Consider the following 72,089-nt stretch of genomic DNA (forward strand, 5'->3'; position numbering starts at 1 on the left):
ATACACAAAACCGTGTCATCAACCGCTTTGAACCATAAACACAACAACAATTAAACATCGTGCCATATCTACTCTTCGAGTGCTCCCGAAGAGTCGCTACAGTGTGATAAAGAGCGGTACATAACCACACATCTCTGACGTCAGCAGCACTCCGTACGTTCCCATCTGACACGCTCCAAGGCGACAGCGATGCATTTAAATTTCATATGACGAGCGAGCGACGCTTTCGTCAGCAGGGCAGGCAAGGCGATCTCTGTGTCCTCCATGCTTCGTCGAAGGTTCCCGATACGCACGTCGCTGCATCTTATACGGCGCCTCGGGCGTTGTGTAAAATATACCACATCTCTATGCGTACACGCATATCGAAGATTAATGGTGGGCACATGCCTTTCGCAGCACTGCTCGGGGAGTCATTTTTCAAATGTGGCCGAAAGTCAGTCCGAGGAAGTAAAAAAGAAAACACGGGCAAACTGCTGTTGACCATGATATATGTAACCTAAGGTTACAGGGCCAACATGTATACGTAGCGGGCAAAAAAAAAAAGCTGGAAAAAGAAAACATCTTCATCCCCTTGTTTACTTCTTTTTAAATTATGTATTTTATAGCATCGAGAAATGCAGTATGGCTTCAACCAATTGCGTTGGCGGACTAGTTTATGTGAATCCATAGTGCCTTTTCTTAATTTGTTTTTTGTTTGTTTTTAGCGTGAAACAACACCACAAGAACGACAACGGTACAGAGCACCTGTATATAGCTTCAACAACTGCACGTCCATTTTGATGTGTTTAACGATCAAATACTACCTCAAACTTCAATAGACATCGCCTATAATGCATGAGAGAGAGAGAGAGAGAGAGAGAGAGAGAGAGAGAGAGAGAGAGAGAGAGAGAGAGAGAGAAAGGAGGTGCAGAGTGGTTAACCACAGCAGAAGCTTCCGGGAGAGAAAAAAAGATAGTAGATGAAGACACATTGGACGTTGTTCACTTGTCAAATCTGTTGTGTTGTTTACCATTAAGCAGAATGCTTCGACTAAGAGAAGTATAGTGCAAGTTTTATGTCAATGAAATAATGAAAACCTCAATATAGTATTTAACGTTTAGGAAAAGGTATCGATGTCAAGGTCACGCACTTAAATAGGCGAACACGTATGTAACACATTAAACTGCTTGGAAAGTTGCCCCACCGCGGTGGTCTAGTGACTAAGGTACTCGGCTGCTAACCCGCAGGTCGCGGGATCAAATCCCGGCTGCGGTGGCTGCATTTCCGATTGCGGCAGAAATGTTGTAGGCCCGTGTGCTCAGATTTGTGTACGCGTTAAAGAACCCCAGGTGGTCGAAATTTCTGGAGCCCTCCACTGCGGCGTCTCCCATAATTATATGGTGGTTTTGGGACGCTAAACCTCACATATCAATCTATCAGGCTTTACAGGCGATTGCAGAATAGACCCCATGACTATGTGTTTTTTTCTCAACTGTCTAAGTATACGTTGTGCTGTTGTCTACATCGTCGTAGTAGTGGAAGCAGCAGTAGTAGTAGTAATCACGCAGTTCACGTGACCGGAGAAGGTGTGAATAAATCAACAGATTAAATGCAATGATAGGGATCGTAATGAACATGATGATGATGATGATCGATCACATACATTCACTAGTTCTCAGCTTCGCTCTGCGGCTGTTTTCATGGCCTGGAACAGGGTGCATTTTCCCCCCCCCATATATGCTGCTTCGCTGAGCTGTCATCCCCCGAAATATGCGGGAACCAAAACACGGAACCGCCACATTCCTGCCGTCAATGTCGACAGAGCCGATTTGTGCTCGAAGATTCTGTCCCGCGCAGTGACCTCTCAAAACTTGAAGGCCATTCTGCACACATACAAGCAAATAGGCTAATGCGGCGGCCCGCTTCGCGCGTTCTTGCTCTCTTGACATTGTTGTCTGTTTAGTTTTCACAGCCGTGCCCGTAAGGTTGCGTGTAATATGCGCGTTCCTGACGTCTGCCAGTCATCGCGTGTGCGTCTGTGTTGACGGGCACGGCGAGCGACTCTATGTACGAGCAGGCTCCAATCTCGCTCAACGAGCAAGCAGCGCTCGGCTGCAGACGCGGGCGCAAATAGACGCCACTCAAGCGGGATGCCGACCGAATGCCCCTCCACCTCCCCTCAGGGTATACACTCCTTTGAGTTGATCACGCGTGGGAGCTTTATAGCGTATAAAACGGAAGCATCCACAATGAAAATAAACGTGGAGGCCGTGGTGCACTTAATCTGCCTTCTTCGTCAAGATTATGGAATGGGATTTCGTGTGAGACTCATTCCATGTGGCATATGGGCGCTTAGATCTACGGGTGTTTGTCAATTCCCTGATATCAATCTAACTTGATCGCTGTAAATTCAGTCAGTTTTTGTTTATTTAAACAATCTCAATCTTTGTAAAATGTTAATAAGAATTATGAAATATTCGTGAGAATTATATTAGACAATAATGTCAAAGTAACTATGGGAGATGTTATACATGTAATATTTGTGATATAAATATGAAGAAAGAAAGTGGACGAAAAGATAAGTTGCCACTGGTAGAGACCGAACCTGCGACCGTCGGATAACGCGTGCGATGCTCTACCAACCACGACGGTCATTCCCCCGTGCACTTCTTGGGTATATATGTGCATTTAAACAATGGAAGTGTTAGTAACATTTACTACATATAACATCCCCCATACTTTTATTCTCATTGTCTGCTAGTTCCAAATTATATTGTGTATAACAAAGAAATATGAGCCCATGAAATTTCGTTTCTTCCGTATGTCGACATATGAAATCTACTTTGCGGAAAATTGGCGTCATAAAAAAAAACAAAGATGACGGAGGTTTTAATTTCTATTAACTTTTTTTTTAGCTCGGAAACCTGTCCTTAGGTATACAGCAATTCGCGGTTTCAGAGTACCGATGCAAATTCGCTTTCTGTATAAAACCTAACAGTAAATTGTGGTAAGGTCCGAGGATAAAGCTAGATTGGTCGATGTCAGATATTCGGTCAGGACCTATAGGCCATTTGCACAGAAGTTGCAAAGACAGCTTAAATGCAGGCCCAGGTAAGTTCATCGCAAGTATGTGGCAGTCATATCGTGGATCGGGTCTTCTCAAAATATATTTATTTGTACCATATTTTTCTAGCAAAACTATGTCAATAGGAATTCTAGCAAAGAAAAACGAGTCCTTAAATTTCCTTTTCTTTCCTTCGTTCATATATAGCGGATGTCTTGTTCTGACAGATTGGATACTTTCAGGTAGTATGCGATAGATTATTGATCAGCTGCTAGCTCGTAATAGTATCACGCGCTGCGTAACGCCAACAGCCAGAAGGAATAATGTTCCACACTCGCCGTCAAAGCTACTGGCGACGCCGAGACTCACAGGTTTCAACTCGCATATGGTGGACCATCCTGGGAGCCCACGATGCGGCGGTTAGGCTTAGCCTGCCCGTCTCAACGTGGAAGAAGCCCACTGCGAGCTAGCCGGGTCTGTCAGGACTATAAATTATAAAATTCCGCCATTCATATACCCCATAAAGTGGAAGGCGGGATGAACGCCATTGTATAGCTCTGTTCTTTAAGCATCGGACTCGTTATTCTAAGGTCGCAGGTTCGGTACCTGCCAGCGGCACGTTATCTTTTCGTGCACTTTTATTTCTACACATTAACATAATCATTACTACTAATTACACTACCTGGGTATCTTTGTTTGTTAGTTTCTCATTATTAAAGGAAGTACAGTTGTTTACCGCAAAAAGTTTACGGTCTGGAGTTAATGGTCTGCTTATTCATAAACCACACAGATTTACCCGACAAGCTCTTTCTGAAGATATGCATTTTTTATACCTAACTGTAATGTCTCATCAGTCCTACTAATAATCTGCCGAAAACATATACCTTGGTTCGTAGTAAGTTGAGCAAGTTTCATTCAAGGATGCTGCATTCAATAAATACCGCATTCAATAGGATCACCTGTGCCTGCGTCATCCGTATTGAGTCTCCGCTGAATTCCTTTTTATAACATCGACAGAACCATGGCACCTGCAGTTCGTTGTTAGCAATGGACAGCGTGACTCGAACCACTGGCATCACTTGGCACGTACGCTGCAGTGTATACGGCGAATGTGCCAAGAATCGAAAGTTAAATCGAACAAAACGGCACGGTTGCCAGGCAACAACAAAAATGATAATTAAATAAAAAATGAAGAAGAAACTTAGATGGTCGACTGCGTAATGACAGCACAGATGCCTAGCCACTTAGTTTCCCTTGCGGAATAAGACCCCGCAAACAAACTTTTGTCTGTTTTACACGACAGCGTTATAGAGCTCGTTTCACAGAAATTTCTCTCTCTGCGTCGGTATCAGCGTCGTTGGTTGTGAGCGAAAAACCATGCATCAGAAAGTTGAGACACGTACAAATAAAATAAATAATAAAATATATTCGGTTCGAGTGAGGATGGAAACCATGCGCTCTGCGTAGCAAGTATACGCAGACACGACAGGGCCACACTATTGTTTGAAACTGCTTTGAAAAAAAAGTGCTATGTGGACATCGTGTGGTGGAAGGAGTTTCTTTAACACTTTAACACTTATGAGATATTCCGTAGCGAAAGCATATGCATGCAGACGTCCGAACGTGTCAATTGACAACGAGTGGATGTTTTAACGGCTCACCCATTACAAAGCACTCGTGCATATTTATTCATCATCGCAAAAGGAGTAATTGTGGCGCAGTGTGAACACTGAAGGAGACTTGGGAGAGGCACTAGGATAGTTTGAAACGGCGAGTGTTACGCGCAGAGCCGCTCGTTTTTTCACGGCGAGGTTCGGTTGAGGCATGCACCGAGAACCGAAGCTATATCTGTGGAGAAGGCGACGCGCAGTGCCCGAATAATCACGCTATCACGTTCTGCTCTTGAATCCGAAGCTCAGGCGTCAAATGGTATAGGATCCCGTGTATTGTGTGATGTAAAGACACGAGATGGTCGAAATTTCTGGAGCCTATATATGGCATCCCTCATAATCGTACCGTCGTTTGGGGACGTTAAGCCCCATATGTTATTATTATTGTTATTAAGCTCAAGCGTTCTCAAAGTTCTTTATTCGCAGTTCTGTTTACACGAGAAGAGGAGTTGAAGAAACATGCGCGTCGCTTCTAAGGATGGAATGGTACATACATCAATCCCGTACTATATACAGAACCACACAAGTTCACGACGCGGTGCTGTGATATGTGCGCTGTCTGTTTCAGTTAATGGAAAACGCTTCTTTTTGATTACGGCTTGTTCGAACTACAATAAAGCGGCGGTAAATTTCTTCGAAACTGCATAGTGTGACACTGCTGCACGTTGAGTAGGACTAACACTCTTGAAGTCTCTAAAACTAAAGTAATTAAAGCGGATATGACCACATCCTTGAGCGGTATTTCGTAGTAGTAGTTTAAATGGGTACGCCGTCCAGTTCAGTGCGTGCTGATTGGATAAAACCACAATTCCAGTGGTGACGATTGGTGCTGCCCTGCCAGCTATCAAGCTCTCTCCACTCATTGTGAGCTGGAATTGACGGCTGGTCCGCTTAGCAAGCTATAACAGAATCCACGACAACTATATACTGGGCGTCATCGAACAAACTTATTTCGAAACTATCGCGCCACGCGGGACGAAGGCTGTTCATTCTTTATTGTGAGGTATGAAAAAAAGATACTCAGCCCACACCATTAACATATGCGCAACCTGATTAATTATAATTAACGAATCCTTTGAAGTAGTCGTATTCAACGCAATCAAGACTTCGAAATAAAACTGCATTTATTACGCCAGGGATTTAATTACGCATGAAATAGCAAGAAGGCGACTTCAAAGGCACTACTTGGTTTAAGCGATAGTTTTGTTTACCTGGAGGCGCGCTCAATAAATTGTCACATGGCATAGCTGTCTCGTTTCTTTTTTCTGCACTTCCTCTTTTCACAGCAGATTAGTTTCATTGCCTCTTGATAACAAGCCGAGGCTGCTCACACTGATGACAGCTAATGACAAGTGCTAATGATTGCACAGCAAACGTACCCAAACATAATTAAATATTTCAGATTATTCGTTCATTTACAAGTAAGTGAATTTCCAAATTAAGGGAGAATAATGGCTCAAAAAATGCCATATGCATTTCATGTTCTTAGCCACCTTTATTATTCATGCCTTAGAACCAGAGCCTTCACTAGGTTAATTAATCGAACATTTATATAATATATAGACATGTTGGCGCACTTAGTAAGGAGCCGGCTATTCCTTTGCCATTAAGTAAATGTTGTACATAGGTACCGCTATCTAATGTTAAAGCTTCTGATCAAAAATTACGAAGCCTTGAACAAGAGTTTAAAAAAGAGTTGGCCACTTGTCATGAAGCCCGTGTCAATTTATTTTCGTGGCATCGATTGCATCCGCACTCCATGAGGTGCTCTGTGGCGGAAAGAAATCGTCTATCTTCATGACAAGCGACCAACTTTATTTGTCAGTCTTGTTTGACCTTTGTAATCTGTGACCACAAGTTTTCAACAGTAGATAGCCGGACCTATATATTCTGCAAATGTTTTAGATAAAACACCAAATGTTAGTCAGCAGCGTCATTCGTCCGCTCGTTTCAATATCGCTGCAACCACTCGACATGCAATATCACCAACTAGCCCATATGCAAACCATTCTAATGTTTCACCATATTGGTTTAGGTGCAGTACTCGCGTTGGTTTTTAAGCGTGGTGCCGGTAATAAACAGGCTGAACACGCTTTCTGGCTACTTCATACGCGGCCATTCAACGGCGTTTTTTTTTTTTTTTTTACTTTAGCCATCGCATTTTCTTAGCATGGCGAGAGTTCCACTCGCCTGTAACGTTAAGTATCCAGAGCTGCACGTGGAGCCGCATCCTGGAACGACGCCGTCGCGGTGAGCGGGAGAACGAAAGCTGTTCACACCACGCTACACAGCACGCCACCACACCACGAGAGCGACGAGCCAACAGCGCACTTTTTCATGCGCGGCGTCTGCTACAGCGCGACGGAAAACCGCGCGCTGTGCGTGGCAGCTTTTTTATTAAACGAGTGGCGCCATCTGTACGAAATCTGCAAGGTGACTTTGTCGTCGTAACATACGCGTGCTCCCAGAGCGCGCGCGCTACTTCAGATGTATTGGCTGACCGCAGCTACAGCAGTGGTCTTTAGTAGGCTTTTGCGAGTAGTAAATAAGAGGTTCGACGCGAATTCAAATAGAACACTGATTTGGTCGAAGAAATCCTAATCGAATTTCAATGGTATAATTGACATATTATATCGAAAACAAATAGAATATTTGTCATGACAAAACTAAACTCCAAAATACACTATTTTTTTTTTTTTCAAATTGAAACAAGGCATGTACAAATGTCAGTCTTTTTGGTTCAACTGAAGTGAAATTATGTTTGAATATTGATTGATATGTGGAGTTTAACGTCCAAAAACCAATGTATGATTATGAGAGACGCCGTAGTGGAGGGTTCCAGAAATTTCGTCCACCTGGGGTTCTTTAACGTGCACCCAAATCTGAGCACATGGGAACCCTGCAGCATTTTTAGCCTCCATCGAAAATGCAGCCGCCGCAGCCGGGATTACATCCCGCGACCTGCAGGTCAGCAGCCGAGTACCTTAGCCACTAGACCGTGCACCACGGCGGGGCAAGCAAGTTTGAATAGTAGCAGGATTTGACTTTCGGTAAAATGCAAATGATAACCTGTCATATACATTAAGTTTTAAAAGTTACTATTCTTGGAGCATATAGGCTGGTATAACAAACTTTTAAAACTAAAAAATTGATAAAACCATGCGAGAATAATGTGTTCTTTTAACCTTGAACGGACACTTTACAGCAGCGCGCCTTTCCCTTAGACATGTGTGCTCACTTTATAGCAGTCTCTTTCTACAGAAAAAAACACCTTTACAAGATTATTACATACGGATTGATGTGTGTACACCTTTCCGTTCGTTTCGAATACCTCGAAATTTCAAATATTTTATATTTCAATCGAAGCGAATTAGAATACTGTAATGTTCATTCTAATATTCGCGCTAGCCTGGTTCTTTGTCATGGGTGTTTCGAGGACACCCAGTTTGTTGATCAGTGGAAGCGATAAGGGACCCTTTGCTGTGCGATAAAACGGAAGGGGACAGGGAGTTATAAATTAACATAACGTGCAGCGTGAACTAGATTTCTTTTTTTTTTCTCTATGGCAAATAAGGGTCATACTAAATGTACCACGCCATTTCGATCTCAAGCGCTTGTCAATAATATGCCGCCTGCAGCCACATTCAACTTGTTTTTCTGGATAATTTTTCTGTGCATTTAGGCAATCATGAAAAAAGTGTGCCTTGCGCGCGTAAATATGTCATACAAAAACACGCGCAACAGCATGGGTGTAGAGTTTCGAATGCGAATCGAAATTTATGCGTTACCGAATAATTTGATGCAACTTTTCAATACCTGTATAGTACGAACAAGGCGAACATCTAAAACGCTACAAATGCCTATGGTGAAACTTGGATATGTTTGGGTGGCTCTAACTATCGCTAACGCCATTACAGTTGGCCTTTTAATAAAACTTTCACCGGTATGCTGGTTTCAAAACAAGCCCATGTTTCTTTTTTTAAAGAAAGATTACGTTATTTTCGCACATAAAAAATAAACATGAGAAAACTGTGAAGTCTTCCCCAACTTCGGTTCCGAAACGAAGGCACGGATTTCTTCCGTATTTGAGTTACGTATGCTACAATTGGTGCCGTGAAATTTCTCAACATTAGCCCGCCAACCGTGATTGTCTTATGTGAAAATACTTCAATGAGCCCCTTATTACAAGACAATATGGTGTTTTGAAATACTGGAAAGAGCGTGGAGCTGGAGTTTATCCAAATATTACCGAAATTTCTTTGCGATGTCTTCTGATATCACTCATACGAGGTTCCCAGTGAGCGCATAATTTCAACTGCAGAAAACCCCGGAACACCACGACGAGAGAACGTGAAGCCAGGCCACGTGGAACAGCCAGTGTTGTGCACGATAATTTGTAGTCCTTCGATAGCAGTCACACCACGTTACGTCCCCGGTTTTCGATATTTACCCAGAGTTCAAAAATATGCCGACACACGCAATTTCGACGCAGCCAAGTGCATATTGCTGACCGTTGTCTGAGATTAATCGGATTATTTTACTGTGTTTTGATTATTTATTTAACTGGACCATTTTAATTAACTTTTGATGTATCAAAGATCGGTCAAAAATGTCAACGAGAAAGTTTTTCATCGGTTCGCAAAGCGTCTCGTTAGAGAGTTTGGAACTGCAAATGCCCACGAAATGCAGAAAAAAAAAATACCGCTTGGCAAGCCTTCCTACGCGCGTCGTGATTGTGGTGCTCCCTAACGTCACGCGTAGCAACGATACGCACGCTTCCTTCGCAGCGGTTCATGACAGTGGTAAGCAGCCACGGCGGTCATCGCTATTGTGGCCAATAGCGGAACATGTCCATCACAAAGCCGCCACCATCGTTGCGGCTCTGTGTATACAGACAGCACAATCGGGCAAATGCTATGGTCGTTCGTGCGCGGAACGTAAGGGAGCATTATCATCGTGCGCACTGGCGCGAGAGCAAGCTTGTCACGTGGTATTTTTTTGCATTCTGCGGGCATTTGCAGTTAGTAGGAAAACACCAAAGATTACCAGATATAAAGCTCAAGCTGTCTAATCAGATGAACAATTAACTTTCTCATTGGAACGCCCAGCCCATTTTTGTTGCTCAAAAAGTTAGTTAATAAAAGTGACCTAATTAAGTAATTAATCAGAACACAAAGAATAGTCTGACTCACTCTAGGCAATAGTCAGCAACATGCATTTGATCGCGTCGTTACTGCGTGTGTAGGCTTATTTTTAAACTCTGGCTAAAGATAGGACGTGAGCAAATGTCATTTATTTGTCCTCTCTTTCATTATTCAATAAAACCTCTAGTATTCGGTATACTATTCGATATTTATGGCCACTATTTGTCACTATTCCATTCGATTTCGATTACACAAACCTACTTAACAGCTACCTTAAGGAGAACACAAGTTAATGTATTAACGTTATGCGGTGAAGCATAAAAAATTTAGAAGAAGCCGCTGTTCCGGGACATATTTGTCTGCCACCCCCCCCCCCCTCTTAAAAACTTTTTTTTTGTTTTTTTTTTTTTGGTCAACGATGGTTTAACAGGCCCACATAAATGGCTTCGCCGTCACCCCGGGAGTCCGCAGACGGCAATGTCTTAACCACTGAGTTAGAGCACGGAGGCAGGAGTCGGACCAATAGCTCTTTTATTCTTTGTTATTGTGTTACTGAGCGCGCAATACTCATTACTGCAAGATTTTGAAGGGACAGGGGAAGTAGTGTGAAGTAGAACCTGTGGGGCAGAGTCGCAGGGGTTAACCAAACTATAAAAATTAAGTCTTTAGGTAAAGTCTACTTTCAGTATCACTCTACTTTAGCGCACCACTGACACAGTTGACGCATGATTTCAAATTATTTGTCGAAAACCAAAACACACCAGGTCACATCAGAGTGATCACCATGCTGTCAGTGCCACATGATGGTCCGCATCCAGAGTTTTGCCATTCCTATACTCCATGTTCCCATTACTTTTTTATTCCTTACATTTGTCGCTTTCTATATTAACCAGGCTCAGTTCAACTCCTCAACCTTGAATTTTCGCGCTCTGTGCATCGTGGTTGACCTCCGACCACAGAGCCTGCCGCAGCGGTTGGTAACCAATTTCGGAGGTCATGCTGGTCGTCAACTAAAGAATGCCGCTATGATAAGTATTGGTCATCAAGTATCACCATCACACTGAAAGTACCTTCAAGAGTTCTACGACCATACGTGTGGTTGAACAGCTATGTTTTTCCATTGAGCAAGGGATTTTCTCTTTATTATGTTTCTTCCTCTACTTCGTTAGCCACTGTAACTTCGCGATCTTCCGCATTAACTCATGCTTTTTATTCATAGCCTCCTAGATGTCGCTTGCCTGCCAGTTGAGCGCGAAACGCCTGTCATCTATGGTAGCAATGCCTACGTAGGAGTAAGGGTCTTTGTACTTAGCCTTTGAGATTGTCAATTTTGGGGTTTGCTACAAATTTTAGAGGATGCCTTGTATTGAAAAAGTTGCCTGTTGAATGACGGCGTCACTTGCGTAGAGTTAATAATAATTACTTTTATGCTTTTTAAATTTTTTATGTTGCTTTGTTGCAAATAAGCTCCAAAAACGTAAAAACTTATTTGAAGACACCACTGCTTATACTACACCACTACTTATAGGTGGCATCACCACCATAGTTCCGACGACAGCCGCTTTTCAAGTGACCGCTGATAATCCGGCAGGCAAAGGAAATCTAGGAGGCTTTGTTCTTATTGATGATGATCTCAGCCAACGCCTCCTTTCTAGAGGAGGAGTTGGCTAAACTTGCATTTGAAAGATTCTGACGTACAAGCCAAGCCAAACCGTCAAACGGCTAGATGCTTGGCCTACGTTTTTCGCCTTTTTAGCCTCTTGAGCTGCCGGTGCCTGCTTGTGGTGTTGGCACAATATTTCTACACTGCGTAGCGATGTCTGTCCGACGCGCTTTTTGCTAAGGAATCGGTGTACAATCCGTCATTTCCTGAGCGTGACGCCTTCGGCGTTTATTAAGTGAGTAGCGACTACAAGCACACATCAAAATTTAGTGAATGTGCCAGTTGAATCGGCCACGTGTGTCCACATGCCCACACTTGTCTTTATTTTCTTGCTAGGCCACCAAGATGGGCGTCCGCAGCTACAATGAGGAGCTCGGATACCTCGAAAAAATGTCACCAGTCTCGTGGCGCATCAAAAAGGGCTTCGTGCCAAATATGAAGGTAAGCTCGGCTGCAAGGCCGGCTCTCCTCCGGCGGCAACTGCGGTGTCTGCCTCGCACTATTTCAGTTGGTTGCTTTCATGCAGCAATCTCGAAAACGCTGATCAGTAAACATAAATAAAATGTCTTTCTACAAGGTTGGCACGTTATAAACGTGGGTAGTGTATTGAGCAGGCGTAAGTAGCTTCACACATTACTGGCGACCATTTTTGGATTTCTTGGCCTGATCGTTTTCATGTTTGCCATTGGCGCAGCTTAGCACTAGCTGTCGAGTTTATGGACGTTGTTGAGTGGTTGTCCATAGCGTTTTTAGCTTACTTTCCATTTCAATTTGGCACTTTCTTCAGGTGGAAGGAATGTTCTACGTGAATAACCTCTTGGAGAAGCTGATGTTCGAAGAGCTGCGAAATTCGTGTCGTCCAGGAAACGTTGGCGGATTCCTGCCTGGTGTTAAACAAATTGGAAATGTTGCTGCCTTGCCTGGAATCGTTGGAGTAAGTGCAGCTGGTACTGGATTTAGTACTTTTTTACGTGTATATGTAAAATGAATCGCAAGTTTCGTCCGACCAAAAATGAGTCAAGACATACGCGAAAAAGAAAAAGTGACCAGTATCAGCGCGGCACGCACCACGCGAAGTCTCTACATTGCATAATATATTCCTTGGCTGTTTCCACAAATTCAAAGACGCTCAACATCAGCACTGTTTAAAACACTCGGGGAGCCGCACTGCCACTTTGGTGGTGTGGGCCGCAGCAATATATTAAAATCTTTATTAATAATATATCTTCTGTAAACTTGCCTACCTCTGCACGATGACTCGTTTTCGATGGGAGCTGTGCGCTTCGCCCATCCACTTTTAAAATTGCGGCTCGAGAGACTTTGAGCTTTCACTTGTTCTTAGACCGCGCAATTTGTAGTGAAAGCAAGATAATGGGCCCTCGTAGATCGTGGCGGGCAGCCGGTGTACGCGGTGGCAGGTATACGTGTCACACGTTTTAATTTTTCGGTCTTGTATCGAGTGAACAAGCGAGGCCTTCCTGACCCGATAAGCTCGTTAAAGCATGACAACGAAAAAACGGCACGGCTCCTCTTCAAACATCGTGCACAGCAACAGATGACGAGCCCTCAACAAACAGAGCTGCAGCACGCAAACTGCTGTAGGCACCGAGCGAGGTACTCGGGCATGGCGGGAGATGGCGACAATGGTGGAAGTGACATCACATGAACACTATGTATTATCGGCCCTAGTAACGCCCTTTGTTAAAGAATTTATCATGTTTGGCTATTGTAGCTTTAAAATATGCATTCAACTCTGTCTCGGTCAAAACAGAGACTGCTGTTCAATAGAAACATTCTTTTTCTTGAATCTGTCTGCAGGCCTGCATCAAGTGTGCATATTGGTAGACGCAAGCATGAAAGACACACATGCTTAGTGAAATGTGAGATTTTATGTACAACAAAAGAGTTGAAACACCTGATTGTGGCTTATGTATCAAGTGTGTTTTGTTGCACACTGAAGCTGTTACCAAGATCACTAACCCAGCTACAACAGTATCTGCGTAGTTCTGTTTATTTTAACATGGCATATCCTATCACTGCTGTGAGCTAAATTTCTTGGTACATAGGAACCCTCTGTAGCAATGTAGCATCAAAGGTATTGCACCAAGTTTAAGATGCAGACCTGATCTCTAACCACAATGACCACATTTTGATTGGGGAAATGCCAAAACACATTTACTTTGATATATGTGCTCATTAAAGCAGCTCCTATTGTAAAAATTAATTTGGAGTCCCCAGCTACACTGTGCTTTGATCTTGTAGTTGTTTTGCGGTGTAAAACTCCAGAATTTATTTTCAATGAATCGAGTGGTTCTAAAATCATAATGCCCCATCTCATTGACACGTAGTGCTGTTATTTACGAATTTTTTGAATACACGACTTAATAGCTGCTTATGGTTCAGCGGCACACCCTTGCTCTAAATGAGCTTAAGTATTGGCTTATGTAAAAAAAAAAGACAAAGAAATACGAAAATGTTTCACTTGGTGAAACAATCTTCTCTGTACCTCAAACCTGACATGTGGCATCTGACAAGGTCGAAAGTGAACACCAAGGCTACTTTTCATATTTGATGTGTAGTTTGACTATTTATTGCGATTCAGTGCTATGTGAGGCTCTTGGCAGGCTGCTGAATGATTAGAAAAATTTTTTGGCATGGACGTAATGCAAAGACGATGCGTGCTGACAGATAAGTTTTATGACCAGCAGCCTTGCCAAGCTTTTCTATGCATACCGTTTTCAGTCAACAAGTGACACAGCACGTTCATTGCCTGCGTTCTCATTTCCCAGCACTCAATAGGGCTTCCTGACATCCATTCTGGTTATGGTTTTGCAATTGGCAATATGGCGGCATTTGACATGGATGATCCGAAGGCCATTGTGTCACCTGGTAAGCAGTTTCTATCTACCACTTATTTGTCCTCTCCTCATTGCTATTTTACTGGTTGAGAGCTCCACTTTATGTGCGATAGATATGGACGCATTCATGCACCAATGTAGGGACATCACTGAAGGTGTAAATGCTTTTATTAGGAGGCATTTTTAGTCTTATACAATAATGAAATATATCTTAATTCAAGGCAGCAGTACAGAAGCTTCCAAGTGGTACACCCAGTGAAGCCCCACTTTGCGTTGCCTAGTTCTTGGTTAATGATGCTTTCTTCATGTAAACTGCTATTTGTAGACATTAAATTGTCATGCCATGCATTGTTTGCGCACCTTTGTGTTTTTAGTGCATGAAATAGTGCATTTCAGTTGGGAATGTAAGTGGTGCACTGTCACACAATTGTGCCGCTACTTCAGATAGTTATGTGGTAGTAAATACGCTCTTGGTCTTCTTACTTCTTTCTGTATGATGAGTGTGCCAATAGATTTTGCAGCTTTAAAGGAATGAAAACTGCTGCTGCATTGAATAAAATGTCACGTATCATACCTTTCTTTCATATGTGGCATGCTTTGCTTTTGCTCTGAATTTCAGTGCTGAGACGTTGTTTTAATCCTTCCACGGTTTTCACTTATGTGTGATATGGTTATTATATTGCAAGGTTCAGTGCGGCCAAGCAACATGTTGTTAGCAACAGATTTTTTTTTTTTTTTGCACTTAGTTATGGAACTTACTTTTTCTTTTTAGTTAAGGCTGCTGGGTGATTTGAAACATTTTTGGCAAGGACGTAATGCAGAGCAAGCACGTGCTGACACCATTTTTTTATGACAGCAGCCTATCTGACCCCTTTTGGAGGTTGGCGTTGCTTCTGGGACTGTTCACTTGATCATTTATTCCCGTCTTGAACAGGTGGTGTGGGCTTTGACATCAATTGCGGTGTTCGTCTCTTACGAACCAACTTGATGGAGAAGGACGTCCAGCCCATCAAAGAGCAGTTGGCACAGAGCATGTTCGACCACATTCCCGTTGGCGTCGGATCTAAGGGAATCATTCCCATGAATGCAAGGTGTGTGGGTGCTTTTTATAAGCGACTTCTTGTATTAACCGTTGCTCGAGTGTGTGCGGTTGTCCATATTTAATAAACTTAATTCTATTCTATTTTAACACATTAGCGTTCAAGGACCAATTTCGCTGAAATTTTGTTATTGGCACCAGTGTTGCTAGTTTCGAGCAAAAAAATTGAGATTGGTACAAATAAGGGGGCTCAATTCAAGTAGTAATCAACCTAGGCCTTCTGTGTGGGCAGCAGCTGTACCAGTCACGTCCATGCCCAAAATCGTGTCAGGAAAACAAAAAATAGTATGAAAATGTTCTGTAAAGCAAGGAGTCTGCTTAACGGTTGTAATATGGCATATCGGAAATGTAAAATTGCACCTGATATCGAAACATGTGAATTTCAACGTTGCTACAAAGACCCACCCATTAAAAAGCGCCCAAGCATAATTCATGATCATGAGCAACAGCATCAACAAAACGTGCAGGTGCACATGCTGCCTTGTGGATGTGTGCTGGTTACGTTGCCAGTTTGCAAAAAACAACAAAAAAAGAATCATGGCATGTTGGGCATTTTGCTACTACTATACTTCCAGCAGGAAATTTGTAATAGTAATAGTTTGAATCAGTCAGCGTTATGTTCACAGATGTTTGTTTCCTTGCAGCATGGTTAACATGTTTGCCTAGGAGCAAAGCCAGGCTAGCGATTTGAGAGGCATTGTGTATGAGGCCCCATTACAAAACTATAGTGTTCTACTCTTACAGACAAAGCTCATGCAACCTCTAAGTTTTTTTTAATTAAAAAATGCTTTCAAGTTACCGACTCATGTTCGTAAAGTACAATCTGTTCATAACATTGAAGTGGGAAAGCGAAGTATATGTCACACCCAATTCACTTGGGGCACTAGTGACCTGTTTGTGAAAGTAGCAGCAAAGAACACAGAATGTGCCAACGGCTGTGTATGTAAGTGTAAATGCAGGCTAATAGTATGTGTGTGTGTGTGTGTGTGTGTGTGTGTGTGTGTGTGTGTTTTTAGGGATGAATGCATTATTTGCTTTCATTTTACTTAAGGAGCTATGGTTGCGTAAACACCCAAAAAATCAAGTTTTCGATTTTGACACCAAAACATCTACTGCACTATGAGTAACAAACCTGTGAAAGCCCAATATGAAGCGGTCGCTCGAAACGCTTCACATGCCGTGCCAAAGTGCGCCATGCATCTCCTGGCGTGTGCCGTGTGCGCCCATAAAACTTCGTTTTTCTCAAATGGCGCTCTTTATAAGTTCTTCAGCTTCAATGCACCTTTCCTCAGAAAGCATTAATTGATTTATGTAAAACTTTTCATGCATAAGATACATGTTGTAAACACTCTGAACTAAAAAAATTGCCAGTTTTTAAAAAAGTGAAGCTGTAAAAAGAAAATCGGAGATGTGCACCAGTTGCGGCTTGGTGCATTCAGTAAATATATATAGTATATTTTTTCACAAAGGCTCCATAAAGGATGTCCTTTTTTTTTTGGTTCAGATATAACCTATGAGTCTCTACAATAACACAGCTGAAGATCATTACATTCGCTCAGGGGTTGCAGAGAAAAGGTACATTGAACAAGTGAACCTACTTCAAAATTTGGGAGTGGGCCATAGGAACCTAGGCATTAAAAAAAGGTGTCACGTGATAACCAGTAGCATTCTTTGTGAGCCCGAGAAATTTTATGTGAATACTTGAAACAGTTTCTAAAATATTATGTAAAAAGTGACATATTTTATTTACCCTATCATACCCCCTTTAATAATTCACTGGTTCCAATCTTCCAATGACGTAACATGAATGTCATTTACTAACCCTGTGAAGCTAACTAATCGGGGATGACAAGGTCACCTTCAATAAAGATAGGCCTATCACATTGTCAACTAGCCTGTCTAAGGCACCCTATTCGTATTTATGGATGGTTGTCCTTCTCTCTGTTCCTGTCTTTATTTTATATATTCACTGAAACACTGAAGCAAGTGTACAGTGCTGGCAACATTGATTTGCTGCTGAATGATTTCAAATCTCTAGGCTTGGACGTAATACTGAATGTCCTATGCTGACACAATGTCATATGACAGCAGCATTATTCCCATTGGAACTTGTTCATTAGTTTTTTCCACGAAAATAAAAAGAATGCATAATTTCTTCCTAGAGACCTCGAAGAAGCCTTGGAGATGGGCATGGATTGGTCCTTAAGAGAAGGTCAGTGCGCATCGTTTCCCTGTGGCTCAGGGGCCTTGGTTCTCTTATTCTTTGCTTGGGAATTTCTTTGTCCTCACGGGCTTACTTGAGGGCAGAACATAGCAAGTGTTTAGTAAGATACTGTAAATGGGGATCTGCTGCAGACATAAATGCAACAAGCCTTCTGTTCAATCAATGTAGGCATTTTCACAGACTCCCTGCACACCGCCATAATCCTTTCTTGGCTGGCATAAATGAACGTTACCCCCCAAAAGTGCACTGCCCTGGCTTTGACGTCGGCCTGTGTACTCCCTTGCCCCAGCTCAGCAGGACCGTGTTTTTTTTTTCTGCTGTGAAAATGTTGATAGTTTGTTTTGATCGACCACTTAAATTATGGTGAGTTGTACACTTGTCAGTAAGAGTGTACCTCTGATACCTATCATCATCAGTCAGTCCTTAAGTGGCCTGACTACGTCCCCTGCAGGACAAAGACCTCTCTCATGTTCCGCCATTCAACTTTTGTTCGGCAGTTTAATAATTCAGGCAATAGAAGGCACTGAGATGCGTTCCATTCTTCAAGGGCTCTATCCCTCCCGAGAGCATTGTTCACTGCTGGTACCGACTATAGTGGTTCTAGGAACTGTAGTGGGAGTGGGGCAAGTTGAGAGATTCTGGTGAAGCCAGCATGGCACACCTGTTTCCAAAAACGTTAAGGATTGCCTCATCTGGCTAACAGTGCAGTATGTCAATATCTGTTAACTTGCTTATTTTCTACCACGGTAGTTTCTGTCTGGACGTGCTTACCGATTTCAGCACCCAACCTTTCATTATGGCTGAAAATCTCAGCGGAAACAATTTTGTTCAGTATCGCTTCAAAGGAGTGTACTGACACAAATTTTAAATATTTTGGAGTTGTTGCTCCAAATAAAAACACAGGTGTTGACTACCCTAAATGAGAAGTGTAGTGTTTGAAAATGCATTCATTGTATTTGTAATACTGCTACCTTAGAGCAGCGATTTCAGTTTTTGGTATTCAGGGGGTGGCATCGCATTAGCGTGTTGTCACAAGTACGTCGCATGAAGACTGCAACTCGCTACATACTAGCAACAGTAATCAGTTTGTTTTCAGTTGCACGTGGTCCACTTAAACGACGAGTCAGTGGTCGTCCTGAGAGTGACAGTGATTTCTGCGATTTAGGCTGCATTCAGGACGCAGATTTTGCAAACCCAGTGAACTGTGTTGACTTGTCGTTATAATATCTATTGCGGTGTGGCTGGCTTGCAGATGTGGTGTGGCAAAAACATTTATAAAATAAATGTGAAATATTCTATATGTGATGTGTGACCCTGATGTGTGGAGAGCATCAGTAGTGTTCACCATAGAAAAGGAAGATGTTCCTTTTGGTATATCTCTAAATATTTTCAGTACTGTTTTAAATAATTGTATTTGGCCAAAAAAAGCCGTGTCACCTACATTGTCACCTCAGTGTCACCTCATTGTACTATTAGGTCCAGGTTGTGGTTTTGGCACTTAAAAACCTAAAATATTGACCAACAGTTGCTGTACTTACTGAACAGGCTGAGCAGCATCTAAATCTGCACTATTTTAGGGAGTAGGTAAGTGATAATAAGGTTCCGAAATTTTTCTAGGCTATGCCTGGGCCGAAGATAAGGAGCATTGCGAGGAGTATGGAAGAATGCTGAATGCTGATCCTGCCAAGGTTTCCATGAAGGCAAAAAAACGGGGCCTACCTCAGGTATGCTTAGAATTTGCATTCCTTTGAAACCTGAATGTATAGGAGCGGTTGTATACGATATTGGTCATATTTTAACTCGCATCTATGAGATAGATTACTTTTAATCAATCACGTTTATTGGTAGATATTTTCGGGATTGACTGGTTAATTTATTTACTTAACAGCTTCTGCAATTCAACAACTTTTTTTCTGTGATGCATTTCTTCATTCGCAATGCAAGCTGAAACAGGAGATGCAGCTTTTACTGTTTGGATTTGGTGCAAACTATATATAATAGCATGTGTGCAGTTAGCAAACATGACATCAGCCTAAATACTCGTGCCTCAACAAATATGCCTGAGCACTTCATTTCAAGCAGTTTCTTTTTTATTATTTACTTCGAAGCTAGGGATTGAGCTACTACAGTCGATTGCCGTTCATGCAAAGTTTACGGAAACCGCAAGAAACTTTGAAATAAACAAACTTCCAATTAAGCAAAATGCACAAAGAACTACACTTTTATTGCTTCGAACCTGACAGTTTTTTAAAAAGTAGTCTGTCATGTTCTCTTGCTGAACCTGGCTGTGGTTAGCAAGTGTTCCAAGCTCTACATATGTCAAAGTGCTTCTTCAGCATTGTCTTCTTCTACATAACATAAAAACTGCAGCGCAAGAGCAAGACTCAGCAATTTCGGGAGCCCTCGGTGGCGGTTCATTTTCGATGTCGTCGTCCACTAGCTGAACCATTTGCACAATTCGGTGGTCTGTCGGTCGACCGTATGTATCAACATTGCTGTCCACGACGACAAATTCTTCAAAGCGGACGTCACTAAGAAGGGCCCCGAAACTACCGTCGAGTTCACCTGTTTGCACTTGATGAAATTCGAGAGCGTATTAGGCTTAATGCCGTACTTTCGTGCAATATCTTGCTTGGCGTTGCCTCCATGGTCAACTTCTTTCGTCGCCAGGTCAAGCTTTCAGAAGGGGCCGCAAGATGCCATTATGAAATGTTGGCATCACAACACTAAATCAGATGTGGAAACTCTTGCAGAATTGACTCACTGTGCGATGGCAGGCTAGTTGGTTTCTGATGCTAAGTTTGAACAGTGCAACTGAACGTGGACAGAGCAGAGCACGCAAACACACCAACAGTTGTGTTTGTTTGCGTGCTCTTCTCTAACCGCATCCAGTCCCGCTGTTCTAACTTCAACCCAGCACACGGCTGAAGCACTCTGCAAATCACAAAGAAAGGCCTAGGTAGCCGATGTGATCAATGCGATCTCTCGGGGTGCCAAGACAGCGCAGTCCAACAGCTGTCCTGGCACATGAAAAATTCCCATTTTATTGAAAAATTGCATTCCTCTCAAGACTTGCTTGTTTGTTTGTCTTGCTTGTTTGGGAACGCACTAGTGTACGTGCTTGTGGCAAGGAGCGATGGCTTGCATTCTTGTTATTGTTAAGGAAATGGTCTCGTGACAGCTCTCTTGAACACCATTTGCTGCTGGATGATTTGAAATGTTGTTGGGCTTGGACGTAATACAGACAAAGCTCTGCTGACAACCCTTCGTATGACAGCAGCATGTGCTCTTGGACTGTCTCGTTGCCTAGATTTGTTCAGCCTGATTCCCTTTTTTCTTTTTTGTAGTTCTTAGTATTAGCTGCATGAATTACAAAGAGAATGCAAATTTGTAATTGTCAGTTGACTTGTAAGAGCATCTTTATCAGTGCTGATTAGTCATAATTGACCCTGATCACACAAAGGAAGTGTGTAGGGGGATAATGGTGTGTAGACTATACTACATGTAATTGACTGACAGATGACAGAAGTGGTTATTGATTGGTGGGAAAGGCTTTAATCTTGTCAACTTTAAGTGGTCAGGTTAACACCCTATCCGTGCAATGCTGTGCAGCAACGATAGTTTAATCTGTGTTGCTGTTCATTTTTGTAGTGTGCATGCTAGAATTTCACTTCATCCTCCTAGTCAATAAGTTTCTCAAAGCAAACCTAAGTAAGCAACGTGGTATCTCTATAAAGAACCCCACAGCGGGCTATGTTTTGTCTAAAAAATCAAGGTTGTTTAAATTTGAAATACAATAAAACCTTGTTAATTCGAAGTTACTGGGATCGTGAGAAATCTTCGAATTAAGAGGGTTTTTGAATTATCAGAACATACAAAAAGTGGAATGCAAGGAACTGAAAATTTTCTAAGTACAATCAGTGCTGGCCGTTTGCTCTGCTGACAAGTTTGCAGCTTCAAGGGTTATGTTTTCTAGCAATACAAGGTCACAGTTTTGCCGCAAGCAAGGGGGAACGTTGAGCCTCGCTGCTACAATTGCAAATAAAGAAGAAGAAAAGAAAGAACAAAAAGAAACATTGTTGGGATCAACTAAAATGTGCGCCTGCAAAAGATAAGACATCTTCACTGCAACACAGTAGTGACGGGCGGGCAGCGTGTGACCTGCTTCTCGCTGCGTCGGCATGTCATGATGCAACTATTCAATTTTTTCTACTCAAATAAAGAATTTAATAATGGACAGTGTGATGAAATTTACGATGTTTTGGCTGGAAAATATGATCGTCGAAGCTTGCGAACAGTTTCCGAAGTAGGCGTAGCAGGCAAGAACTCTGCCAGCACTGCAAGTGGGCAAATTGCGGGAGCAACTGACATTCAGAGGTTCGCATACATCACGAGTTCCACCAGGCTGTTCTTTATTAATTTCGTTATATTCTCCAAAAGAATGGGTAAATCATGACGTGCTGACATTGCGAGAAGCATGTAACAAGCTGTTCACGAGTCACCGCTGCGTTGCAGTGAAGCACGTCTTTTTCGCAGGCGCACATTTCAGCTAATCGTGAGACAGTTTTTTTTTCTTTTTACAATATTATTTTTGTGCTGGAAGTATCGGGGGTGGGGTCTTTAGCTTTCACTCAGTAGTATCGCTACAGCACATTGTCTAGTGGCTCTTAAGGGCTGTCGTTTCCACTGTTCTGCGGCGAAATCGAGTTCGGGAATCACTACACTGCACCCATAGTTTTCGAATTAACCGGAGTGGTGCTGACTTCCGCTTCATATTATCCGCTGAAACTTACATTAAAAATACGAGACCGCTGAACTACTTCGAAGTATGCAGTTTTCAAAACAACCAAGTTCGAATTAATGAGGTTTTACTGCATGTACAGCAAGCTTAAATACCATATACACCCATGTTCTTAAAAATTACTGTGACAGCGTTATTAACATCAGAACTAGTAGCCTTTTGGGGTCATCATTGTGCATTACAATGTTTATCATGCCATCGTGTCACAGGCAAAAAAAATTGTGTTGGATTATGAATTATTCACACTTTCCAAGACATTGGCATTTTTTTTTTTTTTTGCATTGTTTCATTTGCTTCAGATGATGAAACGATTCAGCAGTGAGAAGCTTTGTAGTGCAACTGTGTTAGTTTGGCGGTGGCCTCAAGCTCAGCTTATTAATCAGAACAGATTTACTTAGGCTCGCTTCTTGGAAACGTTCGTTAACTTTGTTTTGTTTGGCTGTAGTACTTGGTTGTACGAGCTCTGATAAGTGACTACACAAATTTTTCTCTTTTCTTCAATCTATGTGGGTTTTAGCTGGGCACCTTGGGCGCTGGCAATCACTATGCCGAGATTCAAGTGGTGGACGACATTTATGACAAGAACAATGCAGCCAAGATGGGAATCGAGCGTTGCGGTCAAGTATGTGTCATGATTCACAGTGGGAGTCGTGGCTTTGGACACCAAGTGGCTACAGGTGAGCGATTTCTTTTGTTTGCTGGTGGACCTTTTATGCATTGACGTAGAAGTTGAAGTGAAGGGCACTTGAAATAACCGTTATGGAGCTTATGGCCGATATTGTCGCTCGAGAAACACTTATAGCAAGTTTTTGAGTTAAATACTTAGCACACAGCAAAATCTCAATACAATGAATCTCAAGGGATCGCTGAAAATCATCCTTTAAAAATCAATCATTCGCTAAAAATATATTGTGCAGGTTAGTTAGGTGATGACAAATATGCTTTTTTTTTTTGTAATATGCTATTCATATACTATTGGTATTTGATTCGAAATCATCTGGTTAAAATCACTATTCACTTCAAACCTTAAATTTATTATTTGCTCAAGCCTACTTTTAAGGTATTGAAACGGTTTATTGCCTCTGAGCACGATGGTTTTGGCTGCTGGATGATTTAAGCAACTGTTGGGCTTGGACGTAATACTGATAAAATACGTGTTGACAACCCCTTGGATGACAGCGGCTGAACCTGTTGATACGTAGTTTGGTTTTGTTGTTCATTGAGTGTAAACATGCACTAAGACAAGTTCTCCACCTCTCCATTATTGTGCGGGCAGATGCATTGGTGGCCATGGAGAAGGCCATGAAGCGGGACAAGATTGATGTTAATGACCGGCAGCTGGCCTGCGCCCTTATCCGCTCCAATGAGGGGCAGGACTACCTGAAATCGATGGCAGCGGCAGCGAACTTTGCTTGGGTCAATCGCAGCAGCATGACCTTCCTAAGCCGTCAGGTGACGCTTTTTTTTTTTGCTTCACACATAGTACTGATAAAAATAGTTTGGAATAAGCCAGAATATTTTTGTTGGTGCTACTGAAAAGCTAAGGTGCATTTCTTCAAATCACAAGGTGCAACTCTTGACTCTGAACAACTGTGGATGCATCTCATAAGAACAGTGGCAAAGAAACTCTGGGTATACACTTGCAATACTCATTTGAGAATAGCAATATGCAGTACTCTCTCAGTAAATGTAAATCTCTTAAATTAAGTGGAACTGCTGCTCAAATGGAACAAGTGCTTTTGACAAGGTTGGTTTCCTACTTGTATTTTGCACCCTTCTTCATCTCTTATCACTTTTGTGAGGTGTTTGACTGATACTACAAGCCACTGTGGTTCCGCACTGAGCTGACAGTGCTAAATTATCGCTCAGAGGTGCCAGTGACACTGGTTACGATCTCGCACTCATATCGACACATGTACCATTTGCCATGTGTCAGCCGTGGCAGCACTAGATTTACCGTATTTACTCGATTCTACCGCGCCCTCGATTGTAACGCGCACCCGATTTCCACCGCGAAAAAAAAAAAAAACGTAAGACATCGATTGCAATGCGCACCCACTTTTCTCGCTGGCCCGCACGATCACACCACTCGAAAAAACGACTCCTTTCGGGAGCGTCTTCCATTTAAATATGAGGTACGGGCGAAGCTTGTGCACATCTGACGTGTAACAGAGCATTGCCGTCACTGTAGTTTTACCGTGCACCGATGCCAGCACGCGAACTTGCTTCGCCCCCTTCTTCTCGACGGTTGTGGTGCCAGGCATGTCGAAGTAAAGAGGCGTCTGATCGGCATTCCCGATTTGCCCAAGCAGGTAGCCGTTGTTGCGCTGCAAGTTTAGGACGAACCTCTGAAAACTGTGAAGCTTTTCATCATACTTTTCCGCAAAACTTTTCGCATATGCATGTTCCCTTTCGGAGGGAAAAGCCTTTCCTCTTCATAGAGTTAGTTAGCCAGCACCTGCTCGCTTTAAACTGGCTCCGCATTAGCCCTTTTTCTATTCTAAGGCTAACTGCATAGCCCGCACTTGGAGCAGTTCTGTCGTCACGGGCCGCTGTGCCGCTCGCTGCTCAAGCACATACAGTACTCGCCGAGCAGCTCTTTAATTTGCGGAAACCGACCCTGCTGTGGTCCACTAAAGCCTTTGCGTGAAGCTTTGCTGTCGACAATCTTCTGCTTTTGTTTCCGCCGGTCCCGCACACACGTTTCAGGAACTCCGAACGACCGCGATGCGGCCCGATTTTCGTCCGTTTCTGCACACGCGATGACTTATCTTTTAAAAGCGGCATCGTGGTGCACTCGAGTTTTTGGAGTCGGCCCTTCCACGCCGTCGATCCTAATGCACTACTAGATGATGAACTCCTCAGCACACGTACGAAGTGCCGCACATGGGAAACACATAGGCAGAAATGGCTGACGCGCCATGCCGACGCACACGGAGGAAGAGAAGGTGCCGACGCACGTAGGGGGCGGCCATTTTGGATTTGCCGATGGCAATAGATTGACCGTAATTTTTTTGTTCGTACTCGATTCTAACGCGCATGCGATTTATGAACTCGCTTAACCGGAAAAAAGGTGCGCGTTAGATTCGAGTAATTACGGTATTACACTACTGGTACTTCAAAAATTTCTTGTGCTGATCGAGCGACTAAACACAACAGGCAGTGTTGCTTGATTTTTTCTTTAAGCGCAAGCATTGAAATAAAATTCTTTTCAGTTCACCACTGCTCAATTTGTTGCCATTTTTTCAATTTTCGGCCCTTGTTGTTTTTGGCTGTTATGTTTATTTCTTATTGTCCCTTCAAAAATATATCAGCGGGGTTCTGTTGCAGTGAGAAAAAGTGCCTCCCACAGGAGACAATTCTCACACATCTTAAAGGGGCCCCGCAACACTTTGAGCATGGTCAGAAAATGCTGCCGATCGGTAGTAGAGGCTCTCGAGAACATGCGAACCAAATGTTATAGCGCAGCACGCAGCCTGGAATTCACAATAAATTATCATTCAGCTCCGAATGGCTTTCTCTTCCCTCGATAAATGACAAAAGACGCACGAAAATCACTCGTAGAATGCCCATCTATCAGCCATTGGCTGATTTAAACATGATGCGCTCGGTCGTTACAGAGATCACCGCAGAAGGCAGTCACTTGTCCACGCAACCGCACGCGATCACTCTAAAAAAGTTGCGTATTCGAAGAAAAAAAAAGTGCTCAGGGTCACGAGGCGCGCGTGATGTATTTTGTTTTTCCCCTCCCAACCCTCCCTGCTTAGCTTCTAGCGTTTTCGTCAAGGCGAGAGAAGAGAGAATGCAAATGCAGTGTGTGACAAATCTTTGTAACTCTGCTCGTACTGGACGAATTCTTCAAATTTTTGTGGCATTGAATTTGTGAGCCAATAAGCTCTTCCAGTGAATTAATTTCATGGTTACTCAAAAAAGTGTGTCAGGGCCCTTTTAAGAAAGTTTGAGAACTAACAATAACAGAGACAAAAAGAGAGGAAACGACACTAGTGCACATGTACCAACTAGCTCGTCTTTCGGTTCAACTTCAATCGAATCATTCACAACTACCGTAAAAATTGTATTGTAACCTGACTGCCAACTTAGAAGTACGGAAAATCAAAAAAGAATAGAGTACATAAAATGGCCACAGCATCAAAAGGCGCTTCTACTGTGAAACAAATGCAATCTTCAATTCTGCACAATGACAATGAAAAATTCGTAGACAGGGGTTGTGTCGAGCTGACGTTTCAATATGCAGACTTGTCTTCCTCAAGGCTAGAACAAGTCCGCTTGTCGAAACGTCGACTCGACACTACCCCTGTTTACAGATTTTGCATCGTAAGCTTCCATCTTTGCCTTTCTACATTTTTTTTATATACACAACAACAATCCCATTTATATTTCCATGTGCATTTATACGCTGGTTCTACATGCCAGAGGATGCAAAGAGAGCTGAAGCACTATCTTTGTTAAACGTTAAATGTGAGGTGGTGCTTCTTACGTACCTTTTTACCGTTGTTCATTCCTGCCCTCGCATTTACAGGCTTTTGCCAAAGCATACAACACGACCCCGGATGACCTCGACATGCACGTCATCTATGATGTGTCGCACAACATCGCCAAGGTGGAGCAGCATGTGGTGGATGGCAAGATGCGCACATTGCTCGTGCATCGCAAAGGCTCAACACGAGCCTTTCCACCTCATCATCCTCTCATTCCTGTTGACTACCAGGTGGGGACACAGTAGTGAACTGCTTTGTAGACAATATAAGCAACAACTTATCTGGACATAGGAGCAAAGGCAATGGAGGCGGGGCTTCTGCAGATTCGCGTTGCTCCGCAAGTACAGTAGAATCTCGATGATATGAAGTCATAGGGAGCATGCAAAATATTCGTGTCATGCTGAATTCGTATGAACCAAAACAAGATACAGCTGATCATGAAGATGAACAATAACTTTATTGCAATCAACTACTTTTTGCTGAAAAATTTCATAATGCTTTTTTTAACTTTTCTGCCTTCACCGTCTTTTATAAAAGCTGCCTGAAAGGCATAAAACCGTGCTGTAATTTCTTTGCTCGTGCTTCTGGTGCTTACGGTGCAGTGTAGCACGTCGAGGGCGTGGTGGTTTACCGTTGTCGACGGCAGGTCACACACATTGGTGTCTTCACCATCGCTGTGGTGGTTTATTGTTGTCAACGGCAGGTCACACACATCGATCTTCACCATCGCTGCAGGACTTCATCTCATAGCCTTGTCGACCAGTTCTTTGATAGATTGCAGCCCACAGGTCGCGACGTTATCGCCCGCGGTGACGTAGTCTTGTGCCGAAGTTTCAATTTCGAGGTTCTCCCAACTCGTGCACATCAGCATCAGGCTCTTCGTTATCTTTCGTCGGAGCCGCATCTTGTCCCGAAAAAAAATGCACTCTTGTGAAAACAGTTTGCGATCATGTCCTGTGTCACATTATCCCAGGACATGGCAAGTAAATGTAGCCCATCAAGCAGACTAATCTGCAATTTTTCATTTTTGCACTCAATTTTAGCCAGAGGTCTCCGCACAAGCAATCCATTAAAATTATGTTTGACATCTCGAAATATTCCCGCGTCCACCGGGTGTAGACGGCTTGTCGTGTTTGCGGGCAGGAACCTTATGGCAACATTGTTAAATTTCCATGTCTTTTGGATGGCACACAAGAGTGGAAGCTTGGGCTAGTTGGTGCGTAGTCATATTTGCAAGGTGTTTCAGCGCGCGAACAAAGGAAAAAAGGACAGGGTAGACAGAAAGAGCGCTGACTTCCAACTAACTTCATTTCGCAGAGTGGCAAGAATTTATACGTCTAAAAAGGAAGATTACAGAGCATGATATCAAAGAGGGGGGTGCACCCACAATCTCGGCAATGAATGCCAAGATGCCCTTGTACCACATTGTGCACATTGTTTCGGTGTTCTCGCAGGCGGTCGTTTATGCACCTGCCGGTTTGGCCGACATAGACGCACCCACACGTCAGTGGAATCAAGTATACGACTCCCACTGCGCATGGGACGTAGCATGTCCTGTGCGCGACAGAGCACGCTGCAGAAGTTGCGCGAGGTGTATTTACCCGTTTGCAAAGCTTCTGCAATTTTTCCGGTGCTGAAAAAACAACAAGAACGTTGGCGTCTCGAGCAATCTTTTTTAGCCTGTGTGAGACGTCGTGCACGTACGGTAGTACATTGCCGAGATTGTGGGTGCACCCCCCTCTTTGATCAGTGCTCTATATTGGCAAGGCACAGGAACAAACTTACCCGAGAAATTATCGAAGCCGAAAAAATACACGTGCTAGGAGATAAATGCGTAAGCACTTCATCGGTTGCTTTATCCCAGGCTGAACGTGGTTACCTGGCTGGGCTTTGAGGCATTAGAGGACCTGTCACACGTGCTGTTACTGATGTGTAGATTGGGCTTGGTTTTTTACCTTCATGCTCTGTAATCTTCCTTTTTAGACGTATAAATTCTTGCCACTCTGCGAAATAAAGTTAGTTGGAAGTCAGCGCTCTTTCTGTCTACCCTGTCCTTTTTTCCTTTGTTCGCGCGCTGAAACACCTTGCAAATATGTCTTTTGGATGGGCTGAACACTGGCCGACGAAAAGCAAATTTTTTTTTTTTTTTTGCTGCCATTTTCTAGTCTAAAGTTGTCAGAAACATGCAGGAAAATTCTGATGTCATCTATGCTTTTTTGTTTCCTTTGTTCAAGCAAGGCAAATGTCCTGCCAATTGGAAGCACTTTGGTCATTTTGGTTTGCCTATGACAGTAAGGTGAATTTTTTCGGAACCGTTGGCACTTACGCAAAAAAGCACAGTGACACGCTCCTTACTTTTCCGACCACCCTTGCAAGGCTGTCCTTTCACACACAGGCTCCTTTCCAGCTGCACGTTGAAAAAGAGTCCCACCTCGTCAGCATTGAATACGTCACATGGTGCATAGACCGCAATCAGAGCCTGCAGCATGTTGAGCCAGCCATTCACCTGCGACTTAGCTTCACCGCTGAAAACTAGTAAACTAGTCCGTGCCATCCTTTAAAACGGTGCAGCCATCCAGCGGAAGCTTGGAAGTCATCGATGCCAAGAGAAAGCGCTACGTTGTCCACCTTTTCGCGTAGCACCTTGCCGTCCACGTTGACGCCGCCTGCTGTCGCTTGGCGAAACCACATAACCAGAACGTCTTTCAGCTTTACGTGTGTAGCGGTCGTGCCTGCTTCACGTTCGCGCCAAAGTCCTGATGAGCATAGTTCAAGATGACATCTCACCGCCCAACAATGGAGCAGAGAGTCAATGGCGCTATGCCCAATTCTTTCGCGAAGTCTTGGCGCTTTTTCTTGGGGTCTTCGTCGACCTTCCCGAGAATTGCAATTCGACGATATGCTCACAGCAGTTCGAGCAGCAACACTGGCATTTACAAGAGCCTCCACAGCGCCCGCACCACGTGGAAACGGTGTTGCAATAAAAAGAAAGAAAAAATAAGCACTAAAAAATAAGCCAATGAGCTGCCTGGAAAGAGCTCACATACCTTGTCAGGCCCGTGACTAGCGCAGTAAACGAGAAAGGCCACGCATGCCTGTCGACCCTCTTTTCCTTGCACGGTGTCCCCTTGCAAACTCGTTTCCCGAGCCACGCCCGAGTGGTTTTTCCCTCTCTCGCGGGTGTCATGCGGGCGCAGCGCAGCGACACTCCGCGTTGCCCCGCTCGTGTGCAACGCTCATTTGCGCATTCGTATTATCCGCAGAGGCTGGGGAAATGTTTCGTATAACACCAAATCGCGGCATGTAGACCCTTCAAAACAACCTTGAAATCCATATCATTGCGGAATTTGTATCAACCGTGACCGTATCATCGAGATTCTACTGTAGTACGGCAGCTTGCGGGTGATTTCGGTTTTGCTCGCTCACATCGTTAATGCATTTAGCAGGTTATATACCCGCAAATGTAAATGGGAGTAACATTATGATAGTATTTTTTAGTGCCAAATTACAAGCTTTTTTTTTTTTTAAGTAAACATTGCGTTTGCAGCCGCACACTGACCCGCTATAGTCAACTCCCATTAATACAACATTGACGAAACGAACTTCCGATCAAAAAACTGGCGCAGAAATCTGCACTATTATTGCTTCAAATGTGACAGTTCTCTAATAAAATGGTCTTTCATCTTCTCTTGCCGAACGTGACTGCAGCTAGTAAGTTAGTCGACCGCATGTATCGACGTTGCTGCCGACGGCAACAAATTTTTCAAAGCTGACGTCACAAGAACGGCCCCAAAACTATCATCTTCGGGTTCACCTGTTTGCACTTGATGGAATTCGAGAGTGAGTTAGGCTTAACGGCGTACTTTCATGGTGGTGTATTCCTTGGCGGTGCCTACAAGGTCGGCTGCTTTCAAAACTTTTCATTTTCGGCGCCATGGTTCCGTTGGGGCCGCAAGTTGCCATTATCAAACGTCACCACCAGAACACTCAAAATCAGCTGTGTAAACGCATACGGAATCAACACACAGTGTGTTGACGGGCTAGTTGCCTTATCCAATCATGCTATGTTTGAAGAGTGCAATGGGATGCGGACAAAGCAGAACACGCAAAACACACACACAGTTTTAAGTGCTCTCTTCCGCTAACATCCAGTCGGTCTAACTTTAACCCGGCTTCAACCCAGTGCGCTGCTGAAGCACTGAACACATGACAATGAAAGAGCTAGTAGTTAGCCAATGCGATCAATGCAATGGTTTGGCGTTCATTAAACAAGATGGTAGCCTCATGAACCGTGGCGCTGCAGGCAGTGGCGAAGGCAATAACAGCGCCATCAACAGCTGTCTTGGCGGTCTTGGCACATGAAAAATTTCCCATTTTATTGAAAAATTACGGTTGCCTCAAGGCTCTCGACTGAAAAGTAACTTCTAAATAACCAACATTAACGGCTTTTAACATTGAATTATTGAGCATTTTTTGCGTATAAGCATGCATGCAAAATTGATAGGACCAGTTGTTGACTTTTAATTAATGGAAAACTCCCCGATTAAGCAACTTCAAATTATTGGAAGTTGGCTGTACATTGTTGATGCTATGTTTACTTTGGAAAATGACAGTGCTGAAAAAGTGGTGCTGTGTAAGAAATAGAAAAAAAAGAAAGGCATTCTGGCAAAGTGAACAACAAGGTATTTTTCCTACGGCTTGCTGCAAGTGTATGAGTCACATAATAAATAAAGCAGAATTAATTTCAGCAAGGCAAAATGAAAAATTATTGATAAACTTAAGTGCTATCTTTTGGCAGGGTAGCAGGCATGCACTTCGGTTCTGTAGCTTCCACAGTGCTGTCAAGAAGAGTGGCCACCGAAGATAGTATGTGTGCATTACTTAACGATTCACCTACCTTGGTAGCAAAGGGTATGTTTTTTGAAAATGAATTAATAGAAATTCTTGAAGCTTTCTATTAGTCTGAGAGAAAATTAATCTTATCGAAATGCGCTCATGGTAGTGTTACGATGGGGAAACTGGGAGATTGTCAGTGAGAGAGAAAGCAAAAGGCTTGTCTTGGCAGCTGTGCAAGTGTGCCGCCTGTGCTTGTGCCTGCCAAATATTTTTATCTCCTTGTAATAGGCATTGCCATATGTGATTATTTACAGAAGCATTTGATTATACGCTGCTGAAAATAATTCTCACTAGAGGGTTGCTGTGGAGGAAATCAATTGCTGCAGTGACAGAGACAAGACCTGTTGTTGAAATCTTGGCTTTAGCGACACTCTATGATAATTTTTTGTCCCTTCAAGGCCTCCGTTTTAGACTGAACTTCTTTGGATTTTCATGCGCTTCTGTCACAGCGTAACAAAAATGCTTAAGGTATTGACACTATCTACCCGCCGCGTCACAGGACATGTCCAGATAATGTTAGGCTATAGCACGTGCACCGGCTGTGGTTGCGGGTGGGGGTGCTGCAACGTGGGGGACTAGATGGACTGAATTCGATGAGGCAAAAGCACGGTTTTATTTTTTTTTTCTCACTTGGGTAATCCAGCAAGTGGCTGGTAGCATTGTTTCGGCTATTTTTCGCGTTTTGTCATGCTCTCGGTGCAACGTACAGTTTAACGTGCTTATAATGAACCTCCCTATAACGAACCTCCCTATGACGAACTCCTCGATATGACGAAGTTTTTCTATTCCGAACCGTTACTCCATACAAGCACCTGTAATTCGTGACCTCCGTGTAACAAAGTAACAGCGGGAGACATCCTTGATATAACGAATTTTCCCCACGAACAATCTAGGAATTTCGTCATTTTGGCATGAGCATGCATCTTCTGTGGGTGCACCGCCGAAGCCCGGAGCGGCGGCGGCGCGCACAGCGTGCTCGTGGCCCTGGCAACTCTCAGGCGAAAGCAAGCGCGGGCCTGCGCTGGCGTTGCCGCCGTTCTTGTCCCCGCGGGCGCATACGTGGATGTGCCCTCCCCACCCTCTCCAAACCAAAAGCAAAAAAAAAATTACTTTTGCATTGGCAGTGCCGTGCTTTTAGTTCGTGTCACATATGTGGAGCCACGCTGCATATGGAGGGCGCTTCGCCGAATAGTTTCCCGCAGTATCCACGCTGTTCACTTTTCGTTTTCGATTCCATGTGCACCTAATGTTCAGCTTTGCTTTTTTTTATTTTTATTTTAAATGCGTACAACCGTGTCGTCACCACCCAGGAAATGCCAGATTAGGTGCTGGCGGAAGCTCTTTGAGACCACGGTGACGACGAATTTTCGTTGGTCGACTTGCCACGAGTTCGCGGTATCATAGCCTTTGAGTTGAGATTAGCCGATTTGCTCTGGCAACAACACGACGACGTGTTGAATGCAATGCAATGAATGCGATAGCGAGTAATGATATTGTTATGCGAGGTAAGGGTGGCAGTCAACTCTTTTGGATCCGATATCAGGGAAATCCCACAAAATGCTGGTTTGAGCCAATACGGCTGGCCGCTCCAGGGAGAAGTGCTCTTTTCACACAGTCTCTTCGTGTTCAAAGCGCACTGATACATGCTGAAATAGCATGCGCGCCAGTGATCGTGACCACGCCCTTGAATCAATGTTCACCGTTGCTATTCGAGCAACTATCATCCAACCCCCTTTCCCCCCCCCCCCCCCCCCCCCCGCATCGTTTCATGCCCGTTCAAGACGGGTGGTTTCCTTTCTGTTTATGCATTTGTCAGCAGTTCTTGCACGTGGGAGGATGTTATTGTATGCGCCCTCCAGGCGGTAGAGATGGGCCGGCTCATTTGATCTCTGCTTCAGCAGCGTTCGCGTGCTTTTACTTGCTCGTAAAAGTTGGGATACGCGGGGTCATGTTATCAATTTGGCCCCGCCGTGGTGGTCTAGTGGCTAGGGTACTCGGCTGCTGACCTGCAGGTCGCGGGATCAAATCCCAGCTGCGGCGGCTGCATTTCCGATAGAGGCGGAAATGTTGTAGGCCCGTGTGCTGAGATTTGGGTGCACGTTAAAGAACCCCAGATGGTCGAAATTTCCGGAGCCCTCCACTACGGCGTATCTCATAATCATATGGTGGTTTTGGGACGTTAAACCCCACATATCAATCAATGTTATCAATTTGGACTTTTGTTACGGAACACGGCGGCGATGGCAAAAACCAGCCGAGAGTGTCTATATAATAGCTATCACAATAATAAGGCAGCTTTTTACCACTGAATAAGTGTATTGGGTTAGCTCTGCCTTCAATCCCCTTTTGTTTAATTTATGCATTGATCTTCCAAATTTTCGTAATGAAATTGCATACAATGAAATTCTCTTTATAACGAATTTTTCTGGGAATTTGTCAATTTATTTAGATCCAGGTTTAACTGTATATATACTCTTTAGGTGAGAGCACTTGTGAGATGCGATTGACCACATAAAGCAATGTCATTCCTTGTCTGTCAGTCTAATGATGGCAGTGGATACCACAGTATACAGAAAAAATACTTCGCAGCGGATAATCGGAGGGACGATGCAACTTCATGACAAGACCGTTGCTGCATCAGCCAGTGCTTGTCAGAAAATGTGAATTTCCAAGGCAGCAAACATTGGCACTCTAGCTACTGTAGGTGGAAGCTCATGCAGAGTTTAGTTCGCGAAAAACACTACGTGTGCCGAACACCACAGTTGTCTCCAAGATAGTTTGTTATAACATTAGTACGGAGAAAATTTTCTGTCTGTAAGTGCATCATCTCACTTATAAAACAGACCGACACATGTTATACAAGCCACAACACTTCACAGTCTGCCGCGAATTTGTGAAGCGGCTGGGACCCCTCATCCATAGCCTCTGGATTTTGCGCGCCCAATCTTCTAGGCCTCGCCTCGTCATCTACAGCACATACGCCAGCCATAGTTCCACGTGGGGGGTGACATGGAGGAACAAAAGCGCCCAACACAATCTAGACGCTCTGTGGGCGGAGTCTCAACACCTAAATTATTTTTCTTACACTGTGGCTACTGCACAAATGTTGTTTGGCATGTTCCGGATGTTATGTTTATTAGCTGTAAGACCAATGTTCTATGTTTGGCCTCCCCTGCTCCCCTTGTGCACATGACTATGGTTGTAGTTTCACATGTGTTACTAACCTGTGTAAATAACTTTCTTCCTGGTGATTTTCTCCCATCTCTCCAACACAGCTGAGTGGTCAACCGGTGCTTATTGGTGGCACAATGGGAACCTGTAGCTATGTTCTGACGGGCACCGAGCAGGGCATGGGCGAGACATTTGGGACCACCTGTCATGGTGCTGGCCGAGCACTTTCTCGGGCCAAGTCGCGTCGAAACCTCGATTACCAGGACGTACTGAACAAGCTGAACGAGATGGGCATCTCGATTCGTGTGGCCTCACCGAAGCTGGTCATGGAGGAAGCTCCAGAATCGTACAAAAATGTGACGGACGTTGTAAACACGTGCCACGAGGCTGGCATCAGCCGCAAGTGCATTAAGCTCAGGCCCATTGCGGTTATCAAGGGCTGATTGAGATTTTTTGGTGTTTGGAAGGTGTGAACGAGGCCATACATTCAAACTTCAGCGTTCAGGACTGACACGAGAACATGGTTTTCGTTGTGAGGTTTGTTACAAGAACAAGTGTGTTTGTGCATGTATGGATCTGTGTGTGCATATGTGTGCCTCATTAGTTTACTGATTAGAGCCTGAATGTATGTGCTACAGTAGTTTGTGGTGTATTGAATGCCTTTGCACCAGTGTAGTGGCATCAAAGGCAAGAGTTGAGTCTGGTGTTACTTTGTTTTCGTTCTCTTATCTTTTTCTCCCTCCTATTAAAGCTCCTGTGGACAGCTGTTCAATAATTGATGGCAAGCTTCAAATAAATGCAGCTATAATAATCAATTAATAATACATGTTTTCTTTTTTAAGCTGTCAGCTTGAAATATAGGAAGTGGACCCCCTACAGCAGGAATGAATACAGGACACGAAAAAAAAAAAGTTGAAAAGTCGTAGTGCATGCATGAGTAAATTTGAACATTTCTGCAATATTCACACCCCAAAAGAGCCATTTCAGTTGGCTCCTGAATTTTAGCACTACAATGTTACTACTGGGGCACTGCACCCTTGACTAATGTAAGCCTACAAAAGCTCACTCACGATGTGTTGACCAAGCTTAGGTCCCTAGTGGTGACAAACAACTAGCTTAGGTGTTACTCCAGCTAGCACTAGCTGCCCATTTCCACCCTTAAATGCCTCGCACTGGTACATCTGCTCGTGCGATCATTGTCTCACAAGGAAAGAAAAAAAAGCCTGGTTGGTTCCCCAGCTTGGCAATTGACAAATCAAGCAGCGAGTGACAGATACAAAAGTCGCTCTACAACCAAAGCGACAATTTATGGCTCTTTGATAAGTTGCCATCGTGAATAAGCCTTTCTCCTGGCCTTGCAAGTTGCCAATGCTTGTTTTTTGTGTGTCAAGTTGAAGCATAACACTGCAAATATCGTCTCTGCAAATTATATGTTAGAGTGGAAATTTTGCGTGCTGATAGTAATCCATTAGTACGTGTTTAAAACTGCAAACTGTATACTGACATAAAGGCACAAAACATGGACTCTGTACATGTGTATACATGTGCGAATCACTCGTGTCTGGTCTGTGCTTTTTTTATATATAATTAACATGTATTGTTGTATCTGCACAATCTTTCCGGTGTTGCACATAACCAGCAAAGAATATTTTTGTTCAGTGTTAAAAAGGGAGCAATACCTGCTTGCCTAAAAAGTGTTTCTTGAGCTCTGCATGTCGTCTACCATTGTGTATGTTTATGTGTGCCTGTCTTAACATCTTGGAGAAGTGAGTTGGTATGACCAACTGTCTTTGACGTGTATTTATTTGACGTGTGCTTGTTAATACTGAGCAAGTACGTGAACAACACCCAAGCAGCTGGCTGCTGTTTACTGCTGTGAGCAAGTAAAGTGATTCTCTAGCTTGGAAGATTTTGTGTTCTTCATTCACATTATTTTTCACAAAGGACTTGAATGCTTGCAAAGTGAGGCTCTTTCTACGTGTTTTCAAAAGTTGAATGCCACTTAGTCTTATAATCAGTTTACAAACTGGTAAAGGGCCAGTAAACAACCCAAAAAATTGTTATAAAGAGAAATATGCGCACTTTTGCTTCGTGAACAAGCTGCCGGAAGGATTTTGCGAATACGTTTCATGTTAGATAAGTTACAAGGATTAGAACGACGGTTTCAGCTGTTTTCAAATTTTCGCGCAGCCTCACCACCTTTCTCCCTCACAGGGAGGGAAAGGTGTAGCTTGTCGCAGAGACTGGTTTATACCAATCGACGAGCTGCAGGCATTGTCAAGTCGCCAATCGGCTACTTTACTTCGGGCTTAGAAAAAGAGCGCGGGAATCGTTTTTGAAATGAAGGATCTGTGGGGCGCACAGCACTGTGATACCCTGAGAATGTGATTGCTGCGGTCTACTCTATGAATAGCCAAGCTTCCTTGGGAGGGTGTAAAACACAGTATGAGCCTGTTGACTGGCTCTCTAAAGGGGGCATTTTTTTAAATTCTGTTCTGTAATATAGAGGGCCAATGAGTCGGGGGTCATTTCAATCACTCTAAATGTAGTTTCTGTTTAGGTTTCAGTGTTTCATTCAAAAAGTTATGTCATAAATCACTTTTTCAAGTAATCACTAAATGACCTCAGTATCGCAGTTTATTGCCTTATGAAATGATAGCTGCAAAAATTTTCTGAATCTATCGAGAATGAGTGCAGTTACAAGTAAGCTTTCTTTGCCGTTTCATGATGACAAAATTTGGCTAAAATGTTCCAAGCAGTGTCTGCTATCAGCAAGATACATTTTTCCACAAAACTCTTGGGGTGGGGGTGATTCATGACCTTTTTAAAGAAGATATTTTGATGATGACATTGCAGAAAAAAATTTCCTTGGATAATCCTGAATTTTCTTGCAGTTGTGTAGTTTTGAAAGCTCGCATTCCATGGTGGCATTCAGTCCATGCTATAAATGCCACAACCATTTCTTCTGGGATAAAGTGACGTTACGGGAGCTTTATAGTTCTGCAAAAGTGCCGCATATTTTTTTGAGTTACTAATGTGGATAACACAACTGTCGGAACAATTCATCTACATACTGAAGCTCTGTGGTAGGAGTTGTCAAATTTTTTGGCTTGGAGAACCTCCTGAGTGCTTCAGTGCCCCTAACTTAAGCTCTTAAGTCGTGTAATTTTAGCATGAAGAAAATCTGCAGTAAGGGCGAGGAGAGTGTGTACAAAAACTCTTCTGGATATGTGCAACCAAACTACTAAGGCTACCGCAGCTTTGGTCAGTGGTCTTTAATCTAAAAGGCCATCGCTGTTGATGTGAAATAACAAGACATAGACAGGTGACTTCTCCTCCCCTTCTCTCTTTCTGCACTGCTCTGTGAGTCATGTAAAATACTGGCCAACGCCTCCTTCATTTCTTTCAGTGCCAGTACAAACACATGCTATGCTCTTCAACGGGAGCCGTCAGTCCGCCTTAGTTCAGAGTGTGGTCATGATGCGAAGCCGCATGAGAGGTAGGGCTGCTTGCATCACAGGTGCATTAGAGCGCTTTCCCAGGGAGATGCAATAGTTGCGTGTCCCTCTACAATATCTTGCATCTGTCGGATTTGGTTCGAAGGAATGCTGCCTCCACATCAATGCGCAGCACATGCAGTAGCGTTGCTGTGACGATTCCCCATTGGTTGCCCGTGTAGTGCCACGAACAGCAACAAGCTATCTCTAAGCACTGTATCTGATATAAAGCCAGCATGAGCGATATTATTGTCAACACGAGGAATGCAAGACGCTGCCCCTCAGATCTGTACACGACTGAATGAAAAATTATTTTATATTTCAATCGTAAGGCACTCCATGAGCCATCCTCTTCCCCCCATGACCGCAAAGTACACCCGAAGGCTAGGCAACGGACAAGAGCAGGAAAGGGCTAGAGGAGACGGTGGTGGACGGCTGAACTGGCCTCACCTGGCTGGCATTGATAAAATACAGGCGGCGCTGCACTGGCTAACCATACAGTGCCATCGTCAGGAATGCACATTGTGAGCATTGCGTTCATGCAGAATGAGGTGCTGGATGTGCAAAGGCCTGTTTCATTTTTCGCAAAAGAAATCATGCCTGTCAAACTGCCGAACACCAGTTGTAAGGTTAAGCCTAAATGCTGGAAAAGTGCACAGCTAGCACAAGGCAGTGCTCCTTGCACATGTCAAAGTGCTCGTAGTGCATTTCAATTGCAGAACCAATGTAGTGCAGTGGCAAATCGGTGTGCATAAGAACTGTATCACATGATCACGGATGCGCTAGCCTGGCACAGGAAACTACGGTTTCCACCTTCCTTTGACACAGCAACATTGCTGGTGATGCTCGCATGACATTGTGGATGCTACTGTGGATGCAGGGGAATGATATTAAAAAAAAAAGTGCTTTAATCTGTAGCCTAGAGCAATGAACTTTTTTCTGTTAACATAGGCTTTCATGCTGAGTTCTAATGTGTTATTATTTTTATAGTAAGTTGCACAGTTTTCGTTTTGTATCATGACAGTTTATAAAATATAGCTCATCTTGGACACGCTTATTCAGCCTTTAAATTTTTATGGTTATCAGCCGTTAATGGCTCATATTGCTGTACATTACCTGTACAACTCAAATTACTAACAAAAAAGTGTTTGACATTTTAATGAACAAGAAAAAGTGTGATGTAATAATTCTTAAAATGTGCAGCCCATAATAATTGCTTTGAGTTTATTATACTTGTATACGTGATAACACATTTTAAAGGAAATAATTTTTCTCCGTTAATGAATATGTTAAGATTTCATCACAATCTAGTCATCAGAAGTATCAAAAACATGATGTCCAAATTCAGGAAGTTGACCAAAATTGCATCTTGAGAAAAACACATTTTAAGGGTAGAAATAAAAGCACATCTATATGGCAAAGATATGAATGATTTCTTCCATCATGAGAACTTTGAAATCATGGTTATATTGAGTATGTGGCTTTGGGGGAACACCTCATGCAATGGCAAGCAGCCAGGTGGCAATTTCCAGGGGACTCCAGGCAATGAGCTCTCTTTAGTGCTAATTGTCTAGAGCTCTTAAAAGTGCCTTGCAATACTTGTTGAGCACGGTCAGAAAACTCTGCCAATTGGTAGTCTAGGCTCCTGAGAACATGCGAGGCAAATATTATAGCATGGCACGCGACCTGAAATTCACAATACATTGCTAGAAATAGCTTTCTCTTCTCTCGACAAATTATGCTACTAGCTCAAAAGTCAGTCGTCACAGCCATTGTATCATCTATTGGCTTATTTGAGCATGGCATGCTCAGTCATTAGAGGATTAGAGGGGGCCACTGCGGGAGGCCGCAACTTGTCCGCGCGTCTGTGCGATCACACTGAAAAGCCGCGTATTCAAAGGAAAAAAAAAAAAGAAAGAAATTGCGCTAGCTCTTGAGGGGCACATGGCTTTTCTTTCCCTGTGCCATTCCTTTCTGCTTAGCTCCCAACACTTTTGTCTGGACAACAGAAGAGAATGCGATTGCACTGTGCGACAAATCTTTTTAACTCTGCTCGTACTGGGCGGATTCTAAAAATTTTGGCGGTGGTGAATTTGTGAGGCGATTAGCTCCTTTAGTGAATTCATTCCATAGCTACTTTACAAAGCGTTGCAGGGCCTTCTTAAAGAGCCTTGTTCTTATTAAAAGTGATTTTAACCTGCTTTGGGTTTAATTAAAACCTAAATTTTTTAGCGTTGAGAGTGAAAAAAAAAAGCTAGAGGAAGTAAAACAAATATGTAGTTTTAAAAAAACTTGCATTTTTGGAGTAGCATCTCCTCTTAGGTGAGGCAGTAGCCAGTGCACAATTAAGGTATATTTATAGTATGAAGCTCCAGAAGGCGGTTATCTATACAGGCTCGCTTAGTGTTGTCAAAGCTTTGAAATCACTAAAAACGGACAAAAATCCGATTTTGTCTAACTCGTTTCAGCTCTGCGCAAAGTGTATCTAGCAGAACAACATGTAATAATATGCTGGGTTTCAGGCCATAGGGACATTGAAGGCAATGTGCTTGCTGACAGAATGGCTACTACCATAGGAACAGAATCTAGAAACCTTTCTATAGGTCTTCCTGCCTTAGATCTTAAAACATTTGTGTGCAGAAAGGTGAGTGACTACTGGCAGCGATTGTGGGATGCTAGGGCTTCGAACAAACTTCACCTAATCAAAGCACAGATGGGAAAATGACCTCCTTGTAGTTAAGTGCAACGCACTGAAGTCATGCTCTGCTGGCTAAGAATAGGCCATACATACGATACGCACACCTACCTGCTCCTTGGCAGTAATCCTGAGTGTGGCGAGACACTAACAGTCCTTCACACATTATTGGAATGCCGGAGACTTGACACACTAAGAAGAAAGCACTTTCCACTGGCGTATAAACAGAATATACAACTACACTCAGTGCTATTCCTTGGCTCAGACCCCTTATTCAACACAGGCTCGATTCTTGGCTTTTTAAATTATTATCGAACACTCCGTGTTATTGCCCCAACAGTGTCGTAGTTCAGCCTCTTAGGAGAGGCTGCTGCTGCGATAGGCTTAAGAGGCGCATGTCTCCAAGCCCTTGAGGTCAAGCAAGGATGCTGTCGAGGCATTAGTGCCATTTCCACGAAACATCGCAATTTTTAATCTCTTGTCAACTACCTCTAATCTATTTTAACCTCCTACCACCTGGAAATGTAGCTCATCGCCCACCCCAGTACATGCACCGAACCTCCATTTGTTGTATATATCTCTTTTAGGTCTTTTTACAGCCACGATATCATTAACACATTATTACTCATGATTCATCGACATTCCAACATAAATTGACAAAGCGCTCTTTCCAGCCTTGGCCCTTGCGCCACAAAACACCATTACGTCATCATCATCAAGCCAGTGCACAATGATGTCATGACACTCCCACTTTCTGTATGTTTAAAACAAAACTGGTTTATACCAGTACGTGTTGAAAATTATTTAGGTTGCTGCAACACTTGCCATTACTACCAGCATTTTCTCCATGGTTTAAAAGCACTTTCCTTTCGATCAATAAAAAATGTGTCGGAAATCTGGTATCAGTGCTAGACTTCAACTTCAAACAATATTGCCACAGGCATGGAACGAGGTTTAGCCATGCCAATGCGAGTATGTGCCATGGTGTGAAAGAAGAAGAGCACGGTTGGTGTGCTCGTGCTCTAACGTTCGGTTCCGCTCGACGTCCAGTGCTGCTCCTGTGAACAGACGTGGTCGTTCTGTAATCACGTGACATTTTCTGGTGGAGGTGCTGGGTAGTGTTGTATGCACTGCAATCAGCAGCAAGGTCCCGACACTAGTCGCGACTTGGAAGAACCAGCTGACCTATGGGGTAGCAGGCGACAACTAGGCCTACCTCCTGAATTCGGACCATTTCCACAACTCGGCAGTACTATGGCCAGTACGGGAACGCAAACCCAAAAAACATCAATGCTGCCTCCTCCATGGTTCTTCAACGTCCCGCGAACTCCGAAGCCGTTCCACGGTGACCCTTACGAGGACGTCGACGACTGGCTTGACGACTACAACCGTTGCGGCAGCGTCAACGAGTGGAACGAGCAGCGAAAGCTTCGGTATGTCTACTTTTATCTCGAGGACTCTGCGCGCACTTGGTTCGAAAACCATGAAGCCACTATGACAACCTGGCCAGAGTTTTGCAACCAGTTGCGAAATACCTTCCGAAGCTCTGACCGAAAGGAACAAGCGGAACGGCTCCTCAATTCCCGAAACCAGCGTCCGAACGAGTGTTGCCATGTTCGTTGAGGACATGTCGCGGCTGTTCAGGCGAGCCGACTCCTCAATGACCGAAGAGAAGAAGGTGCGCCTCCTAATGCGGGGAGTGAAAGAACAGCTGTTTGCGGGACTAGTGCGGAACCCTCCCAGCACTGTAGAGGATTTCCTCCGCGAAGCCACGACAATGGAAAGAATGCTAAGGCAGCATTCGTAGCAGTATGAGCGTCCTGGCAGTCTTTCGTCAGTGTCGTCGGCCCTGCCAACACCTGACGTCACGACTATAAAAGACCTGACGGAGCTCGTGCGCAGTATTGTGCGCGAGGAGCTGCAAAAGCTGCACGTGGTGTCTTCTCTGCCCCATGTTGCTGCTCTAACGGATGTCGTTCGCGAAGAGGTCCGGAAGCTGGTGGGTGCACCCCATGACGACTCTGCGTGCAGCCGAAGTCCAACCTATGACGGCCCCGCGTCCAGCCGAAGCTCCTCTATTAACGTACGCGGAAGCACTACGTACTTCTGCACCGGCTGTTGGCTATCCGTCCCGTCCGTCCACCCTGCAGACAGCGCCGTCATTCTACTCAGGACCACCGCAGTACGGCAACCCACCCCTTACACGGAAATCCAGTGTATGGCGTGCTCCCGACAACCGGCCTCTATGTTATCACTGTGGTGAACCAGGTCACATCTACCGTGAGTGCGCCTACAGGCACATGGGTCTTCCTGGCTTTCGTCCGGATGCTCGTCGACCCAGAGATGGTGAGCGGCCCCGTGCTATCGCCGAATATTTGGCAAGCCAACGATCCTCAACCCTTCCGCGTCGCCAATCCCGCTCACCGTCTCCACGGCGTTCCACGTCACCTGGCCAACAATCGACCTTTGCGGACGTCCTTGCAGGAAGATCGCCTAGATCCACAAGCCCGCGCCGGGGAAACTAAGAACAGCGACCTCTGGGGGTGAGGCCGCTGTTGATCGACCGTTACAAGACCCTCCCCCGATCTGCCTGCCGACATCCGACGACATTCTTTCACCGACGTGTGCCATCGACGACAAACGTGTCTGCTCGTATCTGTGTCCTTGTCGACAACCACCCGCTGACCGCTCTGGTAGATACGGGTGCCGATTATTCTGTTATGAGCGCTGACCTTGCTGCACAGCTAAGAAAGGTAACGACACCTTGGGGACATGGAACCAACCTCCGGACTGCGGGAGGTCACCTATTGACACCACTAGGAATGTGCACTGCCCGCCTCCGAATTTGTGAGTCGACGTACATTGTTTCCTTCGTTGTATTGCGCGATTCTCGGAATAGATTTTCTCCGCGAGCATGGAGCCATTATTAACCTTCGCGACCTGCTCATAACGTTATCTAACGAGCATACAGCCTTACGAAAGGATGCAGTTGCGCCGACCACAACACTTCGAATTGCTGACGACACCATCGCACTTCCGCCGCGAGCCAGTATGTTGGTAACTGTGGAGAGGGACTGTGACAACAAGAGTAGTGGCATCGCGGAAACTAACCTCTCGATGCTCTTGGCTCGGCAGATTTGTGTCGCGCGTGCTATCGTCCAACTGAAACATCGGAGGACTCAGCTTCTGATCACGAATTTCGGCGGCCAGTACCAACACTTGGCAAAGCGAACAGTGATCGCGAACTTTGAAGCCATTGATGACGAAGAATGTTCCACTATCACTCCGATTGCCACCGCTGCCGAAGGTAACACTGTATTAGCCAGTACAGTTGACGTGAATTGCCAGCTATCCTCTGCGTAGCAGCAGCAGATACGCATGATTTTACGTACGTATAGTGACTGCTTTGCGTCCACCTCTAAAATCAAGCAGACCCCAACCGTGAAGCACCGCATTATAACGGACCCTACCGAACGGCCTGTACGACAGCACGCCTACCGCGTGTCGCAAAAAGAACAAGAGGCAATACGTTTTCAAGTGAAACAGATGCTCGACGACGACGTCATCCAACCCTCGAACAGTCCATGGGCGTCACCCGTCGTACTTGTTCAAAAGAAAGACGGCACTCTTCGATTTTGCGTCGATTACCGGAAGCTCAACAAAGTGACGAAGAGAGACGTCTACCCTCTCCCACGCATAGATGATTCACTGAATCGACTTCGACATGCCCGATATTTTTCCTCAATGGATTTACGCAGCGGCTACTGGCAGATCGAGGTCGATGAACGCGACAGGGAAAAAACAGCATTCATAACTGTAATTGTAATTGTAACTAACATAATTGTAATTGTAACATAATTGTAACTATACGCAGTTTCCATTATCTACCTTTGTCTTGTATGTGCTTGAATTCTTACTTATACATTTTTAGTTGATTTATGTTGCCTTCGTTATTTGCGCATCTGACACTTGTTTCTTTTTTTTGTCTTTTTTTCTTGTGTGTTATAAAATGTTGTTCCCACCCCCTCTGTAATGCCCTACGGGCCCTGAGGGTATTCTAATAAATAAATAAATAAATAACTCCCGATGGCCTCTACGAATTCAAAGTGTTACCATTTGGATTGTGCTCGGCACCGGCAACGTTCCAAAGGATGATGGACACTGTCCTGTCCGGTCTGAAGTGGGAATCCTGCCTCGTGTATTTAGACGACGTCGTTGTTTTTTCCAAAACATTTGAGCAACATTTACAACGACTTCAGTCCGTCTTCGTCGCTATTCGATCCGCAGGCCTATCGCTAAAACCGGAGAAGTGTCATTTCGGCTACGAAGAACTAAAGTTCCTCAGCCACCTAATCAGTCACGATGGCATTAGACCAGACCCAGAAAAGACCATGGCCGTTGCTGCATTTCCTCCACCTTCGAACAAACGGGATTTGCGCCGATTTTTGGGTCTCTGCACCTACTACAGGCGCTTTGTCCAGAGCTTTGCCTACATCGCTGAACCCTTTACCCGTTTAGCGAAGGAGGATACTCCTTTTGTGTGGGGTCCAGAGCAGAGAGCCGCTTTTTCCAAGCTTCAACAGTGCCTTCAGAGTGAACCCTTACTAGGGCACTTTGATGAACATGCCGCCACCGAACTTCACACTGACGCAAGCAACATCGGTCTTGGTGCAGTGCTCATCCAGTGGCAAGACGGCGCTGAACGTCCAATCGCTTATGCTAGTCGCATTCTGTCATCTGCGGAAACTAACTACTCAATCACGGAGAAGGAATGTCTTGCTGTTATTTGGGCGATAACAAAGTTCCGACCGTATCTGTATGGCCGTCCATTCAGAGTAGTTACGGACCATCATGCCCTCTGTTGGCTGGCCATTCTCAAGGACCCTTCAGGGCGCCTCGCGAGGTGGAGCTTACGTCTTCAAGAGTTTGAGGTTACAGTCGTCTACAAGTCGGGCCGCAGGCACACTGATGCTGATTGCCTTTCGCGCGCACCCCTCGCGACGACATCGAGTGACGATGATACCGATCGCCATTTTCTTTGTGCAGTCAGTGAATCTGACTTGGCCCAACAACAGTGGAATGATTCAGAGATCCGACAACTTATCAAATACCTTCAAGGTCACAGCTCGAGTCCACCATTGGCATTCGCACGTTCAGGGTCATTTTGTCTCCGCAACGACATCGTCTACAAAAAGAACTTCGAACCTTATGCGACTGAATACCTCCTCGTCGTTCCACCAGGGCTACGTGCTGACATTTTATCTGCCTGCCACGACGAGCCTTCCTCCGGCCACCTAGGATTCGCACGTACCCTTGCCCGGATTCGGACTCGCTACTACTGGCCAAAGCTCACCCAGGATGTCAAGCATTACGTTAAAACGTGCAATCATTGCCAGCGCCGTAAAGCCCCACCTGTGTGCCCTGCTGGTTTATTGCAGCCTGTTGCACCCCCGTCACAACCGTTTGAACGAATCGGCATGGACTTGCTTGGGCCCTTCCCGAAGTCCCATGATGGCAACCGCTGGGTTGTAGTCGCTACTGACTATTTAACCAGGTACTGCAAAACGAAAGCCCTACAACGAGGCACCGCCAATGAGATTGCGTATTTTTTCATCAACAACATCGTCCTCCGCCATGGAACGCCAACAGTTCTTATCACTGACCGTGGAACAGTCTTTACAGCCCAATTGATGCAATACGTTACAAGACTTAGTGGAACAGCTCATCGCAAAACGACCGCATACCATCCACAAACCAATGGTCTGACGGAGAGATTAAACAAGACGCTCGCTGACATGCTATCTATGTACGTCGACCGCGATCACAAAAACTGGGATGCAATTTTGCCATACGTAACGTTCGCTTACAACACTGCGGTTCAAGAGACTACAGGTTTCACTCCCTTCCGGTTGCTTCACGGCCGAGAAGCAATTACGATGCTTGATGCCATGCTCTTGCCTGACATGACCGATATTCCTACTGATGCGAACGACTTTATCCGGCTCGCCGACGCGGCCCGCCAGCTTGCACTCGAGCGGATCCGAAAACAACAACGAATCAACTCGCAGAGGTACAACTCCCGTCATCGCCATGTTATTTACCAACCCGGTGATCTGGTCTGGCTATGGATCCCCGTTCGCCAAAGGGGCCGCTCGGAAAAGTTACTTCACCGCTACTTCGGTCCTTATAGAGTACTACGGCGCCTCACAGATGTCAACTACGAAATTCTTCTAGAAGACACAGCTAAGCGATCTCGATCTTCCCAGCAGGCTGACATTGTTCATGTGTCACGGATGAAGCCATACTACCCCCGAGCCACCTGACACTGCTTCATCATGCGTCTTTGTGCGTGTACGTGATTACTTTAACTTTTAATCGGCATTTGTCATCGGGGTGGTACTTTTTTTTTCGAAGGGGGGGGGGGGGGGGTAATGCCACAGGCATGGAACAAGGTTTAGCCATGCCAATGCGAGTATGTGCCATGGTGTGAAAGAAGAAGAGGACGGTTGGTGTGCTCGTGCTCTAACGTTCTGGTTGGACGTCCAGTGCTGCTCCTGTGAACAGACGTTGTGGTCAATCTGTAATCACGTGACAATATCATTTTCACACCTGGAAGTTTCAGTATGTTTTCTGAATGAAAATAACAAACAGTTCAGCTGCAATCAAGGCAAGCAACTGCTGAGCACCTATTTATTTTCCTTCTTTCTCTACAACCTTTTTATTCAATGCTTGAATATTGCTTCTTTGTCCAAGTTGAACTTGTTCATCACCCTGGAGAAAAAAATACATCACAAACTAGTTTCAAACGTGATCGTAGTAGCAGTTATAAAATTGCAGCCAAAAAGAGCTTTGCCCTCTTTGTAAACTGACAGCAAGTTCACTTACTTTCAGTTTACAGAAGAGGTGCTGTGGGTGTAAACAGTTTTGATATTGACAAAGGATAACCATTTTTTTTAAGAAGATGCAATTTGAAATGAGTACTGTATTGACTATGTTGTAACGAACATCTTACACTTGCGCAGACCAGACTTTTGCCATTTCCCTTACAACTGAAACTTATGAACTCGAGCTCGCCGAATGCGAGACATTGTCTTTTGCTTATTTGTCTTCAATTTTTAATAAAGGCCAGAACTCGCACACATAAACCACCACCGCAGGGGGGAAAAAACCAAGGAATTTGCAAGATGTATTTCAGTTTCAAGACTAACGTACTTTGCTTTCATAATCTTTTGAGAATCAACCCATCGCTCCTTTTGTTCTAAGTAGTTTTCGACAATACAAACGAAACCAACGGGCACTTAAACCGAGGGAAGCATAGCAGACAACATTCGTAGTTTTTTAACTGCAGTGTAATGATTTCTGACCCGTATTAAAAGGAGTTAACAGTGGACGAACAATTACCCAATTGGTGTGATCTGAACTCGCAACCTTGAAGCTACGCATTTGATGCTCTACCGATTCAGTTAGAGGGGTCATGAAAGAAAAGGAAACTTGTAACTTTCCCTGTTTCAGTAAGGATTAGACATGCCGATTCCAAAATTTTTTGGCGCAATATTCGCACATAATTAATGACGCCCAATTAAAATCGCAATTTTCTTAGGCTCCTAAGCGACCATGCGACACTACTGGCTGCCATAAACACTAACGTTTGACGTTGCACTAAGAGAAGTCATTAACGTGTTGTTAGCTTTTTTTTCACTCTAAAATAATAGATTTAGAGAAACCTATTTTGAAAAATGCAGCAGTTTTAGCGCTCTCAGTTGTATGCTGTGCAAGTACTGCAAGTGATTAGCTTAATTCCGCTTTTAATTACATCCAGGCTTGGTCAAGTGCGCATTCTTGCCTTTCTGGCTGCCTTCGCTTGCTCAGTGTAGCACCCCTATTTTTCCTTACTGATTGACTTAGGTTGTGTTTTACAATGTTTTGGGGGGCTTAGCCCTCACTATGCTAGCCGTGTGAGCCATCAGACCATGTCACACAACTTATCCCAGTGAAAACGTTCTCATGGCACCACAATCAAGATGGTGTGATGCTACCAATCTTAATCAACTTCGACTCTGCAAGCATCACTGCGTCGCCATGTTTTGTCGATGACAGACACTTTTCATTGGTTTCCTTGAAGTGAAGTCAGCTGTACAGTTGAGGGGACTGCGAGCTGGGGAAACGAAATAGTGCTTTTATAACTAATTTAGGTATAGTAATGACTAGATGAATGTTCCTTGGCCCTTTTAAGACCAGGCACTCTCTCGTCCACTTAGTAACAAATTTATGTGCATTTTAAAGGAGTGCTGACAAAATATTTTGAAGGCGAAATAACTTGTGGGACCGGTTTGTGTGGACATGCACGCATCATCTACAAGATATCAACGAAAAATGTAGCCTGGAACATATTTAAAATTATTTTAAAGTACCTGTTGCAGTACCTTACGTGCACGTGAAACATGCCTCTGGTTTTTGAGTAAGCAACCAGAAGACCTTTTCAAGGACAAAGACCTTTTCAACCGAAAGAGGGGGCAGGCTTGCGTTGAAGTACAAAGGCTGATGTCATTGCCTCAGCAGTGCATTTTTTGAGAGGGCACTCCAATTACAAAGTCTTGGAGGAAGCATTCATTGCAGGCTGCCAACACGGTGCTCACGTGCACAGTTTTTTGTGTTCAGGTAGTCAGTTAAGTTTACGCAAAAAACATTCTGGGTCCCGTCTTACTCGGCATTCTCTGAAACGGAAACAGCGACTTCGCGGTATAAAGCCCTTTGCAAATAATTAAGCGTAGTGTGCTCGAGCAAACGATTTCCCAGCCATGATAAATGAGTTGTTAACTACTGATTGCAGCATAAAAAGCAAGGTGCAAAATTTTCATGTCAGTGCTCCTTTTATCCATGGAAGCGTTAGTAAGTGTGGTCTTTTTGCCGGAGGGTGTCATCTAGCACAACACCTACACTGGAGGTCGACTATGCTTTTTTTTAGCTGGACTTTCCATTGGTTTTATTAGCTGTGTCTAACAAAAAAATGATAATAAAATTAGCCGCTCAAAAATTCCCCTTCTTTTACGTTTGCTGATTTGATTACGAACAGGAAAAGAAAGCTGACAGTTGACCGTTGCAATGGTAAGTGGGGCCACAGCTCACCTCTGCTTCCTGTGTTCTTTCGTGACCTGGAACTGTTGTTCTGCTTGAAGCTGCTCGGCACTCTTAAGCTTCCTTCGAGGGATAGACTTGAATGCCTCGTTCCAATTCCTGGTCGCCTTCATGTCGAGAAGTATGCGGGTGATGTGGTTGAGAGCGAGCGTCTTGGACGCTGACTGACCCCAACTGTGTGCAACATGTAGCTTGTGAGCATTTACATTTCACAAATGGTATGACAAGCTAGCAAAGTCTGGACAAAGTATGCCTTAGTGTTTTAAAACAGATTTTCCGGTGATTAGGTATCAGCAAGTTACATTTTCCTTTACTTCTATTTGACAGGTATATATATAATGAATTACAGTAAATTATCGGAAAAAGCAAACCTCTCAAACGGAGCTGCTGATTGGAACAGCTGCCTCTCAAAAGACTGGTATGATACTTGTATTCTGCACCCCTGCACAGAACTCATGCTAAATAAAACACATGTCCCTGGTACCTTCTGGTTTCGTTCAATAAATCTACTGTATTGGATGCAATGAAGTAAATAAGAAATTTGCAATTTTTTACACTTATCAACATGCATACTTCAAACAAGTTGATATGTAAAAACATTTGAAATTTTGGGTGCTGAAAATTTCTGTTTGATTTTTTTTTTACTTTTTGCCTAAATTTCAGGTACAAAAAAGCATTAACTGAGCCCCTACCTCTGTCACATCCATCATGTTTTTGTCGAAACTAATGTTTTCTAGAGTCAGTACATTTGCAACCCTAGCAGAGCCCAAAAACAGCTTTTCCACAATACAAGAATATGATGAGGTGAAACATTTAATAATCTAAAGGAGTCACTTTTAATTAGATGTTGACTGTACAATTTTTGGGGGGAAGTTCAAATAGTAAAATTCCAGTGCAAATCGAATGAAATGGCAAACACGACTCGCAAAATATTCAAAATTTCAAATACTCTTACACCCCTGAATAAAACACATAAAACAGCATATCTTTTTTTCTTGCTTCAAATATTTGACAAAACATAGCAAATTTACTTTAATCAAGTCTGTACAGATGAATTATCTACCCAGGTGTATGTCATTCGCTAGAAAACCCCAAACAGATCATTCACAAATACAACACATTTATATTAACCAACTTCTTATTCGCAGACTTCACAGTCCATGTTTATATTCGGCAGATGTTTTTCTGACCTCCTCCTAATTTAAACGTGCACTCGCAATGTCTTGTTCATGCCTTCCACCTGTCCTCGGTTTCTTGCACAGCTTTAATCTCACTCAGAATCATACGAGAAGAAAATTGCCGTGAGATCATTGTACCACACTCCCATAAAGGCATGGAGAACTAAATAGCTAATGTCTAATTCAGATGAAGTTCAGGAGAGGATGGATGTTTGTGTTTTAGTTTAGTGGGCTTTTGTAAAAGGTGATTAACAAGATTTATAATACATTGTGGTGGAATAACAGATGTGGATACGTGCAGGTAGTAATGCACAGTTTTCAGAGATGGGGGTACGGCCTGCAAAGCTGCACTACCGTCTCAAAAATTGCACATGCCTTGTGTTGTTTTCCACATTGAGAGGGTAGAAAATGGGGGAGCATTCTGCTGAGTCATGGATGTCCTGAGCTAGCAGCAGCTAAGAATGATGATTTCACAGTTACCAGAATGGCAGTTTCATGCACTGACTGAGATTACTACCTTCTGACCTTTGCGCACACATTTCATCCTACAAGCTTTCTGAGTACGCGAGTGGCTGAGACATTTCTACGACAGCTGCCACTGACCATGTTTTCGAAAAGGTCCACATAGATAATATTTTCAAGCTACATTAAAATTTTCACAAAACAACGTGTATAAAACTGCACATACAACACTTCGACAATTCCTTCAGATAGACATAACGGGGGGCACTACAGTGTTGGTACAACTTCTACCAGGAATCGATTGTGTTGGTAGACCTGTATTCACCAAACTTGCTGGCTTTCACCTTAAAACACTTAATTTTCAGCATAACATTGCTGCATCGTGATTATGACTTACTTGAAATGTCCTTTTTAATGCTTATATTTTTTGTAGATGTACTTTTTAATAATTTTGAGATTGCATCTTCATCTAACTTCCTGTCAGTTTCCAGACAGAATGTGAGAAGGAAAGAAAGAGCATGAAAACACCCTTCACTGTACTTCTGACATGCCAATATGGCTCACTAATCAGCTATTCGGTATGCCTTCAAGAGCAACGAGAAGTGACCGTGCATAGTTCCTTAGGATAATGCGGGAACAGTACTTTGAGGCATTTCATGAGATCAATTTGCATTGCTTAGACTCCAGAAAGGCACAGGCATTGGTTAAATGATTCTGAACATGCCAAAATAAGTATAGCTCTCTAATTAGCTCACCAATGGCCCCCTGTGGAGATTCCCCAAACCTAGTTACAAGGCTAAAAAAAAAAAAGACTCACGGCAAGTACTCATCCAGAGGAAGTCTGGCAAAAGTGATTCCTTGTCTCTTTGCTCGCGCCAGGGAGATTGGCTGCTGAGTGCCAAGGTCAACCATCCCACCTGCAAAAATTAGCCATAAAATTGGGCTGTGCTGCATGCTTTGAAAACTACACTTACATGACAGCTTCATCAGCCAGAGCTATATAGTGTGCGCATAACTTGCATGAAATTTCTCGCTTCAATTTTTTTTTTCTGGTAACAAAAGGTCCACACCTCCCAGATTTCAGATGAAAAACGTAAATGGTAACTTCAATACTATGAGACATATTTCCAACAAACCAACTATGATTTAGGTATCTAGGAAGTCGATGAGTTGTGATGTCATGAAACAGTGACTTCCAAATTTAAGTAATGAGTGCAGTAGCCACACACAAGCACAGCTACAAAAAAAACTTGTGCGACATTTTCGCTTATTTCTGGTGCAATCAAAGCGCTCCTTCATCATCATCATCATGAGCCTACTTGTTACATGAACTTGGGAATATGTTTTAATGAAATGATGTCACCAACTCTATCCTAGCATTCATTGTTCGATTTCGAGCCTTTATGTCCACCAATAGATTATGTTTACAAGCAAGAAGCACGTGGACCCGCTATGCTAGCCAAGCAGGGAAAGAGCTATGATGGTGAGCTTATCGACATGCTCCATTTCTAGGTCGTGGCAGCTGCATTTTGATAGTGGCAAAATACAAAAACACCCATGCAGTTTGATTTAAGTGCATATAAAAAAAAAAACCCTAGGTGGTCAGAACTACTTCAAAGCCCCAACAACAGCAAACCTCATAATCATATCAAGGTTGTGGCATGAAGAAACCCAGACTCTAATTTCTTCATTCAAGAAGCATGTCATAGCAGTTCTAAGTTAAAATTTGAATCAGTATTCCTATGAAAAAATGGCAGTTTTGTTTAGCCCTACCTATGATGTAGATAGCGTCGTCGCTGTAGCGAAGTGGCTGCCTTGCATCGGGTGTCAGATAAACCAACTTTTCCTTTGGGAACATGTCAAGGTAGCTGTTATCACTGACCGTGATGAGGCAATTAGGCTTGTCCAAGTGGGGCATGGCCTCGTACAATTTTTTCCTGTACTGCTTGCCTTTCAGACCACAGAACACCACATTAAATGGGTCCGCAGAGAGCCTGTTTACAGCGTACACTTCTTGCAACTGGTAGGCGGCGTTGGTCACCTCGCGGCGCGTCATTTCCTCCTCGTAGTCTAGGTCAAACACCAGTGTTTGCCCAAACATAGTGGCATAGGCCTGCGAAACAAGACGAACAATTGAAAACACATCATGCAAGCCATCAGTGCAATGCAAGCAGATGCGAAAGTTGTAACCACAGTTGAAAATGTGCAATCAGCAAACCACTCAATTAGCAGAAGTGGTGCCTTGGCCATGGTAATTTCAGTCTAATAACGTTTGCTGTCGGGCTAGTTGGTGCAGAGCTGAACTTGATTTGATGACGTAAATATTTAGACAGGAGCAAAGAAGACGTGGAAAAGTGCACTTTCCATGTCTTCTTCGCTCCTGTCTAAACATTTGCGCCATCTATTCAAGTTCAGTAATTACAGTCCAAGACAATAACATTGCAGTTACTGTCCTCAGCAGTCCTTAAGATTGTGGTTTCTGCCAAATATAATTTTAGCAATAAGTCATCATCATCACCAGCCTGACTACGTCCACTGCAGGACAAAGGCCTCTCCAATGTTCCGCCAGTCAACTCGGTCCTGTGCTTGCTGCTGCCAATTTATACCCGCAAACTTCTTAATCTCATCTGCCCACCTAACTTTCTGTCTCCCCCTAACCCGCTTGCCTTCTCCAGGAATCCAGTTAGTTACCTTTATTGACCAGCGCTTATCCTCTCAACGTGCTACATGCCTGGCCCATGTCCATTTCCTCTTCTTGATTTCAACTATGATATCCCTAACCCGATTTGTTTCCTAATCCACCCTGCTCTAAGTACATAGCTCCAAATAACTTAATTAAATCAGATATGACTGCATAAGCAACGAATGCAAATTCCAGTTAGATTGTTGCAGAAATGCAAGTACCACGATGAATTGGGTTATTTTGTTTATGATGGCTTAGTGATACACTTATGGTAGAGAAACACTGCAACACAATTTGTAGTGTTATGCTGCTACAAGGGTATGAATGGCAATGGTGTTATTTGTGTTTCTCTACTATACGCATATCACTAAGCCATGTTTCTGTAGGAGCTTTCCAAGTACTCATCGACTGTCCTCAATATCAGTGTTTTTTGCCTGCCGAATCGATCAATGCAAAAAATTTCAGAATTTCTCAAGTATGAACGTAGTTACATGAATTTCTCACATGTCTTAATATCATTCTTCTTTCATCCCAACAAGCATGATAGAAGCTACACAATGATTACTGACACACGGAAAAGAAGCTATGTCATGCGCGCATCACGAAGTACAACCATTCTATCCTGATGCGATTCTGGCGTGTGCTAGAGTTGCTACTGTGTACTTTTAGCAGTGCCTGGCACATGGCAACACCCTCCGGCAAGAAGTGCATTTGGCCTACACAGCACTATTGGTTTATGGTAACTATCCGTCATTACCATGGTGTGATGAAGGATCTGTTATAAAACGAGCCTCCGAGGGGAATAAGTATGGGACTCTGTATGATGATAAGGCACTTGACAAACTGCCAATTTTGCACCCTGCTTGTGAACTCTCCTAGACATGTTCAATTGAAATATTGGTGGAACTGGTCTCAGCAGTGTCTGCCTTCCACTGCATATATATATTTTTTACCAAGTGTGAAAGGTGGTTTAAGGCCCTTTGATACACATAGTAATTAGTACCCTGTCATGTGGAACTTGTCATGTGTAAAGAGGCTTCGAACCATTTTCTTTGAATGTCTCAAAAAGACAGTGGGGTGAATGAGAATGTGTGTGCTCTGCTTACTAAAGCACAAGTTTAACACTCTTCAGCAGTCTGTACTATGGTCATGCATAGGAACCTTCATCAGTGCTACTGGGATATATTTCATTTGTCCTGTCCACTCGGCCGTGAGATAGTCATTGTCGTGTTCTCCTTGAAGCAAAGAGTTTGAGTGACTCAAAAACTTATATTCTGTTGTCATAAAGACCTGTAGTACCAAAATTTATATGTTGATTGCAAGTGGTATGATCGCAAGTAGTAAAGACCATAGATGGAGCATCGGTAGAAAAAAGACAGTTTTTTTTTTAGGGAATTTGATGACACTATAGGAACATTATTGATCATACATGCTGTAGATGTTCATGCATCTTAACCACATCATGAACTTTATTATAATAAATAGGACATGTATATATTGTTTGTTCATCTACTAATTAAGGGGAAATATGTTGCTTCAACATCCCTAATAAAATTAAACAACAGGGATCACAATACCAAGGCATACTTTAGCTAATGCTCCTAGGGAGTAAAATAGGAGCTATAGTTTAGTTACTACTACATACTCTATATATAGTTTGGCAAAGATGCGTATTTTTTAATTTTACATATTACTTTTTCGGTAATTATTGCCACGAATACCAGTAGTAGAAGGGGATCATCATCAAGACAAGAGAAGAACTTTGGGAGCTCGGCTTGAGCAAGTTGGTGTAGACGGATATCTTCAGTTCGCGCCGAAAAGTTTTCATCAGGTATGAAACTTTGGGGTAAGCAGTGCGACACTGCGTAATAAAAGTAAACCACAACTGAGGATGTCGCGCACCCCTACCTGTCTGTAGTTGTAGTAATTGTGCATCGCCTGATCCCGGATGAAAAGAAAAAGTGAGTTTTCGATACCATACTGGATGTGGTTAATCGAGCCATCTTCGATGGCCCTCTTCAACTTCTCTTCCTTCGCGGCGATCCGCTCTAGCCTGAGTTTCTCCTTGCGTCGCCTCACAGCACGCGCCGACATCTCGGTCTTGAAGAGGTAGTTGAAGTACTTCGTTCTTTGCACCGGAGAACCCATACTGAGCAGTTCCTTCATGTCCCTAATGCTCAACACAGAAGGCACGCGTCCAACGGTGTCGCGACAGCTCACGTACTCGAGCAGGATCAAGTGAATCCGTCGTCTCGTTTCTTCGCTCGTCACGAGATCCTTGAAATCGTCCACCGTCATTTCGGCACTTTCGGCGGGTGCAGCATGTTCGTCGTTTTTCTCGTTCACAGCGCTAGTCGTTTTCGGAGCACCTGCTGCAATGGAAAACGATCGGAGAGCTAAAGGGGTCACGTTGTCTCTAGCGCTCGGTAAACATCCACCGAAGCGCGCGGCACTCACTCCCCACGCGGGCGCACAGCACCGGGATAAAAGTACAGCAATCCTTGAAATCACCCTAGCCATGTTAGCGGTTCCTGGTTGTTGTATTCCGGAATCTTCGCGATCTTCCACTGCGGTTCACGGAAATGGCGCTGTTTTCATGAAGAACTGGAACGACGCAGGGTACCGCACATGATCTGCGAGGTCGATAATCGTGGGACGTTTCACGCTTGTCAGTTGTCCCGTCGGTAAACAGTGATGCACACCACAATCGAAACTGAAGCGAGTGCCCTCAGAAGTGACGCACGGCTTGCAAAATGCAGACGCACATGGGGACCAACGATGTTTTTCTAGCTTTGACTCCGGCTGACTTCGGCTTAAACTTGCATGCTCGCACACGTTTTTTTTTTTATTTTGTCAAAATTGTGTAAAAACGGCATGCAAAAAACGCATAGAACTACCACAATTAATTTTTGTAGTTGAAATAAAATGTAATTAACATTTTTATTTATGTTATTGGACTTTTTGTTAAAATCATCTTTAATGACGCCATAGAGTTTTCTAAATATACTTTTAGGAAACCCAATAGATGACACCACCAGCCTCAAAAAAAAGCGCGCCAAGCTTGTCTGCTAGGCGACTGCATGGCCGAGTCTCTGCGCGCATCGATACGGTGATGCGTGTACTTACTGTGATGAACTAATTATTTTTCGTCAAACACCCACTGCTAAGCTTGAGAACAAGAATCGAGTGTAAAAACGAGAGCTGCGAGTATGAATCCAACAAAGTGTCCACGCCTACATTTGCCACGGAAAGTGAGTGGATCCGCAGTCCGTGCAAACGATGCAGTGACCAATGCAATGCATAGTGCCTTGATATTAGTCAATACGTGCCTTGACGAGTTGTCGGGAAACCTAAATCTTCGGTGACGCACAGTCCGTTTAGTTTTCTCATTGCAGGTCTACCTTTGCATGGTTCTAGGATGCAACTTGATCGTTATGGCAAGTAGATGACAGCTGTCATCTGTAAGGCAGCTTCGTCGTGGTTTTGTGGGCGTGCTGAACTGGAACTGATTCAGGCTGTCAGCGAACGCAGCATGCGTGATGGGAGTATTCTACGAGTTTTCAAGATATCGCAGTGCGCGTTCTACCGACTAAAAGGCATGCTCTGTGTTTTCTCCCTTTTCTTTCTACCATTTTGACTTACCACTACACGCGTGTTTCTGCGAAGCCAGAAATGGCGCATACGTACACAGCGGCCAACTGTTAAAGGGAGCATCGAGCTCGGAGTGCGTGTCTCCCATTCGGTGCCACATCCATCCCAAAACCATGATATGATTACGAAAGGCGCTGTAGTGGAGAGCTTTTGAAATTTCGACCGCCTGGGAGGTTCCACCTAAATATAAGCACTGCCTATATCATTCCGCCTCCATCAAAATGGAGACGGGAATCGTTTCCGCGACCTTTAGGTCAGCATATGAACACCGTAACCATTAAACCACCGCGGCGGGTGAGGGAAGTATTTGAGGATCAAGATGTAACTATTTTAACGCATTTAGCGCGTGGTCCATTACGCCAACACAGTCATGTATTACACACCGTATCGAAATACCCAATGAAGTGGACGAGCAAGCGCCTGTCGTCGAAGCTACACCGTGGTCGTAGAACATATGGCATGTAATTCAAAGGTTATTTGCGGGTTTTTATATCGCCCGGAAAGGGTGATTTTTTGTGTACTTCAATTCATTTAAATTTGCGTAGTAATTACTACACCGTAATGTCGTGAGCAAAAACAAGACCTGCAGCCAGGAGTTCACCCGAACCAGAGCAACGAAAATGTTCTCTTCTTCTTCATAGCCCAAAACGCGTATGAGCCACAGCGGCTCGTTCAGCAATGGTGGCATTACCCCCTCTCCCAAGAAGCATCGTCTCGATGCTGTACATGAAGGCAAAAAAAAAAAGAAAGAAAATGAGATGAAAATTACCATGCAAGCAAAATGAACGGCGTAAGGCGGAATAACATGGTTGTGGAGCCAATAGTTAAATGAGAAATAAGAAAAATAGGAAAGAATGTAAGGGAGAGACGAATAAAGTCAGTCACTTACTGGCGAATCACAGCGCGAAAAGTATGGTTTCAGCCGTGAAACGTGAACGACTTCAGTTCGCGGGGTGAAACGGGAACGTCTCGAAGTGCCTTCTGGGAGAACCTCGTATGTGACGTCGCTGAGACGTCGTACGACCTTGTAAGGGCCGAAGTAGCGGCGAAGAAGCTTTTCTGAACGGCCACGTTGTCAGATAGGGGTCCACACCCAGACTTCATCACCGGGCTTGAAAATTACTTCGCGGTGACGAAAATTGTAGCGGCGTGCGTCTGCGGTTTGGTGATGTTAAATACGGTGACGAGCAATTTGACGGGCCTCTTCTGCACACTACGCGAATTTGGCGGTATCGGTGCGGTATATTCCTAAGTTGTCGGGCAGGAGCATGACGTCGAGCATCGTCGTGACCTCGCGACCGTGGACTAAGCAAAAAGGTGTGAAACCGGTACTTTCTTGAACAGCAGTATTATACGCAAAAGTTACGTAGGGAAGTATGGCGTCCCAGTTCTTGTGATTGATGCCCACATACATTGACAGCATGTCTGCAATTTTCTTATTGAGTCGTTCAGTCAGCCCATTTGTTTGCGGGTGGTAAGCCGTTGTTTTACGATGTTCCGTGCCACTTAATCGCAAGACTTCCTGCAGCATCTCTGCGGTGAAAGCTGTCCCACGATCAGTTATGACAACAGCTGGAGCACCGTGACGTAAGACGATGCTGTTCACGAAAAATTGGGCGACATCTGCTGCGGTTGCTTTTGGAAGCGCCTTGGTTTCACAGTAGCGTGCTAAGTAGTCGGTAGCGACCACAATCCACCGGTTTCCAGACGAAGACGTGGGGAATGACCCCAGCAAGTCCATGCCAATTTGATGAAAGGGCGCCTTTGGTGGGCCTATTGGTTGCAGTGGTCCCGCTGGTAGTAAAGGTAGAACATTACGTCGCTGACAGTCGCGACATGTGCGAACGTAGTGCTTCACAGTCTTTGCGAGGCGTGGCCAGTAGTAGGAGCGTTGAATCCGTTGCAGCGTGCGCGTATAGCCGAGGTGTCCGGATGATGGCTCATCATGACACGCACGTAAAATGTCACCACGAAGCGTAGTTGGCGCAACAAGCAGATACATAGCTTGTGTAGGATGAAAATTCTTTTTATAAAGCACTCCATCGCGGAAACAAAAGGAGGATAGCGAGCGTGCAAAGCTTCGAGGAGGGTGGGAATTGCGTCCTTCCAGGTAGTCAATGAGCGGACTGAGCTCCGAGTCGTGACGCTGTTGCTCAGCCAAGCGGGTTGCTGATACGGCAGAAAGAAAAGTGTCGTCGTCTTCAAGGTCAGTGTTGGCATTTTCGACCGGTGCACGTGAGAGACAGTCGGCGTCGGTGTGTTTCCGCCCAGATTTGTGGACGATGGTGACATCGAAATCTTGTAGCCGAAGGCTCCATCGTGCTAGACGACCTGAGGGATCTTTGAGATTCGAGCCAACAAAGGGAATGGTGGCCGCTAACTACCTTGAATGGGCGGCCATACAAGTATGGGCGGAACTTTGTTATGGCCCGGACAACAGCGAGGCATTCCTTCTCGGTTGCAGAATAGTTTTTCTCCGCTGGGGATAACGTTCTGCTCGCATAAGCGATCACGCGCTCTACGCCATTATGCCACTGAACTAATACCGCTCCTAGTCCAACGTTGCTGGCGTCAGTGTGTAATTCCGTGTCAGCGCTTTCGTCAAAATGACCCAGTACAGGCGGAGCCTGGAGGAGGTTTCGGAGGGTGTCGGACGCATGAGACTGATCGGGACCCCAAACAAACGAGACATCGTCTTTTGTAAGCTTGTTGAGGGGTTCAGCAATCTTCGAAAAGTTGTTGACAAAGCGCCTGTAATACGCACAGAGCCCCAGAAATCGGCGAATGTTGCGCTTATTTGTGGGCACGGGAAAGGCGGCAACAGTACGGGTTTTCTCCGGATCTGGGAGGATGCCGGCATGGCTCACAACGTGACCAAGGAACTTCAGCTCTTCATATCCAAAATGACATTTCTCGGGTTTGAGAGAAAGCCCCGCTGTTGTGATTGCCTGAAGTACTGCATGAATGCGTTGGACGTGTTGTTCAAACGTGTCTGCAAAGACCACAACGTCATCAAGGTAAACAAGACATGATTGCCATTTGAGCCCTGTGATAACCGTATCCATCATTCTTTGGAAAGTAGCTGGCGCTGAGCATAGACCGAAAGGCAACACTTTAAACTCGTACAGGCCGTCGGGAGTAATAAACGCCGTCTTTTCGCGGTCGCGCCCATCCACTGCGATTTGCCAGTAGCCGCTACGTAAATCCATGGAAGAAAAATATTTAGCGCTGCGTATACGGTCCAACGAGTCATCTATCCGGGGTAGAGGATAAACGTCCTTTTTGGTGACCTTGTTCAGTTTACGGTAATCAACGCAAAAACGCAACGTACCGTCCTTCTTCTTTACTAGCACAACTGGCGAAGCCCAGGGATTGGTTGATGGCTGGATGACGTCGTCCTGAAGCATCTGCTGGACTTGGTCACGTATAGCGTCTTGCTCTTTTTGCGACACCACATAGGCGTGTTGTCGGATGGGTCTCTCGGTGGGTTCCGTGATAATACGGTGCTGAGCAAGTGGTGTCTGTTTAACCTTTGACGTAGTGGCAAAGCAGTCTTGAAATGAGCCGAGTAAACGCAAAAGGCTTTCTCGTTGAGACGAAGGTAGTCTCTCGTTTGCGTCGAGAGTGCTCGCGAAGGCCTCGTCAGGGTGGCCATTCGATGAAAATAAAGCTAACGTGGGCGAACCATCGGCATCGGCAAGTTCTTCACAATATGCAATGGCAGTGTGTCTCGTTAGGTGGCGATATTCGTCGCTGAAGTTCGTGACCAGCAGGTGAACATGCCTATTGCTAGGCTGAATGATTCCTCGGGCAACACACATTTGTCGTGAAATAAGGAGAGACAAATTGGCGTCTGCAATTACGGCGTCAAACATGTCCAGTCCCAATTCTACTTCGACAAAGAGGCTGCTTCGAGGTGGGAGAGTCAGAGAATCGTCGGTAACACGAAGCGCTCTTTTCAGGAATTGTGTACTGTCAGTTGGAGCGCAAAAAGGATCCTCGAACGACACAAGTAATTCACGGAGGTCGATGACGGCACCGTATTCACGAAGGAAGTTTATTCCTAGAATGACTGGCCGAGAGCACACGCGCAATACGAGGAAAGAGCCCGCAAATGTCGACGTACGTATACGAATGCGTGCCGTGCACATACCGGTAGGCATCACCAGATGGCCCCCTGCCGTGCGCAACTGGGGTCCTTGCCATGGTGTGGTAACCTTCCTCAGTTCAGATGCCAGTGTGGCGCTCATTATGAAATAGTCGGCACCGGTGTCGACGAGGGCGTTGACAGCATGATTGTCGACGAAGACGGCGATTTCGGCAGAAACGATCTTTCTGCTGTCAGAGAACACTGCTAAACCGGAATGATCCTCGTCTGGTCGTTGCGTCGAATGAGGGTCTTTTACAGTTCGCCGGGCCGCGACTTCACCCCCAGAAGTCGCCGTTCCTAGTTTCCCCTGCGGGGACTTGGTGACCGGCTCCTGAAAGGAGCGGAAGACGATGAGGGCAAACTGGGTGACGTAGACCGGCGAGGCGACGGTGATCTCGAGTGGTGGTGCTGAACAGTCGAAGGTGTTCGCTGGCCCGTGAGATAGGCTTCGATTTCGCGGGGGCGCTCACCGTAGCGCGGGCATCGAGCATCAGGATGGAAGCCGCGGATACCTAGTTGCCGGTATTGACAGTTCCTGTATACGTGACCCGCTTCGCCGCAGTGATAGCAGAACGGACGGTTATCCGAGGTGCGCCACGTGCTTGCCTTGCTACCACTTTGTCTTGAAGTAGACGGCAGATAGGTGGGTGTGCTCGGGAACCTTGAGCCGAGAGGCGGGCTCGAAGCAGTGGCGTGGAATGACTGCATAGCCTGGTACCTGGGCCGCATAGCAGGATCTGTAGCCGGTGGCGCAGGGGATCGCAATGCCGCTGCGTATGTCAGGACTGGGGCCTCGGGAATCGGTGGTGCAATTGGGGTCAGGGGTGTGACGGCCTGCCGGACTTCTTGTCTGATTACATCCGCGAGGGCTGACACTGGTTGATGGGATCCCACTGCCTGAAGCTGTTGCAGTTCGTCCCGAACAATACTTCGAATGAAGTCTGCGAGGGCCTGTCTCCCGCTGTCAGAGCCGATAGAGCATACGGTGGCCGGGATCTGGTGTTCGTATTGTGACGACTGCTGCTGCAGCGTACGTTCCATAGTGGTCGCCTCACTGATGAACTGGGTGACTGTCGTTGGTGGATTGCGCACGAGCCCAGCGAAAAGCTGTTCTTTTACTCCGGGCATCAAATGCTGCACCTTCTTTTCCTCGGGCATGGCAGGGTCCGCGCGCTTGAAGAGCCGAAGCATGTCCTCGACAAACATAGATACTCGTTCGTTCGGCCGCTGGTTTCTGCAGGATATGGCTTGTTCAGCCCTCTCCTTCCTCTCGGTGTTCCGAAAGGCGTCACGGAGCTGACGGCTAAACTCTTGCCAGGTTGCAAAGGAACCCTCGTGGTTCTCGTATACCACGTCTTCGCAGAATCCTCCAAGTAGAAGTAAACTCGGCGCAGCTTACGAACATCGTCCCATTCGTTGATACTGGCAACCCGATCAAAGTGGTCGAGCCAGTAATCAACATCCTCGAAGATGCCTCCTTGGAACGGCTTCGGTGTCTGTGGCGCATGAAAAACATGGGCATCGCTGGTTTGGGCCGCCTGGCTTGTCATCGGAGTTGCCATCTTTCTCGGTGTCGATGTCAAGGGACCGAATTCAGAGGTAACCCACGCAGGCGGCGGCTGCTTCTTGCTCTGGGAGATGTAGCTGTCTCCACGATGGCCGACACAGCCGAAGTACACGTACCCAGCACCTCCACCAGTAATGTCGCAAGCGAAAACAAGACCTGAAGCCAGGAGTTCACCCGAACCAGAGCAACGAAAATGTTCTCTTCTTCTTCGTAGCCCAAAACGGGTATGAGCCACAGCGGCTCGTTCATCAATAGTGGCATTATAAACAATATTACAGTCCGCTGTGCTTTCCTTGGACAAATATTTGTTCGATTCGTGTGACTGCTGCAGTGTTACTTGTAACAGCACTATTAACGGGAACTAACATATCCCATATGCCAAGAAAAGTATAGGTGATTTTATGAGTAGTCATCATTATTTAAGCACGAAGAAAAAATGCCCCCACCTCCCCGAAGGGAATCGAGAGGAAATGCGAATGCATTTCTTGCACGGAGGGAGGGCATCGTTGCCGTCAGACATTCGCCTTAAACAACTACTGCCATCGCATTGAGAGGGGCCCAGCCAGCGAACGGTCGAAAGTGAGGAGCGAGCGGACGGGAGAGTGGGGTGCCAGCGTTCTCAGCTCTGCGTTGGCGTTGCACAGTGGTGCCTCGCGCACACATATCGGTATGTGCTTCAGGAGCGACCAGCGAGCGAACGGTCGGGAGTGAGGCGCGAGTTGCGGTGGTGGTTAGAAGGGGAGGAAGCGTAAAGTTTCCTAAAATTAACTAGATGGTACTCTGGCGCTGCGATCGTTCAGCGACCATGGTAACTGTGGGTAGTACACACATTTATCTAGTCTTCGTACTTGTGGGCAGCAAATCGTATTTGCGGCTTCGTTTATTGCTGTTTCAGTTTTGTTTTGAAAGAAAGATACAACCTTTTCGAACTTTGTGACCTGATTTGGAAAGGTAAGTCTAAAAAGAAAAGGTGGTGAAGCGCAACCGCTGAACATTTGCTAATATTTGTTTCGTAAGAAAGCAGTTCCAAGCCACACCAACACACACGGAGCCAAAAGCAGGCCAGAAGTACAAATATTAGACAAATGTGTGTACTACCCATCATTCTCATGCCCGCTGAAGCGCCGTGCGTTGCAGCTCCCATAGACACTAGCGCCACAGTTCCCTCCAGTGTATATTAGGAAGCTCTACGGGAAGAAGGCGCCTCATTTTCGCAACCCGGTATAGGGAGCACGGCCCAGTGCCTGTGAGTGGGCGGGAGAGTGGGACAGAACACCTACCACTTTTATGCCGCCGTCAGGGACCGAACTTGCGACCTTCGAATAGGGGCACACATGCACCCCATAATGTGGAGCAGGGGCTGACCGTCGCTGTAGATCAGACGCGTTATTCGAAAGTCGCAGGTCCGGTCCGTTTCGACCACCTGGGGTTCTTTAACGTGTGCCCAAATCTGAGCCTACGGCATTTTTGGCTCCATCAAAAATGCAGCCGCCGCAGCCGCAATTCGATCCCGCGACCTGCGCGGGTCAGCAGCCGAGTATCTTAGCAGACCCCCGCGGCGGAACTTTGAAAGTCTCATTGGTGTAAGATTATAGTATTAAAATTTCTGACTTTTTCGTTGGTCTGTCGTTGATCGAGTTATGTTAACTTAAACGGGATAGCGAAGCCGCATACGTTCCTTGTCCCCAACTCGTTCATGAGCTAGCTATGTCGTACTGTATTCCCTCAAGGTTGGACGTCAGTACTCGCAGGGACGGCGTCAAAATTTTAAGCCTAAATCGGTAGATGCCCCATCAAATGCGAAAATTGGTCGTCGGCGTCGACACGAGTGATACAAATAATCACCTGGTCATGACGTTACCAAATGACGTCGTAGTCGTCAAAATTTGTGACGTCATAATGCCGTTGCATGATGTGAAGTTGCATGATGATGTGATATCGACACTTGGTCAAAGGTGGGCCGATCATGGAGGCAGTGTAAAATCAGGTGAGGTATGCAGAGAGCTTGCGATTCCACCGATCTCTAAGGCAGCGCGAAATCACGTTAGAAGCAGTATGCTTTCGGGTAATGTTAAGTAGGTAGGATCAATACATCGACTTAAAAAAGGAAAAGGATAGCTTTCTCATTTCGGTCACCTTAAGCGAATGCATATAAGGTACCCGTAAGCTTACTTTTTACTGGCGGGAAGGGGTTAGAGGGGGGGGGGGGACGTAGAGACCAAGAAGATCCAGAGGGACGTAGACAGATTTTTTTTTTCAAGTGGCGGGGTACCACTTTAATCTCAAGTGGGGGCCTGACAGGCTGATTGGTTGACCCTTAATTGCAAATCAAAGAAACTGGCACCTGGATGGTTTCTTACACTCCATGTTCGTGCGCGTTTGGTTGCCGTGCTTTGTTTCTTAAGACAGTCATTGTAGGTGGACATAAGAAAGAGATATTACGCCTGATTGTAGCAGCTCAACTCATCGGTCTGTGCAGGCGCGCAGCCAAAAATTTTTAGGGGCGAAGCTCCTTAGGGCGTGGGCTGTGCGTCCCCTGTAGCCTGTATGTAGCCACCTCTAGTTTAGTTCTTGCAGTGTTCACTAGATGGCGGTACCGTCCCCTGTATGTAGCCACCTCTAGTTTAGTTCTTGCAGTGTTCACTAGATGGCGGTACCGTCTCCTGTATGTAGCCACCTCTCGTTTAGTTCTTGTAGTGTTTACTAGATGGTGGTACTTGTAGCTGATGATGAAAAGATGCAAGATGTTATAAACTAGAAAGCGGTACTTGTAGTTGATGAAAGACGCGAGATCTTATAAAATAGGAATGATGTCACATATGGCACATGTCATTGGTTGAAGGCAATCGTTCGATTTAGTGCGGCGACGTACGCTAGGGGGAGCGTTGTAATAAAATTCGTTAGTAATCCGTTAGTAAATCCGTTGTAATAAAATCCTATACGTTCGAGGTTTCAAAGCACTGGGGTTTAGGGACCGGGAGGGCAAAATAAACTTTAAGCGGGTAGACTTCACTAGAAGGAGGTTGTCTGATTGGTGGCTAAAGTCAAGGCGTGAGTGAAAATTAAACTCTTCACTGCAAAGTACGAATCCTCAAACTCTTTTTTAAGGAAAAAAAAATAAATATAGTTTTTGATTCATTATATGTTACGGCTTGGTGGCGCTAGCCACCGCCCGATCTAAAGGGTACAGCCATATCCATCCATCCATCCATCCATCCATCCATCCGTTCGCTGTTGGCGCGCGCTCGGAGTCGCCGGATGGATAAGGCTGCACAGCGGAGAGAGCGCAAGGCGGCAGCAGCGCGCGCTCGCAGACAGAATCCCGATGTGCGAGCGCGCGAGGCAAGGGACATCGCAAGCCATCCATCGTCTAAGAACAAATAAAAGTTGATTTGTGTATATACACACACAGCGTTTCTCACGTCTTTACATGATGATCGACTGGGCGAATTACACGGAAGATTCACAGTTTACCGATGAATCCCTCCGGAGCTTCGCCCATTCATCATCATTCACCCCGTGAATATGCCGTAATTTTTTTATTGGAAGGAGGCGGGCGTGTCAATTTCGGGAGGGGACCCCCCATAACGGCCATTTTCGCTCTATATGCTAGGGAAAAAAATTTGGGGGGGGGGGACACGTGTCCGGTGTGCTAGTACCCCCTGGCTACGCCCCTGGATCTTTATTTATGTCTGCCAGCTTGTTTTGCAAGCCATAAACAGGAGTGGGTTGTACAAAAAGATAAAAAAAAACAAATGTAACGAACTGGGAATACGCAATGTGAAAAACACATTGTGTGCTGTGTGCTAGCAAGCCATATTTGTCATTGTCACCTAAAGAATTGGGCTCTTTGCGCAAGCGCTAATTTACATGATTCATTCTTGCCGTGAATTTGCTAAATGTGAGTGGTTTCTTTCGCGCATGTGTGCTTAGCGACCCCACTTGTTCAAATGTCTGCCTGGCGGCGGTAGCATGTCAGCAGTCTGATTTTTTTGAAATAGCAGCGCTCTTTCCTGCCCTTTCTGCTTCTTCTTGCAGTTATCACGCTGTTACTAGAACACAACCACGATGAACCAACTCATCCAAATTGAGCTGCTGTTGTTTAAAAATAAGTTTGTGATTGCTATTAGAGCTGTGTCGTGCCCATATTTGCCTTCTCGTGTCCGTGTCTCGCTACGCGCAAGATCAAATCTGTTAAAATGCTTCACCAACAAGCCCACAATGCAACCCAAAAAAAAAAAATTGCCCGCAGCTTCCCTCGGGGGAACACTGAGGAGGATGCGGACCATATAATTGGTTAACGGGGTGTTAAAGTGCGACTTACTTGGGTCGATGGCTAAATTGGTTGACGTGGTTGTGAAATGGGGTGTTAAATTGCGACTTACTTGGGTCGATGGCTAAATTGGTTAACGTGGTTGTAGGAGAGGGTGTCAAATGAGTGAACACGTACACACGTATGCGAAAGGGCGGCGCTGGTCGAAGGGACGTCGATCATTGTGTTTGTGGATTCGTTGGAATTCATTTCACCGTGACCTTGGACGTCGACGCGCCGTACAAACCAACCGACGAGCGGCAACTGAGCGAGCGAGCGCCGACCTTGAGTATATATACAGCACGACGGCGCATGCACTGTCAGCTGTTGAATGTTCTCGAAGCGCGACGCCACATGCGCGTCCACTGGAGAATCAGGAGAATTGTAGATGTCGAACGCGGTGTGTAGAGGAGGAAAGGTGCACAGATGGTGGAGGAGTGAAGCGCGCGCGGTGTGTAGAGGAGGAAGGGATGCACAGATGGTGGAAGAGTGGGCGACGGCGCGACGGCGCATGCGCGCGCGTCAGCTGTCGAATGTTCGAGAAGCGGTGCGGACGGCGCACTACAAGGCGCGAGTATAAGATGCTCCGCATCTAAAACAATTCAAAGGGAGGGGGGTGGGGTGCAGGGATGCGATGAAATTGATGCTTGTTTCTTGATTGTTTGTTCCCAGGGAGAGGGTAAGCTCAAGGGGGCCGAGGCAGGCAATAAGTTGGGAAGGGGGGGGGGGGAGCAACAGGTGTCAACGGTACTTATACTACTAATGCTAATAGAGCGATGAAAATTCCTTGGAGCCCCGTGTGTACGTCTCTCGAACCGTGGTAGTGTATGCGGTGCACTCGACACATTTCTTTGGGCTGGACTAGTATTACATTGTCGTAGTGCCATAAAAAATTCTTATTGTTTGATGTTTTATTATTTCATTTTTATAGGATTCTGTGTGAGCTTTGTGTCTTTCACATTAAAGTTGATTGGTTTTCTTTTATGTGCTGGTCCACCAACTCTCTATATTGAAAGTTGAAAACCTGTCATTGAATTTTGTCAACCTATAACTTCTAACCTAACTTCACTGCTTATGTTTCTTGCTTTTCGCTTCATGTCGCCATGTCTATATAGATATTGTCCCGTCTGAAAAAAAAATATCACGAAAATCCTGCGTTTAGTGCGATGATGCGTGTACACGAATGATAATGATACAGGCGTGCGAGTGCAATTCTGCGCGTGCTGCCCCCCCCCCCCCCCAAATAAACACGTTATGCTTTAGAGACTCGCGAGGTAATTTAAAGTTACTTGAAACTACGTAACCTACGGAGCAGAAACATGGAGGCTTACAAGAAGGGTTCAACTTAAATTGAGGACGACGCAATGAGCAATGGAAAGGGAAATGATAAGTTTAAAAGGCAGGAAGCCAGCGTATTGGGTCAGGGAAGAAATAGGCGTTCACGATATCATAATTAAAATTGAGAAAATATGAACGTAGGCCAGGCACGTGTCGCGTAAACAGAATAACCACTGGTAATTAACGCTAACTGATTGGATTTTCAGAGAAGGCAAGCGTACGAGGGGGAGACAGGAAGTTAGGTGGGTAGACGAGATTGATGAATTTGCGGGTACAAAGTCGCAGGAGTAAGCACAAGACCGGGTTTACTGGGGGAATAAGGGGGAAGGCCTTTGTCCTGCATGCAATGGGCACAGTCAGGCTGATGATGATGATGATGACGGTGGGGGTGTGATGATGATGAAACAGATGCTTGCCAGCATTATTTCTCAAATATAGAGCGTAGACGGACCTTCATTTAACTCATCAAAGGAACAGTTAAACAAAATCACATCCGTAGTCAATTAGCGCATGAAAAAAAAAAAAACACGGAATGCAACGAAGTAGTGAGTCGGTGTTATTTTGCGCCATCACGGGGGCCATTTGGGAGTGTTTCGGGTCTGCAGCGTTTCGAGTCCATCAGCGCGCGCAGAATGGCGGGGGCCTCGACTCGCGGCGAAAGTACCGCGGAATTCCCGGCACGAGGGGTCTTTAGAAGGGCGCCACAGCGTTGCCAAGCGATGAGGTCCGATGGCGCGAGCGTCGCGAGGGGGGAAATTAATAAGCCAAAGCCGAGATCAGCCGTGAAAAGAATCAAGCACAAAATGAATGAAATAAGCAACGAGAAGACGGAAAGAAGGAAGCCTTCACGGGGCGCCCGTCTGGAAGTCCGTGTCTCGTCGCTGTGGTGGCTGGCAGATATCGGATTGTTTCACTTACAATGGGCCCGTGCGATTTGGTCATAGCTCAATGGGCGCAATCTTTGACTGATTAGCGTATGCAGAAGGGGGGGGGGGGGTTAAAGTCTGACAGCGTCTCATCCCTCTCTCTTCGGTGTTTGTCGTCCACCTGCTATCATCAATTATATAAAATAGAAAGTAGCATCCTGTCTTACTTCAAGCGACCCCCCTTCCCCCCCAAAAAAGAAAGAAAGCGTGGCTGGATACGTTTCTGTTTTGACTTGCTACTTTGAATTGCCATTCTGGCTTCCGACTGTCTGCCAGCAGTAAGCTAGCACTGGTCGTATATATATGTTTTCGCGGTGTCCAAATAATCGCCGTTGACGGCCATGTTACAATCACCTTAAAATTCGCCATAGTTATTACGGAGCCAGCGAGTGAGACAGTTTCACTAAGAAAGTATCCGACAAGAATAACAGGCTACATTGCTGTGCAGAAAACTCAGAGAGGAAAAAGATTTATAATGCCAGAAAAGCTGAGAGGTCGGCCTGAATCAGTTGTGTGGGCCTGTCACTCAACGTTAGGAAAAGGGTGGTGGAAAGAGGAGAGAGAGGAGGTGTTCACGATGATGAAGAGGAGTGAGGGAGCGATGAAGCAAAGCCTTGAATCGCCAAAAAAATAATTGCAGACTTGATCCGAAATGGCGTCAGCGCAGGTAAGTGAGGTGGAGTGACAGTTAGGGCTATGTATATCATGAAAAAAAATGGAAGGACATAGGTCTGTCATACCACCCCTGTTCGTCTTTTTCTGTTTTTTTTTTTTCATTCTTCATTCATATTGCTTTTTTTCCTCTCGATTAATTTCTTTCTGGCTCTCTTTATTTTATTCTTATTTGTCCCCTTTCTCTCTATATATCGCCCCTGCTTCCTTTTCCTTTTTATTTTCATACGCGGTTTTGCCTTCGTTACGCCAAGCGCAATAGCTTCTTTCTTTTATTTTTGCTGAGGGATCATCGTCAAGGTGCTCGAATAAGAAGAGGTAGAAGACTTCCCCTTGGCGCTATCACGCACTCAATGTGTAGCACCTGGAGTACCATGCCAAGCGACGAACACTACAGAATATTTAGAGCATATTTAGAGCATACTACAGCCCAAATGTGCTCCGCGCTTCAAAATGAGCTAGGCGTATTTATCCGCGTGCGCTGAAAGAGATCGTCTCATTGCACTTCTGTGGAAAGCAGTGGTTGTCACGTCGAAGACGAGTTCTCTTCTACACAAGCGCACCCTGGGTTTATTTCTCTGAAACTGAGGCAAAAACAAAAACAAAAAACGAAGGTCTGTAAGAACCTGCACGAAGAGAAATATATTTCCGTTACTATGTAGTACAAGACTGTACTAGATTAGTTATGTGAAGAACGTAACAAAGGCAGCTTCGCACCAGGGGTACCAAGCATGAAGCAAGTGCGGAGCTGGGTG

The 72,089-nt window shown here is 44.9% G+C and overlaps 2 protein-coding genes across 2 annotated transcripts; one reads left to right on the forward strand and one right to left on the reverse strand.

Annotated features, from left to right (window-relative positions):
* Positions 1-11,616: 11,616 nt before the first annotated feature.
* RtcB (RtcB RNA ligase) lies at positions 11,617-35,890 on the forward strand. Its single transcript, XM_037415360.2, has 11 exons — positions 11,617-11,755; positions 11,857-11,961; positions 12,308-12,454; positions 14,310-14,409; positions 15,313-15,469; positions 17,640-17,689; positions 19,319-19,425; positions 23,020-23,179; positions 23,779-23,954; positions 27,043-27,231; positions 35,173-35,890. Exons 2-11 carry the CDS (start codon positions 11,866-11,868, stop codon positions 35,509-35,511), a joined length of 1,521 nt encoding a protein of 506 aa, XP_037271257.1. The 5' UTR covers positions 11,617-11,755; positions 11,857-11,865; the 3' UTR covers positions 35,512-35,890.
* A 12,027-nt stretch (positions 35,891-47,917) lies between these two features.
* Positions 47,918-57,514, reverse strand: LOC119163380 (mitochondrial ribonuclease P protein 1 homolog). The gene is made up of 5 exons (XM_037415362.2): positions 56,627-57,514; positions 53,809-54,148; positions 52,853-52,952; positions 50,387-50,569; positions 47,918-48,031 (listed from the first exon to the last, which is right to left on the reverse strand). The coding sequence occupies exons 1-5, from the start codon at positions 57,236-57,238 to the stop codon at positions 47,983-47,985; spliced, it is 1,284 nt and encodes a 427-aa protein (XP_037271259.2). The 5' UTR covers positions 57,239-57,514; the 3' UTR covers positions 47,918-47,982.
* Between the last annotated feature and the right edge of the window lie 14,575 nt (positions 57,515-72,089).

The sequence above is a fragment of the Rhipicephalus microplus genome, chromosome 9 (genome assembly GCF_043290135.1).
Source record: "Rhipicephalus microplus isolate Deutch F79 chromosome 9, USDA_Rmic, whole genome shotgun sequence".
Lineage (NCBI taxonomy): Eukaryota > Metazoa > Arthropoda > Arachnida > Ixodida > Ixodidae > Rhipicephalus > Rhipicephalus microplus.

Coding starts and splice junctions, on each gene's coding strand:
- RtcB (XM_037415360.2), top strand. CDS start 11,866: ATGGGCGTCCGCAGCTACAATGAGGAGCTCGGATACCTCGAAAAAATG. Junction 11,962..12,307: donor GCTTCGTGCCAAATATGAAG/GTAAGCTCGGCT, acceptor CACTTTCTTCAG/GTGGAAGGAATGTTCTACGT. Junction 12,455..14,309: donor CCTTGCCTGGAATCGTTGGA/GTAAGTGCAGCT, acceptor CTCATTTCCCAG/CACTCAATAGGGCTTCCTGA.
- LOC119163380 (XM_037415362.2), bottom strand. CDS start 57,238: ATGGCTAGGGTGATTTCAAGGATTGCTGTACTTTTATCCCGGTGCTGT. Junction 52,953..53,808: donor CGACGCTATCTACATCATAG/GTAGGGCTAAAC, acceptor TAATTTTTGCAG/GTGGGATGGTTGACCTTGGC. Junction 50,570..52,852: donor CCTCTGGATGAGTACTTGCC/GTGAGTCTTTTT, acceptor TGTTGCACACAG/TTGGGGTCAGTCAGCGTCCA.